The sequence below is a fragment of the Mastigoproctus giganteus genome, chromosome 1, assembly GCF_048544385.1.
Source record: "Mastigoproctus giganteus isolate SK-2022 chromosome 1, ASM4854438v1, whole genome shotgun sequence".
Lineage (NCBI taxonomy): Eukaryota > Metazoa > Arthropoda > Arachnida > Uropygi > Thelyphonidae > Mastigoproctus > Mastigoproctus giganteus.
The window spans coordinates 180,089,923-180,162,011 of record NC_143575.1 but is presented as its reverse complement, the minus strand read 5'-3'; the positions used below and the strand labels follow the sequence as shown (position 1 = coordinate 180,162,011).

At 37.0% G+C, this 72,089-nt stretch overlaps 1 pseudogene; it reads right to left on the bottom strand.

Annotated features, from left to right (window-relative positions):
* Nucleotides 1-23,632: 23,632 nt before the first annotated feature.
* On the bottom strand, nucleotides 23,633-57,037 carry LOC150091331 (neuropeptide CCHamide-1 receptor pseudogene; annotated as a pseudogene).
* Nucleotides 57,038-72,089: the final 15,052 nt, after the last annotated feature.

The window sequence follows — 72,089 nt, the reverse complement described above, 5'->3', positions numbered from 1 at the left end:
GCGGTGGAACCAAACCGCTACTCCGTACGTGGCAATGGGAATGAAAACAGCTTCATACAGCAGAGTAGGCAATGGGGACGGATGGCTTTAAGATTTCATAATGCAAGACAACTTTTTTCAAACTTTGATATGAAGATGAGGCGTTATTCAGATGTAATGTGCACTTACGACAGCTCCCTGAAAACTCCATTGATATCATGGCAGCAGTAGAGCAGACAGTTTACTGTGAATAATGTCACCGAAACTGTTTCTTTTGGATAATGAGACACGTTGTTCTTCTTAACCAAGTGTTTCCGCTTTAGTCTCGAGGAGAGAGGTTCAGCTTTATTTTTGGTGAGGGCTACATTTCTTTTAGCATTAGTAGAGGCATATGATGCAAGAAAGCAATCTTATGCAGCATCACCCAAAAAAAAAAAAAACACTTCCACTTCACCCCTCGTTCGTTCGAAATACCTGTCCAGCTGAGCCTTAAATTTATTTAGGCTATCAGCTTCCACAACAAGGGATGGAAGTCTGTTCCACCAACCAACTACTCGCTGGCTAAAGGCTAATTTCCGCACATCTGTCTTTCCTCAATCTGAATTTATGCCCTCTCAGGTGATTATTCTGAGCAAGAGGAAGAATTCCATCGGCATTGAGCATGGCCAAACCATTCAAGGCTTTATACACCTCTATCAGATCACCTGGCCGGTGCCTAGTCTCCAGACACTTTTGTTGTTGTTCTGGGGGTTTCATGGCGCATAAGCTACTTTGGCTACAATGCGCCTCTACATTTCTAAAGAGGCTGTTCAACTCATGTTGGGTAAACAGCTTCTGGTCAGATGTCTCTTCGTCGCGTTTGTTCTCAGGATCGGTTCAGTTCTCAAGTCTCCGCAATTGCACCTTCATAGCATCCATTTCGTCTTCTAAAGACTTTGGTTCTTTAGAACCAAATTCTTTGTAATTTATTTCGGAATGAGCCACGCACACAGCTGAATTTATTGAGGTTATTTTTACAGTTGGGCGTGACGATGAATGTATTTCAAAAATTCCCTGTTATCTTACCAAAAAATTATCAAATAAATTATGAAATAACAGATCTAGACATATTCAAATAATTACATAAATATGATTGTATATAAACAATAATAGTGAATAATCGTATTCGAGCTTGGCAGAATAGTTATGTGAGGTTATAATCAGTGTCATCGCAAAACCTAGATGTGCTAAATGAAAACCGAAAACAGATTAGAATCACTGCTTAAAGATCTATTTTGCATTTTGTTCCGATGAAAAATACTTGTTGACCCGTGCTTTTTAAATGTTGCATGTTAAATTAAAGCACTTCAGAAAAATGCAGTCCTAAAAATACTTATAATTACTTACGTTTTGTAACTCCCGGAAAAGTTTAACAGAAAAGTGTTTTTTATCAGAAAAAAAAATATTTTTTTTTTCTAAGATAATATTATATTTAGAGTGCCTTATACATACTGTTTTTTTCGATTATATTACGGTTGGTTCTCATCCGAAATGTTAATGTTACTATCGGATTTTCCTAGATCGATGAAGGTGAAACCCGTAACCGGAAAATTTAAATGACCCGAACGCTGTAATCTCCGTGCGTTCCAAATAACTTTTATCCTATGTTTGAATATTTTCTTTTACTTGATATCTCGTATTCAGCACAAATAACGGGTTTTATAAATCTCTATGTGCTGTTGATCTGTAATCACCTTGAAAGATAAAGATAAAAATTATAAATTGTTTAATTGGAGGTGGCATTTACAGAGATAATTTCGAATCAAAATATCATCAGAAGAGGTGGGTAGTGCCTTCATTAAGCGTAACAACTTAACTGCTTCAATTACTTAATTTAGTTCAATTACTAAGATTAATTTAGTTCAATTACTAAGTTTCATCTCTTTGCGCGCTCCTCGAGATCAAAAGAATTTATTTCCAGAAAAAAAAAGTATTAATAATAAATGGAGAAAGTAATCTTGGAAATTGCACTAAGACCAAACGTCTCTAAAATTTAAGAAATGGGGGGAAAATAAATCTGTCAACTACTACTGAGTGCCAGGCACTCAGGATGAAGGGTCCGTATTCACGGATGGTCGTTAGTGTAGTATCTCAAATAGAGAGCTTTATGGTAACTGAAAAAAAGTTTAGTAAAAATGTTTTTGGCTTGGCTTAAAACTGAGGAACGAACGAAAACGTTGTCTATTTGAGTCTTTTCAGTTGTTGTTAATGACAAGGGTGGGAGAAACGACTGGCAGGTGAGAGCCGTGCAAGACTCCGCGCAGGCTTCTCCCCACCACCGCCTCCTCAATACTGGCTCTCTGAGTACCTCCTTGCCGGGACAACTCCAGCTTTGAAAATTGTTAAAAAAATACTTCTCGTCGCAAAATTTATAAATGACCATTATAGAAATATAAACTAACTATTTAGCAACCTTTTTGTCACCAAAAGGATAGTTACTTAGTACAAAGAAGCGCGCTGTGGAAGTGCAATAAAATTTTTTTTTTTTTTAATTTTAACACAAAACGTAAATGATAGATTTCAATCGGAATATTTTTCCCTTGATAAGCATCGAATAATGCATAGCTAATATGGATACATGTATAGGGCGGTACCTATAACGTCTGTTCAACTCCGCCTCGTGTCTCTGTGAAGAACAGCATCACTACAAATGTGCCAGATATGTGTGTGTGTATTCTGTTATTGTTATTATTTGGTTTTTAGGAGCATTAGCAACTAAGGCCATATTTCTCCAGGATATGCGGTGGTCATTCCCTGATCTTTCCACATTCTCCGTATTTGGTGGTGACGGGCCTGTGTGTATTCTGGCTACCCAGAAGCATCAGTCACCTGGACAGATGATTCTGGGTACTCGTCTACACCACGGGAAGGTGGACCAGTTCCAGTAGAGCAGGTAAAGTCTCAAAAAGACTCTGACCCACCTGATGTTGCCAAAAGGTGGGGCAGATTCCTCCGGGCACCCATTCCAGAAGAAAAGAAAGGAGCGAGAGAGGGAAAAAAAAAACACATCCCGTGGTGCTACGGGTAGCTAATGAAATCACAATGCATAGCTAATATGATTTTTAAATTTTTAGCTCCATTAGCGACGGAAATAGAGGGGGGATACGAAAATTACTCACATTTTCCTGTCTGGCACCGCCATTTTTAATTTTTAAAATATTTTATAATTATATTTTAAACCTATTCGTTGGGATCTTTCCAATGGTGTATAATAAGCTATAGGTTGTCGACAACTTTCTGCTCCCCTTCCCCCACACACACACACACACACATTTCTCAGCCACATTTTTGTCAACAACGATCAATATGGCGTTATGTTGGCCCACATGATGTACAAACCCATGCAAAATTTCAGGTCAGTAGGTTGAGCGGTTTCAGAGATACAATGCTGTGACAGGCGGACGGACAGACATATAACCGAGTGACATAAGGGTTCTTCGTTAGACTATGGACCTTAAAAAGAGGCTTGCGAAGGTCGCTTCATCTAAAAGGAATTTAGATAACTCTTTAAAGCATTAACGTAGAACTTTAAATGATTTCGTTTTCTCTTGACATAAATAACAGTTCTGTAAAGAGAAGGAAAGAAACACTTAAGTTCTCTTGTAGCCTAATGAAATTATAATTCAACCAATAAGAAATAGACTTGATTTTTTTTTCCCTGCGCTTTTTCGTTTTCTCCGAACAAGACTGTGTAGTTCCTCTCGACCTCTGAGTTACACCCTTGAAAGTTAACCCACTAAATTCGGACAGACGTAGTTTCAAGGCTTTTCTTAATGAAAGTGGATTGAAATCGGAAGGTCCTTATTTAATATTCAAAAATCACAAGAGCGTAATGATATAGAGCATTTTCTTTTAGTTTAATAAAAGCCAGAGCATATGCATATTCTATCAAATAATATCAAAAAATTCTATTCGGAACCAGCACATGTCACTCAGTTTAAAGTGACAACTGTGTGTTTCTCCGAACAGGTGAACTCTCAAAGGAGTGCAGAACGATGTGGCTACATCGTAGTGAACTGTAGTGGAAAAGCCAATTTACCTTTTCCCTAAAGAAGAACACGGTGCCAGGGGAAAAGGGCAGTGCACCATACTAGTGAAACGTGTTTATCGAAATAAAGTTTGCAGGAATGTTATTTGTAAAATGAATTGACATTTCAGATTCTACATCAGCTGTCTGTTCTTTGGGCACGAAAGATGCTAAGTTGATAAAAAGTGAGCACGCAGTTTTCTTGTCTTAAATTGCAGTCAGGATAATGGCGTTGAGGGTGTTGCTGGTTGATTTGCAGCCGGGGTAGGCAGGAATGAACGAAAGGATAACTCATTCTAAGTTTCGACGATTGGCTTAAACTTTTTTTCAGGCCTTATGTTAGTTCTCTGGCCTTAAATTATACAAAATAGTGCCGCTTAAGATTTAGAACTAACACAATATTGTAGTAATGGATTAATTTTGATCCTTATAATTTTTAATCAGAGCAAGGAATGAATTGTAGGTTTAACTTAAGAAAAGAAGATGGTTATGTAGATAATTAGGGAACAGACTACAGCCAAAAAAAATCTTACCCCTTCCAAATACGTGTACGATTTTTGTCTGTCATTTATTTTTGTACGATTTAAGTATACGAACCTTACTAAATAATGAGACTTGTAGTTATTTAGGTTTTTAGGAGCATTAGCAACTAAGGCCATATTGCGCCGGGAATATGCGACGGTCATTCCGTGACCTTTCCGCATCCTCCGTATTTGGTGGTGACGGGCTCGAACCCCGGTCTAATCAAGAAGCATGTGCTACGCACTGCTGCTCCTTCCCACCTGGCTACGGAGGCGCCACTTGGAGTTATAAATAATATTTATATTTCAATGCATCATGGAAGACCTAATAATTTCTGGTAGAAAACTGGTAGGGCACAATACCACCAGTTTTCTGGTAGAAAACTGGTGGTATTGCGCCCTACTCCGCATTCTCGAGCCCGTCCGACGAAAATGGCCGTCTTAGCTATGCTCTGATTCTACTTCCATTTCGTTTCAGAGATGTTCAATTGGAGTGAAGTCGAGCTCTGTACTGGCCATTGCAATGTTCAGATGTTATTGTTTCTTCGAACCACACGAACACAATCTTTCCTTTGTGACATGGAAGGTTGTTGTGGTGGAAGATGTTTTAAGGCCGTTCCCACCAAATTGCTACAACATAGAGCACATAGAATTATCTAGAACATCATTGCAGGATACAAAATTCATGGTTCCATGAATTTTGTATCCTGTATTGGTGTACTGGATTGGCGCCTCAGTAGCCAGGTGGGCATGAACAGTAGTGCTTACACACGTTTCTTGATTAGACTGGGGTTCCAGCCCGTGACCACCAAATGCGGAAGATCAGGTAGGCAGGAATGAACAGAGAACTTCGGTAACAGAGTTACGTAAAAATTGCATGCGAGGACAAAAAAAAAAAAAAAAAAAAAAAAAAATTGATGTTCTGAATTGGTTTGGTGAGAACGTAACTCTTCTTTTCATTCATATACACTGGTGTTCAAAGAAGTGCATCACCTGGGAATTTCGCATTTCTAACTCTTTTTCGCGATGGTATGTTACATTAATGACTAGCATCACAAACAGAAATATAAACAAAAGATATTTATTACAAAAGTTAAGACAAAGCTAAATAATATTTGAAAGGTGCTTTCAAAATATTCCAAAGTGAGCATTTGCAACCTTTATACAACAGTTTTGGTAAACACGACAATTATGGCTGAAATGTTATTCCTTCCAAGACAGTGGAAAACTTTAAGGATTACGCTGATTCCTAAAAAAAAACCTTGCAGAAATAACCATCCCGCCCATCGACCAATTGCTGTTTCATCAATATTTACTAAAATTATTGAAAACATCATGCTCCCATATCTTCAACATGCAATCTTCGCTAATGCGCCTGTCAATGTGTATTTTGGTTTTAGAGGGCGCTCCACAACAAGAAGCCTAGCTGACACCATTGTACGCATCCAAACTGCGTTTCAAGATAAGGCACAATGCGATGTATTTTATTTTGACATCAAAGGTGCTTTCGACAGCATAGATCTCAAAAAAGCTTTTCAAATATTAAAAAATCACTTTCTCGTTGACACAGGGATTATTTCCTATCTTCAATACAGCCTAAATCGCAGACTTCTCCTCTTCCCCACTAGTACTGACAATATTCTCGTCACAACCTCAACAGGCATTCCCCAAGGAGCCGTTCTCTCCAGTACTATATTTTCAGCATCTCTTCAATCATTTCTACAAGAAAATCCAAATCTACTGGCATATTCCGATGATTTAAAGTTATTTATAATCTCCAAAGCCAGTGATGATATTCGCAAAGTTATCAATGATGCGAATTCACAGATTTGTGAAATCATCAAGTACCTGAAAGACCTCAATCTGAAGATAAATGCAAGCAAATCTGCTCAAATTATTTATTCCCTTCAGAAACAACCCAACCACAAGAAATAAAAATTGCAGATGTCCCAATCCCAAATGTTTACGCTCACAAAGACCTTGGAGTTGTTTTTGATAAAAATCTCTCCTTTAATGCCCACTATTTATATGTTGCTCAAAAAATTCAAAAAGCAAAATGGTTAATCAAACAAGAAACAGCAGCGATTCAAGACGGAAAAACAGTCATTAAGCATGTTCAAAGATGCATCTTTCCCATTCTGTCCTATGCTTCCGAAATCTGGTCTGGTGCTCCTCAAGTAACCGTCAAGAAATTCCTTGCCCTAGAATATTGGGTTCTTAGATGGCTCAACAGTAAGCTTCGTTTTCGCCATACAATATCCAGGCAACAGCTTTATAAAAACCTGAAAACAAAGCCTCTGCAACAGATGATCAAAGAGTCTGGAGTCATGCTTCTTGCAAAGTTAATCACCTCTGCATGCGATTCACCAAACTTCGCCAGTATAATAGCTGTCCCCAACAGGAAAAATTCAAGAAACCAGCAATTCAAATCCAACCTCTCCAGGCTCAAACAAATGGACAGAATGTTCCCCAATGCATATCTTCACCTCATAAATCATCACAACATTGATTGCAACAGGTTAATCAACTCTGAAGCCTACAGGAGTCAGATCTCCGATAAAATGAAGAAAAATAATCCAACCCAGTAATTGCAACTGAAAGCCAAATGTCCTGTTCTGCAATTTTTTAATTCATAACTGTTCTGCAATTTTTTAAATTCTTAACTAAAATTCGTAGCCATTGTTAATATCTATATAAAATCTGCTATGTACATATACTCGATTATTTTATGTCATTCCCTTTGTATTTTTACCTGCCCCTAGCCATGTGCTGTGATGGGCTTGCTTTATTTGCAATAAATGAATATTTATTTATTTATTTATTTATTAGAAGCCCTCAATTTGCTTCAGTTTATTATTTTAAATTGTTTAAATATAAGGTAGCTTATACCTTTTTGTAGGAAATATAATCACCCGACGCTCACATCAAATTGATCCGGTTAATATATAATATAAAAGATCTGAGTTTGTAACGCGATAATATAAATATTAAAATATTAATTTATACCTTTTTTTATAAAACTAATCTTGTATTCCATTTCCGATGTCTTCTTACTGCTACCACGGAAGAGAAAAGCGTAGTCTATGTACATCAATCTACCCCAAAATAAACCTATCAGCAATGATAGACTAGAAACAGAAGACAATTGTCAAACTATATTAAAAATGTTTTAGACTAGACCTCTTTATAGGTGACTAGGTTATTTCGGTTATGAACCGTGCTCACAAGAAGTAAAGTGACAAATTTAACAATATCCACTCTCTTATAATTTAAAATTAGTGTACAGCGTCAAGATTATTTTTGTTAACCAATGTGAATCGAGCTATTCACACATGCGCATTGTTGTACATAAGGTCCACGAGTCCGAAATAGTGTATGGTCTCCGCATATTTATAGAATTACAGTTTAATTTCTTTAAGTGTTTCGGCTATTGAGAGTTTGTGTTCATTCTGTGTATTAATTACTTTAGCTTCGGTAAAAGAAAAACATGGTTTTCCTGAATGGCGTGAAAGGAAAGTTCAGATGCTCCTGTCCTTCTCGCCCTCATAGATGCCTTGTGTTGTTGTAATCGCATCGAAAGATAATTTTAGGTAGAACCGATGTAAAAAAGTTGCATTCCCCACAAGCAATGTTATAGATTATATTGGTTCACTCCATGTTAGAGACTGAGGTTGGCTTCCTCGCCCTCAATATTGTCTGGAGTTTACTTATCGGTTGTGCAACTATTTTGAATTCTGTGTTTTTGAAAGTGTTAATAAAGTGTTCATACCATTGTTGCACATAAGGATCGTTAATAAAATATTTGTGTAGTGTTCTTACTCGGCGGAACCGATTCGGATTTTTGCTTCGCCTGTCGCTGAATGTTTCTAATTATACCTGGTGTATATCCCCTGTTTAAAAATTTTGTAAGTTCCCCGAGTTCGTCATTGAGAGATTCTTGTGTAGAACTATATCTGTACGTATTATAAAATTGGTTAAAAATGATGATACTCCTTTTATACGTAATAATGTCGAATAATGGAAAAATTTCCCTGTATTAGTAGGTTTACGGTATATTTTAAATACCGTGGTGCAAACTAATATTAAGTTAAGAAAATTTATAGAGTTCTCACCTGGTTTTTCCTTTTCCAAAGTAAATTTAAGTCTTATGTGTATATTATTAAAAGAACTCATAAGATTATTTACATTATCTTCATGTGAAGTAACAAGGATATCGTCCAAGTACCTACCATAAAATGTTAACCTGGGAATATACGGATCTAAGTGTAATTACTCAAAAGTGTTAAGATAAATTTCAGCTACTAAACCACTCAGGCTAAGTCCCATCGGAAGGCAAAAAATTTGTCTGTAAATGTCCGATTGAAAATCAGTGTAATTAGCCTCTATAAGAAATCTAATTAAATGAAATATTTCGATTATAGGTAACTTGGTTTTATTTAATATTATGGAATTACTATTAATAAAATCCCGTAATGTATCGAGCTAATATTTAACATCTACATTAGTAATGAGACAACATAAAGGGAAAACAGTTTATCATCATTATCCAACTTTTTGTTTTTTAATAAATTAAAAAGTGAATCGGAATTTTTTATACTGAATTTTAATGTAAGACGTAAAAGTTTTATGATTTCATATAAATAACACGCTAGAGATGCAAAAGCCGAATTTTTGTAGGATACAATCGGATATCCCTTTTTATGTAACTTAACTTGTCCAAACAGGGTAGGTACATTATTAGTTCTTGCTTTAAGATGCTTTAGTGTCGCCATTGTAATATATTCTTTTCTTTGTTCAGTTAAACTGTTATTGTATTGTTTGTTTTATCAGGTTGTCGAACGTACTGCTGTTTTCCAATCGATAGGTGGAATTATCGGATATGATATTCTTCACTTTCTCAATATAATCTTTCCTATTTAAGACAACCACAGTGCTTTATCTGCTCTTTGTATTACAATTTATCATTTTTCCTTAGTTTGTGTAATCTAATTCTTTCTTGTTTTGATAGTTTCGGTATATTAGGATCCTTTGAATTATTGATAACATTATCAGCTGTATTATTCCTTACCTATTCTTAGTATTTCTTAAACCGTATTCAAATTCCCCTACTGTTTTTTTTTTTTCGGAAGTCGTGTAAGTGGCAGGTTGTAATTAAGACCTTTTTTTTTTAAGAAGATTTATTTGAACTGTGGATAAATTTACGACGCCGAGGTTCGAATTATTTCCCTGCGTATCTGTATCATTAAATATAATGTCATTGTGTATTGTAGCTAAATCCGTTACATCATGTTGCATGATTCGACTTATACCTTCCACCCCTCCTTTATTATGTGTCGTATTTTCTTTACTATACTAACGAGGCTAAAGTAATTAATACACAATGAATACATAAAACTCTTAATAGCCGAAACAACTGAAATGAAATTAAACTAATTCTATAAATGTGCGGAGACCTACACTATTTCGGACTCGTGGACCTTTATGCGCATGTGTGAATAGCCCGATTCACATTGGTTAACAAAAATAATCTTGACGCTGTACACTAATTTTAAATTATAAGAGAGTGGATATTGTTAAATTTGTCACTTTACTTGTTGTGAGCACGGTTCATAACCGAAATAACCTAGTCACCTATAAAGAAGTCTAGTCTAAAATATTTTTAATATAGTTGACAATTGTCTTCTGTTTCTAGTCTATCATTGCTGATGGGTTTAGTTTGGGGTAGATTGATGTACATCGACTACGCTTTGCTCTTCCTTGGTAGCAGTAAGTCGACATCGGGAATGGAATACAAGATTAGTTTTATAAAAAAAACCGTATAAATTAACAATCTTTTAATGTGGATATTATCGCGTTACAATCTGATCTTTTATATTAACCGGATCAATTTGATGTGACGGTTGAAGATATTTACTACAAAAAGGTATTATAAGCTATCTTATATTTAAATAATATTATTTAAAGTAGGAAGAATTGGGCTTCATAGCTCTTATATTTTTAAATCATTTTAAATGGAAAACAAAATGAAAAGTTCACCAGGTACAAACTAATATTTAGTTGAACCGCCTCTGGCCCTGATGACAGCAGCACACCGTTGCGGCATTGGCAAGATCAATTTCTGAAGATAACCAACTAATAGTTCGTTGTCTCAAACACGAATTATGGCTTCCTGAAGTTCACGAGGGTCTTTAGTTTCTTTCTGGGAACTGCAGATTCCACACAATGCCAATAGTTCTCTATAGGATTTAGGTCCGTGCTGTTTCCTGGCCAGCTAACAGTTGTAATGGGCCGTTCTTAAAACCATTTTTTCACCTATAACAAATGTAAACACATTACAAATGTAAACACGAACCTCTAATGCAGAAATGAGCTAAAGTAACTACAGCAGTGCTTTTCGCTTACACTTTTCGCCCGATGACAAGGATCAGAGTCGTCCTGAAAGATGCAGATACTTGGCAGGTTGAAATGGTCTCTAAAGGTCGGCAGCAATTTGCCTTCCTATATAGGCAGGTATCCACTGGCATTTACGGAACCTTTTATAAACTTCAAGTGACCTACTCCGCGATACGAAATGCACCCCCATATCATTTGGCTGGTAGGTAATTTTATTGTAGACACCATACAGTCTGGATGGTATTCATCACCACGTCTACGGCGAATCGTTTGTCTTCCATCAAAGCCATGCAGATTGAATTTCTTCTCATCCGAAAAAATAACTGATTTCCACTACTCGGGGTTCCATCCGACATGCTCCTTACACCAAATTAATCGGGCCTTTTTCATTTTTTGTGTGAGCAGGGTCTTCTTAGGACGACGGGTTTCAAGTCCATTTTTGTAGAGGCATCTTCTGACTTACTGCACTTGCTACCACTCCTGTATGTTCTTCCCATTCTCTTTTCAGCTCAGTACGAAGAAGCTTTACGGTTTTAAGGCATAAGTGCTTCAAAATTCGGTCCTGTTTTGGCACCCGGTTCCTTTTTTCCTATCAGCAGAACCAGGATTCTTGAGTTTGGAAAGAAATCTATTCACTGTCGACTGATTACAAGACAATCTATAAGCAGTATGACGGGAAGAACATCCTTCCTCACGTAAAGCAACAATAGTACTCTTTCTTCGTGCGTCAACTGAACGTAACTTTCCATCCCGACACAAGCAAGGAATGACTGCACTCTTGCAGAGCGTGCTTATATAGCTGAAAGTAACAGCTGATGCAATATTACGTCATCACCTACGCGTGTCAATCTTATCTGATACAATCTGTAAGAAATATTGCCATATATTTAGTTCGGACGACAATTATAATTTTAAGGGGTGATGCACTTTCTTTGAACACTTGTGTGTGTGTGTATTTTTATTTTATTTTATTTTTTATTATTATTTATTTTTTTTTTGGGGGATCACCTATGATCATGTTTATAGGCCAAAACGTCGAAGTCACAGTGTTTTTTTTTTTTTTTGAAATGAGTGGAATCAGTGTACTTTGATCAATTTACTCGTGCCGTTGAAGGACTATGCGGGTTGGATTGATGAGTCTGGTTAAATTTTACAAAATACAGTGCTTAGTAGCTAAGCAGCTAATTTCTTTTGCGAAAATATTACATAACAGTCACCTTTTACGTTATTTTAATATAATTGGATAGCCTTCATCTCCAGATGCCTTATTTACTTTTAGCTTCAATTGCTGTGAATGATACTGTGTAACCTCGCGCCCCAGTTTTACGGGCGCGAGGTCATATATATATATATATATATATATTACTTCTGTTCATTTGTCTCTTGTTTAAGTTATTGGATTTTTCTGTTGTAATGTTTGAAGATGAAATTTGATTTACTGAAGTTATATAATTTAGCGAGAAATCGTTTTTAATTTACCGATTTCAAGTTTTATAAAATTGTTAATAATAAGTCTGTCTAGTTTCGTTACTTCGCATACTACGAAGTAACAAAACTAGAGACAGACATGACAATGTACAGGACGAAACTACATACGAAGTGGCTGGAACAATTATCGACAGTTCAGGTCCCCGAACCGCGAATAGCCGACCACAGACAGATCATCGGCAAGAAGAACCAGATACCTTCTGTAATCTTGGAAAAAATCAAGCAGGATGTCAGCAACCAACTAGTAACAATATCCCAATACGGCCATAATGGAACCAGAACTGGAGGAGGAACAGAAGAATTACAACAGAGTAGCCAAAGACCAAACAGACAAGATTGCGATATCCAGAATAGAAGAAGAGTGGAAGAAAGCGCTAGCAGAATTGGAGGGAATGGATCCCATAAATACTCTCACTATACCGAAGCAGAGACCCAACAGAATCATTTGGCAAGTCACAGACCACCTCAATACGCGAATAATATGGGATTATCTCAACAACAACGAAGTTACACTAGACACCATCTGCACGGCCTTTACTGTGCCGCTGTAGCACCGACGAGGATGAACGGAACAGAAACCAGAGACCGACAAAACAAAGACTAGGAAAATGTGAGAAGGCACCATAGGACAGTTATAAAAATGATACTGTGTAACCTCGCGCCACAGTTTTACGGGCGCGAGGTTATATATATATATATATATATATATATATATACATACACACACACATTACTTCTGTTCATTTGTCTCCTGTTTCAGTTATTGGATTTTTCTGTTGTAATATTTTCCACACACCAAGGCTCAAAATTTCGTAGAATAAATGTAGGAGTAGATTCTACAGCTAAAAATAAATCCAGAATGGATACTCAACAGTTATTCACCATCACAACCAATCCGTCGGTTGTTGTATTCGATTTGGTTTAAGTCATTTTAAAATGTCAGAAACATTACGGGGAAAGTGGGTTAGTTTATAAATCACATTCTTTGCCGATTTTAAGGGGGTATGTCTTCTACTATATCCAATAAATTGTTCCGCAGAAAATGTAGGTATATGCCATTTCTCGAGCGTTTGCTGGTAAAAAATAAGGACCAATAGCATTGTCCCCAAGAACACCGCACCAAACAAGGAAAACGTATGTTGATAATGAGTACAGAGTCATATATTGATTTTCTAGGGCCAAGTAGGAATATTTTGAGAGTTGAGAATTCCATTTCTTGAAACACACAATTTATCTGTAACCAGAAAATGACTGAGAAATTGAAGGTGACTGGTACATTGCAAAGCTAATCCGTCTTTATTCTCTTAAGTGGAGACCGCAAAATGAGCCACAGCCACTGACTTAAGTTCCTAAGGATGGAGGAGGGTGAGAGGTGGCTTGGAAAACAGCTGATTTGATGCAGGATAGGACTGCTCCGCGCGCTCGCACACTGTTCTGGGGACTATTTTTTATTCCTTCATTTTTATGATTGAATTTTATTTTTTTTTCAGTGTTTATGAATTAAGGTAGAAAATAAGTACAGTTATGTTCTGTGCTTGCTTCTTTTGGCATACTTAATTTTTTTTCTTTCTCATGCTAGCACTCAGAGGTGAGTGCTGAAAATTAAGCTAAGCTATACATACGATATAGTTTCTCATGCTATTAAAAATAATGAAAAATTTAAAAAGATTTTATTAAGTTAAATGTATCATGAGTATTAAGATAATAATGGTAATGAAATAAATTTATTGAGATCATGCTCGCAAAACGATATACCGATTACTCTACCAGCAAGGAATGCGAACGAATAATGTAAACTTCAATAAAAAAAAATAATAATAAATAAACCATAACGAGGACAAGGATAGCGTACAAATGCAATGATGAATGGCTGGCTAGACTGAGTTGTAAAAAGTGGACTTTCTGTCTAAAACCCTTCTGGTTAAATATGAAATAAATCAATCGAAAAATAGAGACAATTAATTGAATTTAGTCTGTTATCTTCCCAAAATTAAAAATCAAAATAGAGATTATATTCGGGATCACTCTTCTTGGGGCCTTAAGAAAAGCGATATAAGCGGAAGCGTTATAAAATCAAATATGCATGGCATTGGGACCAGAAGATCATGATGGCCTCAGTGCCATGCATTTTCTTTCTGTTTCCAGATTGATCTTGCGGCCAGAAGGAAATAGAAAAAGCGGAACACCCGTATAAGCAGGAGGGTTATAACGGAAGTTTACTGTATATACTCTGATATTATTATTGACTTTGTCCAGAAGTTTACGTGATCTCTTACAATTCCTCGGGCTCTTCACTGGGGTGGACATTGACTGAATGTTGAGCTATTTAATAGTTTTTTTGGGGGGTGTGGGAAGTGGTGTCTGCGTTACCGAAATGTTTGTATTTAACTGGCTTAAAAATATATGCAAAGAAAACGATACTTTGAATTGTGTTCACTAAAATTGAAATTAATTGAATACACAATTGTTAAGGATCTCACTAGTTCTACCAAATTCACTTTGACTTTTATTTTTGTTATTCAGAGTGCCCACCAGGAGTTGTCGACAGTCTTTTTCGGTGCAGCCTTAGAGTTCTTCCTCCGAAACAGAAACAACGAGCTATGCGTCACCTGTAGTTTATATTAAAATACTAATATCCACAGGTTCAGCCAAGACCCAGATTACCCAGCAAACTAACATATCGATACTCCAGTTTGAAGAATACCCAGAAGCTATGGGCTTACATAGGTAAACAAAATCAATGAAAATGATGTTCACTGAATAATAATAAAAGAAAACAGCGCACTAGGGAGGTATGTTGTCGGCAGTCTCTTTCGGTGCAGACGTAGAGCTCTTCTTGCAAAAACTGCATCTCATGCAGTTGATATTAAAATATTCATTTCTAGTGGTTCAGTCCAAATACGAAGTTAACAGGCACAGAAATGATAGTTTGAAGAAATAACAGAAGCCCTAGGCCTACACAGTTAAAAAAAAATCAATGATAATGATGTTCAAAGAGTAATAAAATTGAAATAGCAATTCAGAAAAATATGTTAAGATATCCGCACAGATTTAGGCCAGACATAGGACGATCGCTGAACTACCCAACACAGTTTGTAAATGTGAAGACCAAGACCTACCTAACAGTGTGGGCGGTGAGAGCTCGAACGGAACAAAAATTCTCTACTTATGTCTCACTAACTCCAATTATCCATTACCCAAGTACTGATGCATGTTCCCTTACCACTGTACATGCATATAAACAAATTTCTGGGCCCTTGAACCTTAACTAAAGAAAATTGGAGAAGTATTTTACTATTATTCGTAGAAAATTCTTTCATGATACACTGTGATCCAAATTTCGTGAATTTTCAAATTCATTACCTAAATCGAATTATCTCTTTGCAGATAAAACAGGACGTTAAAGACATTAAATGGCACTTGGTGAACATAATTATAACCATACAGGCGTTTCTTAATTTTTATACTTCTTTTGGCTAGTGTATTGTGGCGGTTGCATTCCATTCTAGCATGGAATGTAACAGCCACCCTCCTATCTGCATGGTAAAGGGGATTTGGAAAATATCAAACGTTCATTGGAAAATTATTTTAATAATAAGCTGTTCAGTTGAAAGGGCACTGTTATATACCTTAAGGCGACTGCAGTGCTTCAGCATTGTAAGGTACCATAAATCGAACTAATTCGGTATAATAGGGCATTCATTTGCGCAAGGAAGAGTTATGAAAGTTATAGAAATGCATCTTTTCTTCGTAGGCGGAAGCGTTTGTGCTAATGAATCAATTTTGTGGCCGCACTTTACGCGTAGTAAGCATGGTTTCAAATACATCGTGCTATTCTCAATTTTTGTCACTATTATTACGAACGTTCCATGGACAGATGATTCTACTAACTTAAATTGAACATTTCATCTATCGCCCACCCAGTCAAGGTGTAGTAAGGATTCCTTAGTATGGTAGGCATGACAACAGCGCCGGGCAGTTTTATATTTTTATTTATATAAGGATTTTGTCTGCTTGGTGACAGAAATATTTGAAACTTCCAAGAAATTTCTGAAATATAAGGGGAAAAAAACTAATATTTCAGGATGTTTGTGATTACTGTGACAATTGCATTGATGTGATGGAAGTTTTTTTTTGTTGTTGTTTTGTAGCGTTATAAACAGCATTCACATTTGTACAAGGATTTCGGAACGAAAATATCGAAAGGAAGTATTGGGCATTAGATGCTCACTTTAATCTCAAAAGAGATACAAAATTTATTCTAAAGACTTTACAAAGAATGTTGTTCATTATATATTATTATAAATGGTATAATTCAGTCGTTGACATAGGAGGTGTGGCAATAAAGTTCCCAGCTTGGTGCAAGTAAAAAGAACCCAGTGAAGGAGCTCAAAAATGGTTTTATTTTTATTCAAAATAATCACCTCCTGATTGAATACACTTATTATGGCATTCTAAAAGTTTCTGAAAAGAATCAGCAAAGGCTGATTCAGCGAAAGAGATGATGTTCATTTCGGTGGTTTTTTTTAAAGCCTTAATTCTGAATTCTCTTTTCTTTAAGGGCAGTTTTCATCTTGGGAAAGAGGAAGAAGCCCGCTAGTGCTAGATTGCGAGAGCAGATTTGGGAAACCATCGGTGGCGCCCCAAATAGTTTCATCAATTCGGAATGGGCGGGAGACATTGTTGTACAACAAGAACCAGCTGCCTTTCTCTCGAAATTGCGACCTAACCCGGGAAGTTCTCTTCAATAATCTTTGAAGTACTTCTACCTAGAACACAGCAATGACCCCCCCCCCACCCTTCAGGTACAGATGCATTGTGAATCACATCCTATTTGTTGAAAACCATGAACAGCAGCATCGTCTTGAACCTGGACTTCTGCGAACAAAACGTTTTGGGCCTTGATGAAGTCCTCTGCTTGATTTGACGCTCCATATCTCGGTCGTACTGAAACACACAACACTCGTCTCCAGCGACAATACAGTAGACGAAATTAGGATTGTCTTGACAATCTGGATGACGTCTTCGCATGATGACACTCTTCGTTGCTTCTGCTCATCCGTGAGGCTTTGCGGCACAAATTTTGCTCTTCCCGAAATCTTCATGCAGAATTTGAATTGTCTCCTTATTTATATCTAACTCAGAAGCCATATTCTGAGGGTCAGACTACGATCTCTTCCCACAGTTTCCCCAAATTTTGTAACTCTCCTCATTTTGAGAGGTTGGACGCCCACTTCTTGAGTCACCGCAAACATCCTCACGTCTGTATTTGAACCGCTTATGCCATTCAAACACACTGATACGAAGGTTTATCATCATCACAAAAAGTTTTTAACGTTTCTTTTGCAGATTTTCCCAATTTAAAGCAAAATTGATATTCGTTCGTTGCTCCATTGAAAATTGACAAGGAACGTTAATGTTACTAAAGAAACTGGCTATTATTTGCAACCTGTCAATTTACTGGACAATCTGTGTACCACCATCTGTTGGGGGAAGTTTTAACTATAACATATCACTTTCAAACTCATCGAATATGACCGCAGCACTAGGAATTTTATTTTCACACTTATTCATTAATTAAGTCATAAATCTATTATTTACGCAGTCTGTTTTGAGCCTGATGCTCCTGCTCTTATCCTCCGAGATCCTGTACAGTTTACGAATGCAAGATAGATTTTAATTACAGTAGTACAAATGTACTGCTGTTAGATTTGCACATTTTATTTATTTCATTAAAATACAGTGAAATTTATACATGCTTACAAGAACTTTTCATAAATATACAAATATATATCGTATTATGAATATCTACACCACTCATCGCATTCTCTGAATTTTGGTTAAACAGTTAATAAACTACATTTCACACATGCGAACTCCACTGAAAACATTAAAGTGAATTTTAGAACACTTTTCATTCATGTCCTATATAAATACTTCGTAATGGAATGAGCATCTTTTGCAGACATAAAAATATTTCGTATATAAATATATTTTGTACAGCTAAGGATTATATATTATAATAAACGAATATCTTAATTGTAGTGGCGTATGTAATGGGTTGTACCTATTTCGTAATGTTAAAATATGGAGTAGTTTGTTTTAACAATGGATGGTTTATTATTTAGGCTTGCATTCAATGTTGAATGGTGCCTTTTTCATAAATGCTGCACTTTACACATGATATTCCAACAGTTAACAGTGGGATCACGATATGTAGCAGATACTGTTTTAGGATGCCGTAAAGTTCAAGTTGGTCCAATACAGCATATTGGACCTAAAAACTAAAAATAAAGGTTGCTTTAGCTTTATCCAGACTCCTTTTAATTTTGGAGCGAATATTTCAATTAGATCGTAAAAATTAATCTTTATATTAGTTCACAATAAAATTTATGAAAAACATATTTTTCAGACTATTTTAACATTCGTCGGTCGATTAATAGTGTTCACGCCTCTGTGTTGTCAGCTTAGTCTTGTTAGATATTAATTCTGTTATTTCCACTCAAAGCTATTCTTTGAAACATCGTTAAAATAATCTTGACCCTGTCATTAAATAGCAATAGGCGTTAGAGACAGTAATTAGGGATTTCCTAATCCCTTTTCAGCCTACAACACAAACCCTGATGTGAGAGTATGGGAGCAAAGGTCGCCCTAAGCTTCTACTACACAAGAATCCCGGTTAAAACCTGGCACTAGCAGCATCGCCTGATGATTGGTATCGGTAAGATCCTAAACCATCCTGCACATGAACCCTGATGGTCATAGTATGGTCACTCCTGGCTTCTACTATACAAGAACCCCGGATCCAGGATAAAAACATGATACTATTCTATTGGTTAATGGAGTTAATCTCCCTGCTATAAATGAATTGCTGGCAGCCTGTACGAACATAGTTTCTGGTAATATCGGCATGAGGAGGCTGTTAGCAGGTATGAATTTAATTTCTGTATTACCTTAGATTTCCTGTTTTCTATTATAACAGCAATTCAAAACTTAATACTAAGGACAGTAATTTGCAGTTGTATTATTTGTAATAGTAACTGTAATATCCTACAATATTCAAATTTGTAGCCCTTTCTGTTCTCCCCACAGCATGGTCTGATGATGGGTATCGGTGAGATACCCGAAACGTCCTTGTTAAACTATGTTAAAATTAATAATATAGTTTTATATTATAATAATGTAGTTTATTAAGGCAAACATCCTAATAAATTATTTTAATTTCACGTGATATAAGAGTGATATGAATATAATGATAACCTTTTTGTTAAAGTATTTCATAAAATTTTAAGACTCGTCAGTGCTTACTTCAATATTCAGAAGTATTTTTTTTTCCCAGTGACCTCATCAAAATCATATCGGGGAAAAAAATGTTGATGCTGAGTCTCGCGTTTTTAATGAGCGGTGGCCAAATAATTACTTTTTTGCACTGCTTAATGATACTTTCACGTGTCTTTATTTGCAATGAAGCCTTGTCGATGTTGAAGCAATATAATGTGAAACGTCACTACACCACAAAACATGCCTCAAATTACGATAAATTTCAAGGAGCTTTGCGCAAAAAGAATTCCAAGAACTAATCCAAACTTTTCAACGTCAACAACAGAAGGTTAAAACTTTTACTCATCAAAATTTATCTGCAGTTAGAGCTAGTTTCCATCTTCCCAAATCATTGCCGAAGAAGGGCCTTTACGGATGGAGAATTTCTAAAACAATTTGTTTGTCAATTGCAGAAGACATATGTCCTGAGAAAGTAAAGAATTTTGCGTCTGTAAGTTTATCTTCATCAACTGTAACGAAAAGAATTGAGGATTTAGGAGCCGATTTTCAAAATCAACTCGTAGAAAAAGTTCATTAATTCACTCATTTTTCAGTAGCATTTGGTGCGAGTGAAGATACAAGCAATACGGTTCAATTACTAATTTATATCCGAGGTGTAAATCAAAATTTTTCAGTAACTGAAAAGATAGTTGCATTAAAAAAAAACTTGAAAGATACAACAACAGGTGAAAAAATATTTTTTAGTGTGTCAGAAGAAATTGACGGCCCCAAATTGAATTGTGATTTGCTATCAGCGGTTACGACGGATGGCGCTAAAAATATGGTCGGTACCAAAATAGGGTTCATAAATATCTTGAGAGTAAAAATATTAAAAAACAAATGCAATTGCAATTTCATTATATAATTCACTAGTAGTCTTTGTGCGGAAATTTTTGTGCGTAGATTCAGTCATGTCAACTGCAATATCAACATTATTTTTTTTTTTCTCAAGACTGGTCTGAATCATCGCAATTCAAAAATTTTCTTAACTATTGAAGCTGAATACGGTGATGTGTTGTACCACACTGAAGTACGATGGTTGAGTCGCGGTAACGTGTTGAAGCGATTTTTTGAACTTAGGATCGAAATAGGTCTATTTATGATCGAAAAATTTTAATATGTTCCGGAACTGTCAGATCTGAAATGGTTGTGGAACCTTAGCTTTTTAATAGATATATGTGAACACCCGAATTTTCTTAATATGAAAGTACAAACACGAGACAAACTTGTCAATGAATTGTATTATAATGTCAAAGCATTATAGAAACGAAACTGGAGTTATTTAAAAGCCGACTACATCGGAATAATTTTTCATATTTTCCATGTTCGATAATTTATCTAAAAATATGCCTAGTTGTAATATTTCCACTGAAAATTTTGTTCAAAACGTTAGTTTGTTGCAGGAAAATTTTGCGGCTAGATTTTCTGACTAAAAATAATTCAAAGGTGTTTGAACTTTCTCAAAATCCGTTTGATGTACCTATCAACGACGTTGATAAGAATTTACAATTAGTTGGTAGATCTTCTCTCCAATGATGCACTGAATACAATATTTAAAAATTAAAATCTAATTCAGTTTTATTCAAATTATCTGAGTCAGATTATCCAAAAATTAAAAATTTTGCAGGAAAGGTCATATCAATTTTCGGAAGTACATATATATATATATGTGTGAGCAGACCTTTTCAAAAATGAAATATGTAAAATCAAAAATATTCACGTCTAACTGATCCGCATTTACATGATTTTTTTAAGATTTGGAACTAGTACTTTAAATCCGATATTGCGAAACTCAGTCGCACTCTACAACCACATTTATCGCATTAATTACAATTTTGTTGTATTAATAACTATTTTTTGTGATTAGTACAATAAATAAGTAATAATTAAAATTTGATATAAACAAACTGGTATATTTTATTAAATATCCATCGATTTATTTTTGAATCTGTATATACAGGTAGGTATAAAATTTGTTACTCTGCATAACATTAGAGTTATGCAGAGAATGTAGTTTTCAGTAATTAGGAATTTTCTCCATCCCGCTAGAAATTCCAAAATATTCATATGTAGCCCGCTTCTCTAAAAGTTTGGGGACCCCTCGTCTAGACATTCTATCGTATTTGGGATGAAATTTTTGAATATAATATTAAAATTGCCGAATATTACCATTTTGATTTTGCGATTTCTAATTTTAAACTTTGCTTAATCAACTGCTTTCTTTAAATGAAAACGTTACCAACCTTGCTCGGTTGAGTTTTAAAACATAATCGACGTACTTTGAAACAAATGTAAGCTGATTTTATTTGAAGGGGAAAAAAATGTGCACAGGTTAGGCGCGAAGTGCATAAGTACGTGCCTTGAGTGACCGGGGTTCAAGCCCGTGATTGCTAAATATGGTGCTTCTTCTTGTATTCTCTGTATCTTGTGAACTGTTCTGACCGCGTGGTCGTCCAGGAGTTATAAACAGGAAATTTATTATTATTTTTTTACTTTTAGCTATGTAGAGCTGTACAAGGGCACTTATATGCTACGTCTTCTCATGCCCTTTTTTTTGTTCTAAGAAAATCGGTTAAATTTGTTTCAGAAATATACCGATTACATTTTCATACAACAACATATGATCAAACAACATATAAATTTAGAAATCGTAAAGACTAAACGGTAGTAGTCCAATTTTAACATCAAATTCAAAATTTTCAGCTCAACCTAAAAATAAGCGATAATAAAAAATATATAATAAGCAACATTTTATCCGCTGCCTTTTAATAGAAACACCCTGTCCTCATTGTAAAGTATTACTCTACTGATATATCGGTGCGAGTTTAATGTTTTCATGTTTCTCTCTCACTGCGGTTTTATGAAGGAGGTACTCCAGGGCCTCTTTGCCTTGCATTCGAATAAAAAGAGCTTCTGGTTTCTATTCTTATCAAGAACGTATGAAATACACATTTCGTGGATTGCTGGACGAAATTGTTAAAGAGAATGAGAATTTTTTCGAAAATATGAATGGATATTTTAACTTGGCTGTAAGTCTATTCAATGGATATAAAGATTACGCCATTTGTTACGGCACTATTATTAAAATATATTAAAATAAACTAGTTAGTCATTGTTGTGATACAGTATATCACAATCTACTTAGAATTGCAAAAGGTTTGAAAGTCGCACATTCCTTTAAAAGACTATTACTGCATTGCATTGCATTGCGATAAACAATTATTATACAGTATTTCATTATAATAAGCTGCTTCCACGACGGCATACTTTGTGGACGCCGTCTTCAATAATTGTCAGAAATACTGTATCAATTCTACAAGATGAAATACTGTATGTGTTAGAGCAGCTAACCATTTTCGCAATAATGGGTCTTAAGAGACATTTGTTGTCTTGTTGGTCACTTCAGTTATTGTTACAGAGTATATCATTTGTGGTAGCTGGGCAATCAATGCCCTGAATGTACTATGTAAGAATATTGTTGATTTTGTTCGGTGATCGATGATGACACCTGTCATTATAGGTACAAGTACAGCATTAGTCCATGGAAAAATTCCTTTTGGTATGCCAGCACCATCTTTTAAGAGAATGAAAACATTAAAAAATCCAGAAATATCACGCAGTTTCTGTAATGCGAGTATTCTGATAAAAAAAAAAAAAACTATAGGTATTTGTAAAAAACCAGACTGTATTGTCAAAATGACTAGAATTTTGTACTTCATTTCTTGGTTTATGCAGATGGAAATGTTACATCACAAAGAGGATTACGTTTATATTATTACTTGCAAAGTAAATAAAAACAGTTCACGATATTGGGAATTTTACCACACACACACACTTACTTTTATGTAAGTTATGAGATTTGTTATTATATTCTTGTAACTGTGGTGACCCGTACTGTACTTCTGAGAGAAGTATTGTTAAAAGTGCGAAACGTTGTGGTTCCTTTTGTGGGATACTCAAATTTACAACAGCAAAAGAGATGTTTTCTGTAGTAATTACGAAACGCACTGCTGATAAAATAGAGTACTATGGGATTCAGACAGCTGTTTACGAACGTGAGAATATAACCGATGATCTTCCAAATGTGCCAAAAATTATTGTAGTGTTCGCTGGAGTTCGGATAGAAGTAATACCACATCAGGAACAGATGACTGGGAAAGAAACAGACTGCGAAGATCACCACAAAACTGAGTACAATTTTGGCCACTTTGGTTCGGATTTTGAGTTTTTTCTTATGGGACTCGTTAGCATGTGCCATACCTTTGGAAGCGATTACAAGATGTCTAGCCATCAGAACATAGAAAGTGGCAATTAATACCAGAGGTATGGCGTATAGGAGCAAAAACTTGGTTAATACTATGGTTTTGGGATACCAGGACCACATATCTGGAGGAAAAGGGTAGCATACATAGATAACCTTGTTTGAGGGTAATCGGAATTCCAACAGAAAAGAATAATAAGCTCCTGGAGTCGCTATACCAATAGAAAGAGCCCAAACTGCCACACATAGGAATACCGTTAACGCTTTGGCATGTCTTCCAGTATGCCTGTGTAGTGGCATCACTATGGCGATGAACCGATTAGCACTAAGAATGGTCAGAGTCAGCACTGTGACACTGATGGATACGTCTCTTAAGAATTCGCTCAGTTTGCAGACAGCTTTTCCATATGGCCAACTTTCGAATGTGTAGATGGTACTAATGAAGGGCACGGTTCCGACCACCACGATGAAGTCGCCCACTGCTAGACTAAAGATGTAGATGTTGGGGATGCTTCTTATGGATCTGTTGCGGAAAAAGATGTATATTAGAGTGCCATTCCCAAGAAGACCGACAATAAACACCACGAAGAACACTACAGGGACGATGTACGTTTCGGGCCTCTCTATGTAAGGAATGTAGACGTCGCTGGTGTTTACGGATGTCAGGTTATCATCGAACACAGTACCGAGGTTGGCCACAGTAGGTAGAGTGCTGTTCTGCCGATGAATAGTGGATTCTTCAGCTTGTGCCATTTTGGAATATACGAGTGATGTGAGATCTGAAAGTAAAATTGAAATTTTTAGAAAATATATGGGGAATGTAAGCAATATTTTAATATTGTTTAATAATAATTCATAGGCTTAACTACTGTCTAAACAAGTCTTTTACAAAAAACCCCACCCTCTTTTGTGTGTTTGAACAAACAATATCATATGTAAATCCCGTCCGAGTCCCTTGAAATAGACCCTGAATTACATTTTAAAAGTAACAGTGCCATTAAAATAATTTTCTACGAAGTGTAGTAAGTTTTGTTTTCGAAAATTGACTTGATTGCAATAAACAAATGGATTAAAAGACACCTTTTGCTATGAATTTCCCACATTACCAAAGTACTATCATATTACTATATTACAGAATCGGTTAATTCATCTATGAGCAAACAAAGTAACAGAACTTCCATTCTTCGTGAAATATATCATGCAATTTTCATTTGCAATCGGATAAATGTGGACATTCCGTTATAACAAATGCGCACATTTACCCAATTATAAACAAGGTGGCAGTTTTCCAAAGTGGTACTAAAGTTGAAAAAAAAAAAAAAAAAAAAAAGAAAAAGAAAAAGAAAAAAAGTGTGATAGGTGATGTGTGGATTGCGTTACATTTCGAACTCTTCGGTTATAAAATAACTTTAGGGATTAAGCATTACTGTATTCAAGAAATGTTTACTAAAACTGCACCATATGATATTCAGGTGAGTGGTAGCCTTGCGGTTGAATTTGTGCAGCAGGGGAGACGGTGCACAAGGGAAGTTGGGAAGCCTCTCGACATGATATTTGGTAGTATGCAGCTCATACTACCAAACTATTTTATACTGGTAGTACGAAAATCGTATACTCGTGGTATGAAATTTTGTGAAGGATCAGAGCTGTTCAAATTTAAAGCAACTTTTGTGCAAGGGATGGAGGGAGTGGGAACTGTAAAAGCTATGAAATCGGAATTGGTCCTAAAACCTTCCTTGAGATTAATATAGTAAAAATGTCAAATTAGCAAGTAAGAGCCTGCTGCATTCACAGTACAAATTCTGCGATAATATATTGGTGCAATAGTATATAGTAATAACACATTAGGTTAGAGAAACAATGACCACTTCATCACGGAGGCATCAGAAATGCGAGCATTTGGTAATTTTCACATTGCTGATGCCTCCGTCCTGAAGTGGTCACTACGGTTGCCTTAAACCTTCTTTTGTATAGTTATTCTTTCTTAGGTGTCTGTATTCGCCCTATAGGTTAGTGTGACGGGGTTTCCTTACGAAATTTAATGCAGGCGCTTGTTTGTCAACTTTATTTTTTGAAGTGAACCTTATTTTGGCGCGCCCCAGGCAGTTTTCACATGGCATAACTTGCGTCCGTGGATTAACAAAAGTCGCCACGAATATGCGACACAAAATGATTCATTGCCCCCACCATTGTACCACTCCGTACCAGGCACGAGCGGAGCAATCCGAAATCAGTACCCCTGGAGAGCGGCCGCGATGTAATTCGCACGCGTGTCGCCTTGACGTTTAAAATCGCTGTATCTGAGCTTCTAGCAATCCGATTTTAAAAATATAAAAACCAAAATATTTCTTTCGTCATTCTCTACCGTATTTCAAAAACTCTTTCGTATAATTCAATATGCCGAAGACTAATAGTGAGTGTTGTAAGGTATATAGAGCACGTATACTTGCAATGCGACGACCGAAACCACTTCCATTGAGTACAAAGGGGAAATCTGTAAAAACTTTGTAATAAACTTGTAAAATATCAAACCACTGTAACATCGAAATAATCAACATTTCAAAAGATTCTAAAGAAGTTTCGCTTAACTTCCGCTATGCGTACTCGCGCGTGTGTGTGCGCGCACACGCACTAACACACAATTTTTTCATTATGTAGTTTTAATTTGAATATTCTGCAGGTAGTAGTTAGCGCCACTTTAGCATTACATTATTTGTTTCTGCTTGTAGCAGTTCTTATACCTAGCATCATAGAGTTTTTAATTTCGTTACATCAAAGTTTTTTTTCATTACATTTACTATATTACAAATTAAACTTATACACTGGTGTTCAAAGAAAGTGCATCATCCCTTAAATTGTAATTGTCGTCCGAATAACTTAAGTATATGGCAATATTTTTTACAGATTGCAATCAGATAAGATTTATACGCGTAGGTGATGACGTAATATTACGTTAGCTTTTACTTTCAGCGATATAAGTACGATCTGAAAGAGTTGTAGTCATTCCTTGCTTGTGTCAGGATGGCGAGTTATGTGCAGTTTACGCCACGAAGAAAGAGTGCTATTGTTGCTTTACGTGAGGAAAATGTTCTTCCCTTCATACTGCTTATATAGTGTCTTGTAATCAGTCTACAGTAAGTAGATTTCTTTCAAAACTGGTTCTGCTGATAGGGGAAAAAAAAAACAGGACACAAACGAGTCTTTACGCCAAAGTAGGACCACGTTTTGAAGCGCTTATGCCTTAAAAACCATAAAGCTTCATCGTCTGAGCTGAAAAGAGAATGGGAAGAACATACAAAAGTGGCAGTAAGCGCAGTAACAGTCAGAAGATGAGAAGAAATTCAAACTGCATGGCTTTGATGGGAGACAAACGATTCGCTGTAGACGTGACGAATACCATCCAGATGGATGGTGTCTACAGTGAAATTGCCTACCAACCAAATTATATGGGGGTGCATTTCGTATCGCGGAGTAGGTCACCTGCAGTTCATAAAATGTTCCGTAAATGCCAATGGATACCTGGCTATAGCAAATAATCTTTGAAGGCGGGTCAAGGTCATTCCCCAGCTATTTCCCAACATATTCACAATGCTTGTTAGTCCTTGGTCGGACTACTGTTTCAAAACTTCTGATGTCAACGTTTGCTAAGATCATGTCAGTGAAATTATTCTTGTAGGAATGGAATCCTTTATCCCACGCCCCACTTTAAATCCTCGTCCTTTATCTAAACCTTGGTTTTCCAGTAAATGTGCTAAGGCTATCCGGGAGAAGAATGTTGCATATCTTAATTGGTTTGTTTCAAATTCTTGTTTCATTTTCTGCCTACACCAAAGCTCGCAACAATTGTAAAGCAGTTATTAATCAGTCCAAATTAGATTTCGAGCAGGCTAAGAGTAGAAAATTTGCTTCTTGCCCTAATGGTAGCCGAGCATTCTGGTCGCTTGCTAAAGCTATTGTCCGCAACTTTTGCCCATCTCTGCGCCCACCTCTGTCAAAACCAGATGGTTCTGTTGTCAATTCGGCCAAGGATAAAGCTGACCTGCTAGCATCCCATTTTTCTTCCAACTCGTGTAGTAATGATCTTGGTAAAATACCTCCCACCATTCCCAACACGCTCCATTCTCTGCCTCCTGTGGCCTTCCGTCAAACAAGATGTCAGAAGGATTTTGAGGAATCTTGATGCTAAGAAAGCTCCAGGTCCTGATGGTATTTCTCCACTTGTTCTCAAAACCTGTGCTCTTGAACTTACTCCTCTTCTTTGCTGCCTTTTTTTCACTTTCTTATTCCAAAGGTGTTTTTCCTTCTGCTTGGAAATGGCCCATATCCAGCCAGTTCTTAAAAAGGGTGACAAAGTCATCCCATCCAATTATCGTCCCATTGCAATTACTTCTACTATTTCTAAAGTAATGGAGAAATCAATTAATCGCCAACTCTTAAACTACCTAGAAACCTTCCGTTCGATCAACGATCGCCAGTATGGATTCCGTCAGTGTCCATCCACTGGTGGTATTCTGGCTTATGTTACCCATTTATGGACAAATTCAGTGGAAAAGTTCGGTGAAACACAAGCAGTTCCTCTTGACACCTCAAAAGCCTTCGATCTTGTTTGGCATAAAGGTCTTCTAAACAAGCTTCCCTCTTATGATTTGCCAACTGTTTTTTGTAATTGGCTATCCAGTTTTCTCTCTGATCGCTCACTGAGGGTGATGGTAGATGGCTCTCTATCTTCTAACTTCTGCACTTAATGCTGGTGTTCCACAGGGTTCAGTTCTTTTCCGCCACTCTTTTCCTCATGTATATTAATGACCTTCTTCCATTGACTGGAAATTCTATCCATAGTTTTGCCGATGATAGCACATTGCATACCACTTTCCATTTTGAGAAACCTTGTCCTTCTCAATCAGCTTCAACTTCTCGAATATCCGCTACCAATTACTTAAATGCCGATCTCCAGGTAATTCTCCAGTGGGGAAAAGACAACTTAGTTGATTTCAATCCTTCTAAAACTCAGTCTTGTCTTATATCTCGCAAAAAGGATTTCTAATCTCTCTTGGAACAATCACATTACAAATATTGCTTCCTCTGTATCTAAAAAAAAAAACTTTAACTTTTCATCTTTCTCGTTTGTTCATTCAACTACGGTTTTCTGGAACCACCTTCCTTATGCGTGTTTCCTGAAAATTACCGTCTACAGAAGTTTAAGTCTAATGTAAACAAATAGCTTCTTTCGTCTTCTCAACCTCCAACCCAAGCACGGTACAAAGTACTATAGGTTCTAATACCTCTCTTATTTGTGGTTTTCATTAAAAAAAAAAAAAAAAAAAAAATGCTGTTCCACCCCTTCCCAATCATCAAACTGTTGGTTTAAGAAACGCATTGCTTACGTAAGTAGTACGTACCACGAATTGTGTGGGAGGGAGGGAGGGGGAGAGAGAGAGAGAGAGAGAGAGCTTGAAAACTGGCTATTGTTGAATTTCTCTGGGTTTTAGTAAGATTGGAATCCTTCTATAGCTGGAAGCGCATACGGAAAATCCTGCGAAGATTCCATGTTTTCTTGCATAACAACACTTCTAGAATGTCTTAACCGTTTTGAAAGTTACACAATACCCTTGACTATTTCCATGGATGTCAGAACGTAACTGATAATTGTTAATGTAGTGTTATTCTTATTCCCCTGAAGTTTCTTTTTTTTGCCGACCGGGCTAGCCGGGTGGGTAAAGTGCCTGCCTGGCAACCCAAAGGTCGCGGGTTCGATTCCCGCCTCGGGCTTGGATCAAAGTATTACAAAAAAAAACCTTGGGAGGTGCATTATGGCCACAAAGCCTATGCGCCAACAACTACCAAAAAAAAAAAAAAATTCTTTTTTTCCATACAATTTGTATGGAAAAAAAGAAATTCATAGATTAAATATAGTTTTAATTCAGTGTTGTTAGCTTTAGACTATGTAGGACTGGTGAACGTGTTGTCGCTTGTGAAAAGATATACAGAGAGAAAGAGACTAAAAAAAAAAAAAGAGCAATAGAGGAGGAGAGTAATAAATATTACACAGTTGTAATTAAGCTAAATGGATAAGTTTAGAAAACTTAAACTTAGAGGTTTATATTATTAAGTGTTCTATAAAGTTATAATCTTACTAGTTGACTGAAAAGCATATAACTATATTTAGTTTTCAATTCACAGAAAATGAAGAAAAAAAAAAAAAAACTTAATTAAAAAAAAATCGAAATTCGCTTGAAATGTAACACGCTGTGTACATTAACTAACTTGTTATTTATAGTGTTAACGCCTTTGAGATTAGAAAGAAATTAATAGTTTAATAATTCGTGGAGCCTCTACAGTTGCTATCCGAGTAGTAGTAAGACTTTAATCCAGATCGTAAAAGGACTGTTCGTAATCTTTCTGAGTAAAGGAATACGGATACAGTAGACTATCTTGTTAACTCCTCTGATCATTTGGTCGTCCCGGAGTATAAACAGAAAATTTATTTATTTTATTTTTAACTCAATCAATGCGCAGGAGGTGTGTAAAATAACGAAAGAAAATTGCGGATTAGCTTTAAATCCGCAATATATATATTTTTTTTATCTGATCATTAAATAAGATCATTTCACACATTACCAACATACAAAGTATAATGAAGGGAAATATCTGAAATAAGTGCATTCATAATTCTGTGCGAACTAAGACTGCATCATTAAATTATCCATTAATTTGTGTTGTGGTATTATGTGGTCAGTTTTTCTGCTTTGTATGATGGAAAACACTGTTTTTCATCACACAACAGAACCCTTGCCGTCCGAGACAGGCTAATTCAGCTCTATGGGGAGGGGGGGGGGGGTCTTGTCGCGATTATCACTTTTTCCGATTTTCAAACAAGGGCATTTTAAGGGTAGTAGTAGTAGTGGCATGTGATGCAAGAAAGCATGTGTATGATCTTATGCAGCATCAGCCAAAAAAAAAAACACACCGTCCCTCCAAATGCCTGTCAAGTTCCTCCGTAAATTTATTCAGTCTATCAACTTGCACAACGACAGATGGAACTTTGTTCCAGCAATTAACCACCCGCTGGCTAAAGGCAAATTTCCGCACATCTGTTCTACATCTGTCTTTTCTTAATTTGAATTTATGCCCCCTTAGGTTCGTAATCTCAACAAGTGGAAGGATCCCTTCAGAATTAAGCGCGTTCAACACATTCAAGGCCTTATACACCTCAATCAGATCACCGCGCAGGTGCCTAGTCTCCAGCCACTGCAATTTGCAGAATTTAAGCCTCTCTTGGTAAGAGGATCCCTTCATTCCCCTCAGCAATCTTGTTGACCTTCTCTGTACACGCTCAAGTAAATCTACATCCCTCCTAAAATGAGGCCTCCAGACCTGTACGCAGTACTCAAGGCGTGGCCTTACCATTGTCTTATACAGAGGGATAATCACCTCCTTTTCGCTGCTAGCAAAATTCCTATATATCATTGACAAAACCCCATGACCTGCCCAGGCAGCCTGTCTGCATTGCTCAGAAAACTTCATATCTGCCTGCACAATTACTCCCAGGTCTTTTTCATTTCATACCACCTTAAGTGTAGTACCACATAGTTGGTACGTTTCTCTGGGGTTACTTCTACCCATATGCAGTAATTTGCATTTGTCAAGGTTAAACTTCAGTTGCCACTTCTTAGCCCATCTGCCCAAATTATCTAGATCCTGTTGCAGTAGGCGTCTCCGTAGCCAGGTGGGAAGGAGCGGCAGTGCGTAGCACACGCTTCTTGATTAGACCGGGGTTCGAACCCGTCACCACCAAATATGGAAGATGTGGAAAGGTCAAGGAATGACCACCGCATATCCCGGAGCAATATGGCCTTAGTTGCTAATGCTCCCAAAAACAATAACAATCCTGTTGCAGTAGCACACTGCCATTACTGTCATTAACAACCCTGCCGACCTTTGCATCATCTGCAAACTTCGACATTAAGCCTGATATACCTTCATCAATATCATTGATAAATATACAAAACAACAGAGGACCCAACACCGAACCCTGTGGGACTCCACTAATAGCATTTGTCCACGAAGAGCAGCACCCATTGGTTACCACCCTCTGTCTTCTCCCACTTAACCATCCTTTTATCCATTGTAACAACTTACCCTTAATACCATTCTGCTCCAATTTGTACACTAGTCTTCCATGCGCAACAGTGTCAAAAGCTTTCCTGAAATCCAAATATATGATATCAAAATTATTTTTTGCATCCAGTTCCTTTGTAACCACATCATATCCTATCAAATTTGTCAGACAAGACTTTCCCTTAACAAACCCATGCTGTGTCTGAATTATTGCTGCAGTCTTGTCTAGATGATTCTGCAATGCATCTTTAACCAGTGACTCCATTATTGTACCCAGAACAGAAGTTAAACTAACTGGTCTGTAATTACTCGTGTCACCCTTCGATCCCCCTTTGTGAATTGGGGATACATTTGCATATCATTTGGGTATTTCCTGTTTTCAAAAGATTATTGGTAACGGTAAGAAAAGAGAAGCAGTAACCATTTCCTGCTTCATGCATTTTTTCCGATTTGTTAACAGGGGTATGTGCAATAAATTGCAGTACAGAAGTGCAGTATTTTTCACTGAATTTTATGACTTCATAAGACTGCCCAATTGTGAAATGTGCCCATTCTGGAAGAATTTTTTTTCTAGATGACACTGGTGATTAAACATCTGTTGAAGCTAAATGTCCCGCTGATGATCACGTTCATATCACCCTGCTTCAAAGGAAGATGCTAACTGTGAAGAAGGTTTCCACTACAGCCCAATCCAACCAAAGACATATATTTGAAAGTGACGTGGAACAGCTGTGTTTACTCGATAATTTGTTGTTGAAGACAAATATGGAAATAAAAAAAAATGAAAAGCTGATACAAAGCACCTTATCCTTCTTTAGTATTCATATTAGTAAAGTCAAATGATATTAGAAAGAACACTTTCTACATCAGCCGAAAAAATGCAATAATGATAATATATAATAATAAAATAAAACAAAATATTCATAATATCCCCCTCCAATGGCAACCATCCAGTTCTGCTTTGCATTAACCTGGCACTGCCTGTTGTCACTTTGGTAGTAACTTATTCGATTGTTCGACAACCTACTCCCCGTAGGTAAACTTTATGGGATCCAGTTTTCTGTTATTCCCTCACATTTTATATTTGTCCCCCTCCCCCATGCCATGTAAAATAAAATGCATGTTTTTCTTAGTGTATTATTTGTGCGATAGAGGATCATAAGTACCATTTTCCCTAGCACAGTTCAAGGTTAAAAACAAAAAGTAAATCTGTAAACTACTAAGAATATCCAAACAAATTAAGTGTACCGATATATCTACTAAACCATTTGAAATGAAGAGCTAAAAAAACTTTTTACTATATTCATAAAAGCACATGCCAGTAGACAACTCCCTTTACAATTGCAAGCCAGGGGTTGCAGTTGTGCTATGAAAAGTAATGATGCGGTATACGCTATCAGTAGTATAGGCTTTTGTTTGTATATACCCGTATACCAGGTGGTTATAAAATAAGTTTCCCTATTAAGGAGACCCTAGTGTCAAAATGGTTAGAGTTAGCACTGAAAAATCGGTGGATATGTCATTCAAGGATTTGTAGAGGGGGAAGTTCAAATTTTCGCCACCAGGGGGAAAACGGCGCTGCACATATGCAAAAGTTGCCGTTTACTTCAAGACACGCTGCTTAGGCAAATGACACCCTGTTAGATAAAGCAGAAAATAAATATATACTGTATTCATTTATTGCAAATACAGCAAGCCCAAGGCTAGGGGCGTAAATTCAGTACAAAGAAGACAAATATAAAATAAAATACATAGCATATTCTATATATATATATTAACAATGAATGTGAATTATAATGATCAAAAATATATATATTGCAGAACACCACATTTGGCTTTCGAATGCAGTTACTGGGTTGCAGGCAAGCAGCTCTTGCAATCAATGTTGTGATAATTTGAGGCGAATTTATAAGAATTGAATTCTTTAAATCTGTTTTGCCTACCTTCAGTGCAGATGTCAAAATTTCATCTTTTCATATTGAATTTTATCCATTCCAAAGCCTGGTCATGCTGCAAGTTAGCTATTGTTTTTGAAGAAAGTGCTCTTTTATTACGTTTCAGCCTGAACATAAAATAATTTTTGTGTGCCTGAATTTTTTTTGGGCTGAAACAATGCTCTGCTCTTTTTATACTTTATGTATGTTGATGAAGAGCCGTACTTCTTCCACTGCCTGTGGCATTTTTGTTTCCTTTTAATGTAGGGTTTTAGATGGGATTTGAACCCCGGTTTGAATTGAAAAGAAAGTCTCTAACGAGTTTGGATGCAGACTCCGTTTTTAATTGAATCAACCATTTTATTAGTAGAAATGTGGCATCCTGAATAGGTATATTTTGAGAGAATCTCACGGGTAATATTTCAAGAGCTGTAAAAACTTTTCTTTCTGAAGGAATTTAATTGATGATATTCTTCTGGTGATTTCCAGAGGGGGCGAGGATTCCCACAGCAAATTTATGCTTGCAGTTCTATACTTTTGTAGTCAGATCTAAATGTAATGTTGCTGCTACGTTTTTCTTGAAGTTGAAGATTAAAGTAAACAAGATCAAGCGCTTGATTACCTCTTGTAACAGGGACGTTGATTTTTTTTTTAGCTCCTAGTCGGACAGCAACTTCATTTGTAAATTATATTTGGTCAGGAGGAGATTAAAGTCGTCCATTATAATTATGTAAGATTGAGACTTATGAACAGTGGTGATCCAGGTTATTACTTCATTAATAATATCATCAGTAGGTCCAGGCGGAATATAAATATTATATATTTGAAGCACTGAATCTTTAACTTGGATCAGAAGAGAAATTCCTTCAAAGTTGTAGGTGTTAATAACTTTAATGTTCGATTTTAAAATAATTGCTGACCCTGCACCTCTTCCATTAATCATAGATGTCATGTATGGCGTGTAGTTGAGATTTTTCGGGAGTAGGAACATATCCTGAAGAGGTTCCTGCATCCATGTTTCAACTAAACAAATTATGTCATGAGATTCTTCAACCAAAAGTGCTATAAGCGTAGACAGTTTATTTTTTACACTTCTTACATTCTGAAGAAAAATGCTGAGATGAACGTAGGTGTTAGAAGGAAGTTTGCAAGTAGTACTGTAAAATGTGTATGTGGTCAGTGAATTTCAATTTATTGTGAAGTGCGGACTTTATCACAACTTCCTGCTTTTTCTGAAAATCTGTTTTTCCTCCTACTTACAAACGCCCGATCTGTGGCTTTTTGAAAGTCAAAAGAAGTTGGCAGGTATGCCGTTTAGGTTTTAGGATTTTCAAAATTTTTACAACCGTTGTGTTATTATTATTATTATTATTATTTTGTTTTCCTTAGATGCAATCAGCTTACGTTCGTTTCAGAACTACACCAGCGACTTTTTTTATCAATGGTAGAGTTGTTCTCCATTATTGGTTTAGTCTGAACGTCATAGTTCTGAAATGAACGTAAATTGATTTTATCTAAAGAACACGAGATAATAATAAATACAACGGTTGTTGTTTCACGAGTCGCGGCCAAGGCTGTAGTAGAGGGTATACGCCGTATACCCTCTGGATTTTTTTAGATGAATAGCCTATATCTTCTGTTTTTTAAGACTTGAAAAAACAAATATTATTAAAATATTTATTGAAAATTAAAAAATAAATTTATTAGAATTTGATTCTTAGGCGATACTTATACAATATAGTTGATTTTGATTCTTAGGCACTCAACTACAGTCGCGGCACTACTGGAATCGTACAGCTGGCAATTAAAAATGCGTACTGAATAGCTAACATCACATACAGCTGTTTCTTTTTTATGTACATTCTAGAAGTACAATTAAGATGTTTACCGACTAAACCGAGAACGCAAACCATTGAGAATAAAGCATCTTTAACTAGTGACTCCATTATTTTACCTGGAACAGAAGTTAAAATAACTGGTCTGTAATTACTCGTGATCCCCTTTTTGAATTGGGGTTACATTTCCACATCTCCAGTCCGTGGGGACTTCCCCTGAGTCCAAGGATGCTCTCATAATACCAAGGGTTTGCTTACTGACTTTGCCACCTCCTTTAATATAACTGGATTGATCCCATCTACCTCAGGTGCCTTTCTTATGTTTAACTTCAACAGTTTCTCCTCCACTTTGCTCTCAGTTATTACTAAGTAATTTAACTCCTTGATTAGGTAAAATTTACATTTAGAAATCTTAAAATCTAAACAGCAACACTCAGTTCAAATTTAACATCAAATTTAAAAATTTCAGTCCAAATACGACAAAAAAGAGGTTAACACGACAAATGGCTTAAACCTAAAAAGAATCGAGTAGACCATGGTGCCTTTAATTGAATCGTCTTGTATAAATGCATTAGTCGACGGCTGAGAGAAGAAAATCCTAGTCAAAATTAATTTCTTTCGACATTGGCTCAAAGCAATAATACTGCTCAAAGTGCTGTAAATGGTAGCACTTTCCTCTTAAATCACAGTTGTACTTTTGTCACAGCCAGCGCAAAAATGCCGGTCACAAAGAGCTACCTCCCCCAATAATGTCTCAAAGTTTAAACGTTACCTTTGCTTACAACGCAGGGATTTGAGAAGTCCTAAGTATATCGATTATATATGTTTTAAAGGAGCTGCAATCTCTCAGTATGCATTAAATAAAGTCGAGGGGAGTCCATTTTCAAATCTTAGTAATTGGCAATTATTGAGCTTTATGTCATCCTGTTTAACATTCCCAGTTTGATGAAAAGGTCAGAGTGCCTTCCAACGACTATTACAGCGGCTCTTACGAAGCCTGTATGATCCCTGCTAACTGCCATATTTCCAGAATAATTTATCGCACTCTTTCCATAGAAATAATTTATCACACCCAGCTATGGAAATTATTTCCATAGCTGGGTGTGATAAAAGGAATGACCAATTCCTTTGATATATTTCATTTGCAGTGGATACAGAATTACTTTCGGAAACCTTTCTAGCTCTTTAAAGAGCGAGATAGTTGTATTTCATTTATTTATTTAAAACTGTATTTCATTTCCATATTTTTTCATGTTAATATTGAATTTTTCCCCTCTTCTCTCCCAGTCCATATGCCTAGTCTATTACTAACAGTCCCTGACCAGTACTGATTTTATTTTATCACATCTTTTTCATATACCAATAGCAGCATTAGTAGAAACATATGATGCAAGAAAGCAAGCTTATATAGCATCAGCCAAAAAAAAAAAAAAAAAACCCTTCCCATTTCACTGAATCCATTCTTTCCAAATGTTTGTCTAGTTCTGCCTTGAATTTATTTAAGCTATCAACATCCACAACAACAGATGGAAGTTTGTTCCAGCAATCAACAACCAGCTGGCTAAAGGCAAATTTCCGCACATCTATTCTACAACTGTCTTTCCTCAATTTTAATTTATGCCCCCTTAGGTTCGTAATCTGAGCAAGTGGAAGAATCTCAACAGAATTCAGCGTGCTCAAGCATTCAAGGCCTTGCACACCTCAATCAGATCACCTCGCAGGTGCCTAGTCTCCAGAAGCTGAAATTTGCAGAACTTAGCCTCTCTTGGTAAGAGGATCCCTTCATTCCTCTCACGTCTTGTTGCCCTTCTCTGTACTCGTTCTAGCAATTCCACATCCGTCTTAAAATCAGGCTTCCAGACATGTACGCAGTACTCAAGGTGTGGCCTGACCATCGCCTTTTACAAGGGGATAATCACCTCCTTATCCCTGCTCGCAAAATTCTTATATATCATTCTCAAGACTCCATGACCTACTCTGGCAGCTTGTCTGCATTGCTCGAAAAACTTCATATATGACTGCACAATTACCCCTAGGTCTCTTTAATTCTCCACTATCCTGAATGTAACCACCCAGTTGATACATTTTTCTGGGGTTCCTGCTACCCATATGCAGTACTTTTAACATTTGTCAATGTTAAACTTCAGTTGCCACTTCTCAGCCTATCTGCCCAACTTTTCAAGATCCTGTTTCAGCAGCATACTGTCATTACTCTTGTTAACAACCCTGCCAACCTTTGTATCATCTGCAAACTTTGACATTAAGCTTGATATACCTTCATCAATATCATTGATAAATATACAAAACAATCGGCCCAACACCGAACCCTGAGGGACACCACTAATAACATTAGTCCACGTAGAGTAGTATCCATTGTATCTACCATAGGCTTCTGTGTCGCCTGACAATTTATGTGCATCCCATGCATTTTTCTTCTCTGCCACGAGTCTCATTTGTTTATCTGATACCCATTTGGGCCTAAATCTAGAACAGTATTTCTTAGTTGGAACAAAAAGCCTAGTAGCTTCCAAAATTACTTCCTTGAATGCTTCCCTTTTAGAATTTGCTGTTGGTAACATCATTAGTTGGTGGTACTGTATAGAACTTAAAATTGCTGAGACGACTGTAACCTTTACGAAAGCAAAAACCCTTCCCTTTATCCCTGATGGTAGTTATATCTTTAAGGAACCACTAGATGGCACCTTTATCTGTAAATTCTTAATGCAGGAATAATCACTGCTAGTAATCATATCAAGAGTGTTGCTCTCTCTTGTTGCCTCTCTAATATGCTGCTTTGGAAAAACAGTCACCCAATAAATCCACAAAAGCGTTGCTAGTGCGCGAGTGACCAGCCCAAAAGTTCCAGTCTATATCTGGGAAGTGAAAATTCCCCCCCCCCCATTATACGACACTCTGATTTACTGGCCCACTCTGTTTCTCTGTATAATTGTTCATTGTACTCATCAGAGTCATTAGGCCTATGACAAACTCCTACCCTTATTTTTGCTTTCCCAGTGCTTATGTCACACTAAACTGTCTCAACATTGCACTGTCCACCTACGTCAACTGGATGCACTTCCTTAGATTTTGTGTTTCTTAACTAAAAGCATAATCCCTCCTAGCTTCCTATCCTTTCTGTACACATTGTATTCCCTAAATTCCAATTCTGCATCCCTTATATCTGAGTGACATCACGTCTCTGATATCCAACAATATCTGCCTAGGATGTCTTAACCAGCACTTCATATTCATCAAATTTATTTAATATACTCGTAGCACTGGTATACATGCACCTGTTCTTACTCTTTTACTCTAACACAGCCCGTGTATTTACTTGTTCCTGAAATCCCCAGCAACTTGCTTTCCGGGCTGTTGTTCATTCCAACAGAAGCAGCGCAAGAATCATTTCCACCTCTGTCAGCAGCTACTGTTAATCTATTAGTCTGTGAATCCCTCTCCCAAGCTAGCAGCTTCCGACCCACCTAACGTTGCCTCGATAGCATCAGCAAATATCCTTGCACACTTTCTATTTAAGTGTATCCCATCCCTGTAGAAGCAATCTCTCCTGTTAACAAGCACATACCACGCTGATAAAAATTCTACCACAAGAGCCCTGCACAATCTCTCCAGTGCCGAATTGATTTACACGGCTGTCATCATATACTCCCTCTTATCGTGTCTCTTCGCAGGATTGCAGACACTTTAAGATTTAACCCTAACTCACGACTTTTTTTTTTTTTTTTCAATGTTGACCTGTATTTGCTAAGTAAATCCGCAGATCTCCTACACTTAATGTCATTAGTGCCAACGTGTACAATGATATCACCTTTTGTGCTCCACAACGTCACCAAACTTTTCCCCTGGGAGACATTCCTTGTTCCTATTCCACTTATCATTTTTTCGCAATATATTTCCCGTTTCCCTGACAATTGAGTCACCGACAATAACTAGTTCCTGTGGGACCAGTGTATTCTGCCCTGAAGATTGCCTGGTGAGAACTGGCTTTGATGTAGGCAGCTGTGAGCTTGAGCCCTCCCCATTTTAATTCCTTCGAGGGCATCTACCAGACTCTTCGAGCTTCTCATAGACGCCCATCAGATAGCTGAGTTGGCGCCTAATTTCTTAATGTTCTCTGCACCTAGCACACAGGCATCCTCCATGGCTAGATCATGCCCTGTTCGAGAGAGTTCCGCAAACGTGTCACATTTTGCACATTTTTTTAGACTGTGATGCGTTGGAGAATCGCACCCTTCGGTTCTCCCCCGAACCACAGCACTTTCGCTACTTTCCGCACGTTGCTTTGCTGCTCTAGTCGTGGGCATGATTTCCGTTTAAATTCAATATAAATAACAATAAAAATTAAAAGGATTTATAAATTTAATTGATTAATTGCCTATACTAAGCTAACAGATTCCTATAGTTTTTCGTTATACCTTACGCTATCAAGTTCGGGATATACGTTACGCTATTCCGTATCGATACTACAACAATGGCGGCAAGTTTCGAACGGTACAAGTTTTACCCATACTAAGTAATAACCTACAAAATGTTCAAAATAAACTAAGTATCATAACTAGAAATATAAAGCTACTTCTAGAAAATAAATTAATATACCAATTAAGTCAATAAAATGGTATAAATTTAAGAAAACTTATCTATTAGCTGGAGCGTAGAAACTTCGCGCACGGAGCTAATCTCATTCCCAATTCGATGGATGAATATGAAATAGATGTTGTTTGTTATTTGGTTTTTAGGATGAAATAGATATTAAAATTGAAACATTTTCATATACCGCTAATGAGTATATGCTTCGTGTATGAATTATTATCTGAGTTATTATTATTTTTGCACTATTCTGTGTTTGCTACTCTATCGTAAAATGAAAAACCTGCTTCATACGCTTTATTAAAAACAAGGAACTGTAATCTGCTTTTACCAAGAATTTTCCAAATGATGTAATCAAGGATAGAAATGTATTTCTTACAATGACGTTAATGCAGTATCCTTACCCATTTTCTTATATTCATTGCAATGATTTATAGGATGACTGCTGTTCAGGAAGCCACTGCCTTTGACAATACCACTCTATAAACTAAAGGCAGCTTCTCCGAATCTTATAGGGTAGCAGTCTCCTTTTGCTTTTAACAGACCGGCTAATTAAATTAAACTTGAGGAGAACTGTTTAATACTATTAAGTCAGATGAGACCAAAGATGCAATCAAATAGTTGTTATGCATGAAAAATGAAGAGGAATTGTGCTTGGGAATGTTTGACGAATTGGCCAAGAGCAGGCAGATCCTGTGGTGTAGTAGTTCATGCGGTTTTGTCATGTATTTTGTCTGTAAAAGGGTTTGCGCCCAAGTGCCGATCTGCATGTGAGGAATAGAGAGAAGGGAATGTGTGTGTGCGCGCGCACAAAACCACAACAGTGTGTTGCGGTAAAATGTGCTATGAGCAGAAAGAATAAGATCACAGTAGTGCAGGGCGGCTTCAATTACAATCACCTAACGTAAATTAAATTTTAAAGGAGGCTTTAGAAAAGCTGAAAGAGAATCTAAGTATAGTTCTTTTTATTCGTGATGTCTTAATGCAATTTGTGTAAGTCACGATTAAGTGAAAGCACAATATCTCATCCTGTGAAGGTCGACAGATACATTCGCCATCTAGTGAATTGCAGTAGAAGGCTTAAACTGCCAACACAAATTACACTGTTTCAGAAACAGTTACGTTACTTGTCTGAAATAAGAATAAAAAATGTTTTATATTCAGGTTTTTCATCATCTGATGATGATGATGATAAGGCATGATTTTTACAGGATTACTCACTGCACATTTTCGAATCCACGTTAAATACTACAGTATTATTATAGTCTGATTTTTTTTAAAACTCTTCTATATAATTGTGCTGTAGGGTTAAATCGAAAAATATATATTTTTAAAGGAAAGCAAATCCAAGCTACACTTTAGCTGACAGTAAATTTTGCTTTCTTTTTAAGATATTTTTCAAATGTATTGAGAGAAGGACCGAAGCGGTTTTTCATAAAAAAAATAAATAAAAAAAATAACGCGAAATAATTAAACTAGTTAAATCATTCGAATTGTTATAAATCTTGTGCACAATAGGTATAAACAGATATTTTGCAAGTCGTAAATAAGCGACAAGGGGTATTATAAGTCGTCATTGAGAGATTAGTGTACCTATTATCTTGCAATCCCCGCTGTCTTCACACCCGCCGCTCAGAGAAAAAAAAAAAGAGAGAGAGAGAGAGACCAAATGTTTTGTTTGTTTCAGTGCCTCACGTCGATTGTTGTTCCGTTGCAGCACAAAATTTGTTTCGTTATTTATGTCAGGGATGTCGGAATTTTTTTAATAGTAAATTTTTTTTTTTGTTTAGAAATCGCGAAAATGATGGGTAAACGCAAAAGAGTTGCGTTTTCAGTTAAACAAAACTTGAAATTATTCAAAAGTTTGAAAACGGTGCATCTGTTAAATCTCTAAGGAATCATTATAATAAGGATGTATCAAAATGGCCAAACATTAACAAGTATCGCGCGAAATTCAAATTTGTCAATAATAATATAGTAGCAATATGTTATTAGTCATTCCCGAGTTACATAAAAGTCGACGAAGTAAGAAGGCCTGGAACATATCACTTACGTATGTCGGGGACGTTTGTATTTTTGGATTAACCGGGAAATCGATTATCCGGGATTTTTTTTTTTTTTTTTTTTACCATATATCCCGGAAACTTGAGAGTCTACTGTATTAGTTAACAGTTTACCATTCGTAAATTAAACTCTCACACAAACAGCTACTTAATAATTACTATGTTTCTGTATTTCACGTTGAATCCTATCATCAGGCTGTACTAAAGGTTGACAGCCAAATAATGTGGACAGAGGGTTTGTTCCCACTTTCATATTTTTTGATTGAGCTAAATGATAGAATTCAACGGAATCAAGAAGCGGAGCCAATTATTAAGTAGTTGTAATGGTGTGAATTTGAAGCTTACTAATGGAAAACTGTTACCATTTGTAAACAATAAAATTCACTTGCGATTAGTGCCATCCTTGCATGACGTTAGCGTTTTTTTTATTATTATTATTTATGTATTCACAGTCCACCTGAATAGATATTTGATTTTGACAATGGGCGTTCCACTGCATTATATTGAGTTGCCTTTGCATTAGCAGAGGCAACTCAATACAATGCAGTGTTTGAGCCTTCACCAGCGTCAGTGGTCACTGACGCTGGTGAAGGCTCAAAGTGGGAAATCGCTGATATAAGATTGAAACCTGATCGCCACATATAGTTCGTACATGTGGCGATCAGGTTTTGAGTATTTGCGAGGAAGAATGGGTTGGCTTCGAGATCTTTCCAACTTTGAACGTGGAATGATTGTGGAGCAAGACGTGCAGATGCCAGTATCTCAACAAGAGCCACCATGGTTAACTGCTCCTATTCTGTGATGTCAGGAGTCTACCATGAATGTCTTACCAGTGGTCGATCAACCAGTCCCCCAGTAGTTTACATTAATTCAGTAATAAATACTAAATAAAATACCTTTGAGTGATTGCATAGCATTATAGCGAAAAAAAAAAAAAAAAAAAATCTGGAGGTTATAGAACCAATATATAAAACAGCATCTGACAGGAATTATGGTTGGCTTTTTCCTTATGACTATAGTTCTCGCTCTCATTATCCGTCTACGTGAGTTCTATAAAGTTCATCTTGCTGCTCATTTCAGAAGTAAGCCCACCTTTTTATAATATAAACTATTGGTTGAGTTTCATGGCGCATTGGTAACTAAGGCCATAATGCACCTAATATAAACTGTAAGGGAATTATTTTCCTGTGTTGAACTTGCATATTACGCTCTTCATTGTTTCCATTTTTGTTACACTTCACATTTGATTTCTCTACTTATACAGAATTAAAGATGTTTACCAATAACCCCTTACTAGTCTGCATTATTTGAATCGAATAAACAGAACTGTGTTATTAATAAATATGTGCACCATAAGTAAAAGTTAACATTTATATTTTATTAAATCATTTTATTTTCAAATAAAAATTATTGGTATTAACAATTCTTAAAAACAGAAAGAAGAACTTAAAATGGCTTGGACTTGAAGGCTACAAAAATAGTTGCTCTCGATGCAGTACAAGAAAATTATCAGCTAATGGTCGGTAAGTTGTGGTATTACAGTGTAATTTGAATATAAAATTTCTTCAATTATTTTAATTTTAAGATCAGTTCGTTTTCTGTATTTTCCCTAATGAGAAATTATCGTGGTAGAAGACATTTAACCCGTTTATTTTATTAAAAAAACTCTTTCAGGCCTATCAGAACTGCTTTATAGTACACTAATTTTCAAGGCTTTAATCTGATTTTTTTTTTTTTTTGCATTTAGCCGTTCGTACTTAGCTGTTTGCCAGTTTTTCTTCACACTCTGGACAGTTTCATCCCAGAAGTTTGCTGCTCCCCTTTTTATATGCATAACGCACCTATTGCATTCACTAAGTCCGTCCATACGAGCGTAATAAGTCGACTCCAATGGGATGCATTTTCATAATGTTATGTTTCAGCTCTTTTAGAAATATTTGTCGAGCCATTCCAGATTTCATTAAAATACGACTAACAGAAATTCAGTAATTAGTATTTCTTCTTTTCATACATATCGATAGGTTCTCCATGTCTGTGGTAGCCGAAGCACTGGATATCATGTTTGTTGCCGTGAGCTGATTGGAGGAATGAATGGGCAATATGGCGGAAGCGCAGAAACGACGTGTTTTTAATTCACGCACAAAAGTCGTTTGATTTTTGCTGTTTTTTGTTATAAATCATGAATTATTACCATTTATTAACGCATTTAAAACGTAAGGTACTCGTACATTATCTTGTCCATAGCTATCGTTGCCAGCGCTGCATTATAAAGTGCGACTGCTTGACAAAAAAAAAAAAAAAAAAAAAGTTAACATTTAATAAAGAAAATGAAATTCAGAGGGAAAGTTCCTTTGAACGATTTCCATGCACTGTAGATTAACTGATGAGTTAATTTTAATGGTTAATGAGTTGTAAAGGTCTATTCTATTCAAATGTTAGAAATATTGCTACTAGTAAGCAATTTTTTAATTAAATTATTACACATATTATTAATTTATTGAATTGCCACCATTTAATAAAACTATGAAAAGATTTAAGTTATACAAACATATGGATCAAATATTCAAGGTAAGTTTTTGATATTCTTTGATTTCTCTTCTGCACCGTTATCGTACAATGAGGGAAAATTAACAGGAAACATTAAACTTCTTTTGATGGCCAACTTGAACAGTATGAAAGCTTTAATAAACTGCCTTTGTCAAACTTTATAAGAAATAGAAAAGCAAGTAAAGTGCAGAGTTAAAATGAAACTATTAACAAGAAGTCCATTTAACAACATCGCTAAAGTGATTAGAACTTTCTGAAACCATAAATCTGTTATAAAAAATGTTGTCTGTTAACGTCACGAGAGATGCTTCTGTTTTTCATTTTAACTGCTTATTTATTAGTCAGAGATAGATCGCAGGCCACCGTATAAACATTATTCTTTTTAAGTGGAGAAAAGATAAAAGAAACAAATTTCCTAAAGTGTTAAAGCATGAACCAAGAAAAAAAAAACACCTTGTAATTCAATATTAATTTATTTGTCTGGTTTTCTAAAATTGGTCAAGTGCTATTTCTTAGAACTTGTTCAATAATCTCAAAATTCAAACGGACTTCAGAATGAAACTTAGCATATGAGACGTGTTACTAGAGAGCCCCTTTCCGGTCACTCAGGAACAATTGTGTTAAATCTTTTTAAATAAACATTTTTCTTTAGCTAAGGACCTTTTCGTTTCTTCAGCTGTTCCTTGAAAACGGTTGTTGTTCTTTTTCTCTAGGCATATGTCGTTTTTCACAAGATATCGATGTTGTATGCCTGTTGTATCCGGCTGTGCGTTTTAATGGTGTCGTTTTGGTGGATGAGAGAGACAGATTGGATTTCTCCTTTTGGTAACTTAGAAATTTCTCTTGATCTGATCAGATTCGCCTAAGAACAACCTTCACAACAGGACATCAATACGTCCTAAATTTTTTGACCATTAAAATTTTACAAGTAGAGAGTGAAAACGCTTTGATCTGTCTGTTTTTAAAAGAATTAAGTGCATAAAAATGCTTTGATTTTTGTAGAAATTTATTACACTATATTTTAATTGTTTTAACTTTTTTATTGCCTGAATAGATCGCCTATGATTGTAATAAAACTAGCGGTTTCATTTTAAGAATAACACAAGTTATAACTAAGGTGTTAAATGAACAGAACAACGTAATGGATGTTTAATTGCGGATGATTTTTACTATGTGATAAAAAAAAGTAACTTATATTACGTGAATATGAAATTTATTTCATTTGTTGAGTAGAAAACAGCAATATTTAATCTTAGTGCTATTGTGACTCGTATTAATGCTCCAATTGAGTCATTTATTTGTGATATTGTACTTTGGTTGTACTTGTACTGTGCTTGTACTTGTGAGTGATTATTCGGTAACAAAACGATAAACTCTGGAACCTCTGCCCAACCCTCCAAAAAAGGATTCCAATAACTAGAGTCCGAAATATATATATATATATATATATATATATATTTTTTTTTTTTTTTTTTTTTTTTTTCTTGAATAGGTTAGTTATGTTAATTTAGTTTCAATTTTGTTCTAGGCTTTTTTAGGGCAGTTTATCTCCCTTAAACTGACTCTAACTTATAGCTCTATAAATTAGGGTCAGTTTAAGAGTGACTGCAGCCCTTGCCTCAGTTCCAATAGAGTCCCAAAAATTTACTTCTATATTCGAGTAAATATTGTTTTATATTATTTTTGAAAATTACAGAAACATAATAGAAAATTTAAAAAATAAAACAAGAAACATGTTTAAATAGAAAATATAATACAAAGTAAAATCTGGTGGTGCATATCAACGCCATATACACTGGTGTGCAAAACTTAATGACCAGTCAGGTTTTCACCTGTAGCTTCTCATAGGAGTGGCCTGGATATGGGAAAAGCATACTAAAAGAACCTCGTGAGGTACAGAAATGATGAAGGAAACAACAACGGAAACAAAACGGTACAGAGGACTTTATTCAAAAATGGCAACATAGCACTGGCTGCCATGATACAGATCATCAGTAGAAGATATGGCCACTCCTAATGTCGATGCAGGCTTTGCACCGCATGTCTATACTTAGAACAATTTTGTTGATAAGCTCTTGCGGTAACATCGTCCATTCCTCTGTCAGCGCCATCTTCAGCTGCTGAACATTTTTAGCCAGAGCCAGAATCGGCCATACTCATTTAACTTATCTGTTCCTCTTGTCAGGGAATGATCCTCCCCAGTGTAATCATTGCCGTACACTAATTACAGTTAAACACATACTTCTGGAATGTACTCTATATAACAATGCTCGGCTAGTGTCATTCAGTTCTCTGGCAAGCTTAAAGAAACCTTTGTCGCTTAGCTGTATCGTAGGCGAAAAATCAAATTTCACAGAATTTTTCTCCTTCCTAAAACGAATAGGACTGTATAGACGTTTCTAACCGCTTCTACATCAACCAACACAGGCAGTATGAACCATTTTACTAAGTGCAATATGGCCTAAGTAGCCATTGCACTTAAAACTCCATCAACAACAACTGAACATTTTCTGGTGGGTGTGGACGTGCCGCTAGGCGTTTCCTCAGAGGGGCCCATATGTGTTTGATGGGATTTATATCGACGAAACGGGAAGGCCAATCCCTACGAAAAATGTTCTCACTTTCCAAAGGCATATCAACAGCTGCAGTGCGATGAGGTGTGGCGTTATCATCCATAAACACGAATGAATTCGGGGCCAATGGCACCTCGGAACAGAGGCACATGGGGAAGGATTACCTCAGTCCAGTAGCGTTCACCGGTTACAGTACCGCCTTCCAGTATCTGGAATTGTCTACGTCCATCCAAGATAACGCCTCCCCAGACGAGAACACCTCGACCACCATATCGATCCCTTTCAGTGATGTTTGCAGGGTGATACCGTGTGCCAACCTTTCGCCAGATTAGCTGACGATCAGAATCGCTGCTGAGACTGAATCTACTCTCATCAGTAAAGAGTACCTTACCCCATTGCGCTGCTGTCCAGTCCTTGTGTTCGATGCACCACAGTAAACGGTGTCCGGGATCGCAAACCCGTTCCTATAGTAGGACCCTGAGCTGAATTTGCATGTTATCTCAGCGTGAATTTAAGTAAATTTAAATGAATTTAACTATATGTATTTAAAAAAAAAAAAAAAATGATACACTGTAATTTGCAAGCCGGTGGGTACAAGTTTTCTACGCCGTAAGACACCAAGAATGCAAAGTGTATCCTATTTACATATATACATGGCACTAAATATAACGATTTTATTGAAATTATATTGAAACGATAGGTTCAGAAAACAAATTTTTGAAATTAATTATGCTTATTGCTTTCCTGAAGTGATATTTCATGTAAGCGATAGGGAAATTATTATTAATCAACTTGCCGTACAACGCTGTTAAGCCTGTTGAACAATTTTTATTACTATTGCAGATATAAGCAATCCTTAAACATTGCGATAAAATTATATTAGCATGCACTGATTTTGATACATTAGATTTCCAATTTGTAAGGCTGACTACGTTAAAATTAAATGCATCTCTTTTATTATATACGTTTACGTCTATTTTATTATTATGGAATATTTCTATATGAAGATCCAAGTAATTTGCTATAGTATCGGAACTATTAGTTTTTTCCAATACAAGTTCTACTGGATATAATTTACTGTAATCCTGGACAAAATGTGGACAATTAAAAACACACATATCATCTACGTATCTGTATATAAGTAGGTTATCTTGAAATTCTCTTTCTGTATAATACAGATAAAGGTTTGCGATTATGCTTGATGCTGGACTTCCCATAGGGGTGCCAGTCACTTGTAAGTATAACGAAGTTCCGTCATATACATAATTATTAAAGATGCATAATTTTATTAGAGAATCCCAATAGGTTAAATCAGCCTTTATAGCATTTTTATTTTCTAAATATAGTTTCTGGAGGACGACTTTTAAATTATCAAGATTATTACTCGTAAATAGACTGTTAAAGTCAAATGTTTGTATTTGATGAATATTGTTATTTTTTATAGCATTTATAATCGGTAAGTTATTATAATAGTTTTATTTAAGTTATTTAATATAATTTTAAGTAACTTTTCTAACGTTTTTCCGGGAAATTTAGCATAACTATCTCTACATGATGTTATGAATCTAAAAGCAATGGGTGATTTATGAAATTTGGGTATGCAATATATAAATGGATATTTTAGGTTATTATACTTTAACTTTAATTTTTTATGCAATGCAATTAATTTTTTGATTATTATATTAGAGGAAGAGGTTATCTGTTTATATGTACGGCTAGACTGTAGTTCATTTTTTATAATATCTATATAATATGATTTACATATGATTGCATAATTGCAAGCAGCTTTGTCAACGGGAGTTATTATAAAATGTTCATGTATATCTTTGAGCTGCCTATTTATTAATTTGGTATTATATAGATTATCCTGTACGAATTTCAATTGATTATATTTGTTAGATATGATATTGTATAATCCGAGGACGTAGGAGAAACTATTTCTTATCTATACCACTATTTTTCGCCTTTGTGGAGTTCAGGTTCTATTTTTCCTACTCCTTTAGTTTTTCTTCTTACTATCTGCATGTTTCTCTTTGCGTTAATTTAATTATTTATTTATTTTTACCGTATCCATCACATAGGGGGCACCACTTATTATTTTGACGACTATTACATTACGTCCTAGATACGGTCAAATGTAGTATGTATTATATATTTAATCTTATTTTAATCATTAAATTACGTTCTCTGTCGGGTCAACGATGATTAATATATGCTTACATTTATATTTTACTTATATTTCTTACCTTTGATTCTAATATTTCAAAAAATTTTTTCTTAATTAATTATCTTCATTCGATTTATTTATATTCGATTTATATTGGGCCTATACTGGTTTATATTTGGTTTAGATTTAAATTACATAGCATATATTGATCATCACAGAAACAGAGAACTTCTTGTCGTTTTTTTGTCTTCATTCTGGGTGGTTGGCCCCAGTTGAAGTCATCTAGATTGTCGGTAAAAAGCGATAATAATAATTTTTTTTTTTTTTTTTTGCGTTTTCTTAAGTCCCTGATGGTATTCTTATTATTGGATTGATTTACTTTTTCTAATAATATTCTATAGACATTATGGGTGTATTGCATGATTGCTTGCAACTGCATTAACCCATAAATATTAGTTATTGTCTTTTAACTTTCTTTCCTTTTATCACTAATATAACTATATATATATATATATATATATATATATATATATATATATATCTTTATTGTATACAAACGTGGTATATATAATAGACCTTCTACAGCAATAATGGCAGGGGTTTTACATTGGCTGGTGGACAATAGCCTTGAGGAGACGAGGCCCAATCGAAGTTCGGGCTCATCCCCCCCCCCCCACAGAGCCAACAATGAAATAGAATCAGTGTCTGATTATTTACAGGATATTATGCTTTTGACAGTATATACAATGAATTAATAAAGATATTCATATTTACCTTTATATTATGTTTATATTCATAAAGATATGCTTGACTTTATTTACAACACATTCATAGAGACATCGTGCTTTGAACATTGTTTACAGTATATTGAGCATTATTATGCTACCCTTATTAATGTGCACTTTGCCTGGCCAAGGTCAGGCTCTTAAGGATCTCTCTTCGGTACCTCCAGTCCTTCGCAAACCTACAGCGGTCGCCGTCAATTGAATGGATTGTGAGAAGAAAGCGGTCACTGAGCGTTAGTCTGTTATAGTGAGCTGTGAGCATGGGAACTGACCTCAGTCTGGGTAGAGGGATCCTCCAGCTGCACAGTTCCCAGATGCTTGGCTCCGAGACCATTCCGGTTATCATCTTGACAGTGAGAACAAGGCGTTTTTCAAATACAAGGTCTGGAAGTCGGGCAAAATTAAGTGACATCGCCATCGCAGTTGTCCTTTGCTAGGGTGGACGACGATGTTTTTTTGTGAGCCAACGAAGGAGTCAGTATTCGGCGGAGTACACGCACTTGATGTTGGTAGGGGACGCGCACCCCCAAATTTCCGAGGCATATAATACGACGGAGTATACTGAGGTGTATAAGGTACCGACGCGTCACATCCAGATCCCTAACGTGGAGCAGTTGTTTTGTGGTCCAGCGCATTTGACAGAATTTTGCTGTGAGCTTGTCAATATGGGGGGGGGGGGGGTTGAAGCTCAAGTTTATAGTCGAAAACGACTCCCAAGTCTATATGCATCTTGACCACCGGGAAGGGAATGCCGCCTAGAGAAGCTTGAATTTCAGTGGATTGGCGCTTCAGAGAAAAGACAATTTGGGCTGATTTGGCAGGGTTAATGAGGAGGCCAAATTGATGGAGATTTGATTCTAGTTCGTTCCAGCAATTAACCACCCGCTGGCTAAAGGCAAATTTCCGCACATCTATTCTACATCTGTCTTTTCTTAATTTGAATTTATGCCCCCTAAGTCGTGTACCTTTTCACTGATCTTTTTATTGATGTTTGAGAGATTTTGGCGGGGTTAATCTGGGTATATATCTTAATATCATCGGTATATCAGAGTATGTCTTCTCTCTGTTGCACAAACGGAAGAATAACTGCAGTGAATAATGCTCCGGAGAGGACTCCGCCTTGGGGAACTCCCGCAGTGATTTTTCTCCAGATTGTGTGTTGATCCGCTTTAAGAAGAATGGTTCTATCAGAGAGCAGGGCTGTGATGAACCACAACATGTCACCTTTTATGTAGAAGTAGTTTTCTAGGAGGTGAACAAGTGAGGGGATACTGATGGAGTCGAAGGAGTTCGATGTAGGTGACGGCAAGCTCTGCTTTAGATTATGGTTGGTTATGGATGTTAAATTGGTGACTGTGGATCTTCCTGGAATGGCATAGTGAATCTGTGTGGGTTTGTGAGGCATGATTTGATGGGTGATGGTGGAAAGTAATGTAGTAGTAGTGGCATGTGATGCAAGAAAGCATGTGCATGAGCTTATGCAGCATCAGCCAAAAAAAAAAAAAAATCACACCATTCCCTCCAAATGCCTGTCCAGTTCCTCCTTAAACTTATTCAACCTATCAACTTCCACAACGACAGATGGAAGTTCGTTCCAGCAATTAACCACCCGCTGGCTAAAGGCAAATTTCCGCACATCTATTCTACATCTGTCTTTTCTTAATTTGAATTTATGCCCCCTAAGGTTCGTAATCTGAACAAGTGGAAGGATCCCATCAGAATTCAGCGTGCTCAACCCATTCAAGGCCTTATACACCTCAATCAGATCACCGCGCAGGTGCCTAGTCTCCAGCCACTGCAATTTGCAGAACTTAAGCCTCTTTGGTAAGAGGATCCCTTCATTCCCCTCACCAATCTTGTTGCCCTTCTCTGTACACGCTCAAGTAAATCTACATCCCTCCTAAAATGAGGACCTGTACGCAGTGCTCAAGGCGTGGCCTGACCATTGCCTTATACAGAGGGATAATCACTTCCTTTTCCCTGCTAGCAAAATTCCTATATATCGTTGACAAAACCCCATGACCTGCCCTGACAGCCTGTCTGCATTGCTCAGAAAACTTCATATCTGCCTGCACAATTACTCCCAGGTATTTTTCATTTTCTACCACCTTAAGTGTAGTACCACACAGTTGGTACGTTTCTCTGGGGTTACTTCTATCCATATGCAGTACTTTGCATTTGTCTTCTCCATGAGCTTCAAGAGGCTTAAACAATGAGAGATTGGCCTGAACTGTTTAATGAGGGTTGCAGATTGGCATTTAGGGTGTGGCCTCACAGTATATCTGTTCCAGAGGGGGGAAAGTAGTGCTGCGTTAAGACATGGTTAAAAATTAATAGTAGAGGATCGATGATAAACGCGCTAAGACATTTGATCATGAATTTTGGCACAAGATCGGGCCCTGCAGTTGCTGTGGGCGGCAATCCATTTATAGCAGTTATAAGCTGCTTCCTGGTGATGTGAACGGTGGCGAGCATATCAGTAGGGTCGTTGTTGATGGGTAAGTTGCCTAGGTGCATCGGGACCACAGTATTTGAGAACCGTGCAATATGGTCCATGTGTGCTGAGAGTTAAAAAACGATTTGCCTTTTGGGTTGCATTTAAATGCTTTTTAATTGCAAATGATTTCTGGCGGTTGAAAACTGCCCGGCCTCTGGAGAATGCAATACGATCTTGTACAGCGCCTGATTTTTTCCATCTTTTGTGCAGATTTTGTTTTTCTTGAAAGCCGTTGTTCAATGCTGGTGTTCACCAAGCTCTCGAACGGGGAGTGATGCAGACAGTCTTTGTAGCATCTCCAAAAGACCTGCTACCAATATCCATCAGTTGTTCTTTACTCAAAATTTTTGAAAAAGTAATTCAGCCAACAATTGCCCAGCATTGCTTTGCACACAGGCCCCAGTACCTGCATACCGTTCTACAAAGGAGATCGACAACTACCAATCTTCTGGATACCCTCTTCAGAATTCAGCGCACCCTTAACAACAAATCACAGATTGATATCATATTCCTCGACATAAAATCGGCTTATGACAGAATACACCTCCCAGCTCTTTACCATTCGGAAACACTACTTCGGCCTGGCAGATACCTTACTTCAAATTTTGAAGTCTATTTTACTTCTTAGACATCTGTTTGTGACCCACAATGACTTTCAAGTAACTATTGACGTCTCAAGAGGCATTCCACAAGGAAGTGTACTGTCAGCTGTCCTGTTTGCAGCAGTTTTGGAACCTTTCCTTGCTCAGAATCCGAACTTTGTCTCTTATGCCGACGATCTGAAGTTCTACGTGAGCTCAGATCATAGTCATCAGATTCATCATATCAACGAACAAGCTTCTAGGCAGATATTAAGCTTGGAAAGTTATCTTGCCACAATTGGGCTGCATCTGAGCTCTTCCAAATCAGCGCAACTGACGATAACCAAGAAGAAAGTCAAAAATGATATCCAAATCTTTGTTAGTGGGGAACCGGTGCAAAAGGTGACCTCTCATACTGATCTTGGCCTCACCTGGGACGTTGGGCTCACATTTCAGCCTCACTTTGCCAGGATGAGGCAGAAGACGTACGCTGCTCTTTGGGCAGTGCGTCAAGAGCTCGTTGGTGTGCATCAGCCAGCGCTGCTTGTTTGGAACATCCTGAGGTGTATTACGCCGATTCCTCTCTATGCTTCAGTAATTTGGTCATCTGCCCCTGCCTCATACCTTCAGAAGTATCTCAGTTTAGAGTACTGGTTGCTTAGATGGATGAACAGGGTGGTGAGCCACCTCCTAACTATCTCCAGATCTATCCTACAAGCAAATCTGGGCGCCACTCTCTGGAGACATATCATCATGACAAAAAATGTCTTCACACTTGCACGGCTTATAACGAGGCGAATTGATGCTCCATCGGTATCCACATTAATCTCTGACCCGAGGAGGGCAAGAGGGGAGCACCCCGACTCCTGTCTCCCTCTACGCCTTACTCTGTCAAACACTGATTCCCTGAGGAACATGTTTCCAGCCAATTGTCTTCGGATCTTCAATAAATTTAGGGTCCACCCTGATAGGTTCTGTGAAGACAAGCCCTACAGGAAGGAAATCCTCAAGAACTGCTACCAGATTATGAACTAATAATACTCACCTACTCCTGGACATGACTGACTGTTTTTTTTTATATATTTTGTATATTACTGTTTATTTTGTATATTTTTGTATGTTTAATCCTGTAAATATCTCGGGTCGAGCACGCATGTACTCTTGTCTATTGTACATGTGTTCCTCGCACCTTAGTCTGTAAATATTCACATCCTTCTGGTACAGAGCCGGCCCAGGGTGACTCAAGGTTTCTTGGGAAATAAACTGATTTAATAATAATAACTTGCAATGATTCGAATCCATCTGGTCATGAGGTCCATAGATAGCTCGAGGTCACAATTATTGAGAACCTCCCAAGGTATCGGGGATGCAGCTTCGAGACATCGTGGTGGATCAATGAATTTGGGTGCTGTGATGTCTTTTCTTTTTTTGGGCCTTGGACATCAAAGTTAGGTGCAGGAGTATGGCAATGGGTTCGTGATCAGATTGAAATAGGTTTTGAGGACCGTCTTCGAGGTCGCCTGGTGCTGAAGAGAAGATCCAAGAGATTAGATCCTCTTGTGGTATTACAATTAAGTAGACTAATACCCCATGAATCCATACTGCTAATGAGTTTCGTACTAAGATGTGTGAGAGTAGGTGGAAGATTGAAATCTCCACAAATAATGTGCTTAGCTGAGGCGTGGAGGTGATTTACCAGCCAGTGGATCACATATTCAATAATGTCACTGTTTGGGCCTGGTGGAATGTATACTGTTGCTATGTCTATCTGGATGGCATTGAGCTTGAGAGATACCATAGCAACTTCAAATGCAAGGGATTAGGTTACCACAGGATGTGCCAATGAGAAGATAGTGGTATTATAGAATATTGCGACTCCCCCCCCCCCCTCTACGATCCTCTCTAGAGGAACAGAGCATCTGGTACCCAGCCTGAGGAGCACACGCAAGGGAGTCCCGCCCATTTCCAAGCCATGTTTCGGCAATGCAGAGAATATCAAAGGTTTTAGAGAGGAGAAGCTGTTCGATAATGTCTAGCTTGTTACAAATACTCCTTGCATTTTGATAGATAATTCGAATAGTGGTAGCCATAGTAACCGGAGTTCGTATAGGTGGCAAGCCCCTTTTTAGGGTTCGCACTGGTCTACTGTGCATTGTGATGTGTACAGGGATATCCTTCACGGGTCTGGAGCCCTGGGGATTGTCATTATCTGCTGAGAGTTGGATTGAATGATATGTGGACAGTTTGTTTCCTATGGTAAATTTGTTCTCAGTGAAGTTATCTGATTTTTCATGCGTTTTGTTGGCCTGGGACCTTGGCAGCTTTAATTGCTATTGCGTTTGATGTTGATGTCCGTGGTTTACTGCAGTTCTTGGCTTCTGATCTAGGAAGGGTTTGACGGTCCAGTACGAAGCTCATCTTCTATCTAGGTTGGATACCTGGTTCTTCTCTGTCACACATCAGTATTTATCCCATGTACTTCTGCAAATATGGCCTTAATGCTGTCTGGTTTAGTAGTCGGTTCCAGTTGAGATATAAAGATTCGACCACGAGTCTGGACTGCTGTGATGTTGTACGAATTAGAACGGATTTTCTTCGAGGAAAGTTCTGTGGCATCTCTATTGCCCTGTAGTCTTCCATGTTCTATTTTCTGATATGTTGAATATGGCATCCGGGTTTCTTTTGAGTGAACATGTTGATCGGTGAGAGATGCCAGGGAGTAGAGGCTGCCTATAAGCCCTGTTGGTGGGATATTTTGGTTATTCTCAGCATCTTTTTTGCTGGTGACTACTTCCGCAAATGTGGGTCTTGATGTACCCCTTCCAGTATGGATTGTCTCCTTTAACCTTTTAGGTTTAGTAGTATTTTGGGTCGGTATTGTAGAGAGGGCTAGCTGAGAGGTCTTTGAGTGGCTACCCCCGGTGTTGCTAGATGCAGGTTTGGGAGAGTTACCGTCATTGAGCCCTGCATCTCTGCTATTAAACTGATTCTTTTCTCCTTGTGTTATGGCTGTCATTGGGCTAAGGGTGACAGGCATATGAGCCATTGCATTATACATAAATTGGAGAATATAATTCCTTTCAACGTTGGAATCATGTATCAATTCTGCTTCTTGTGGTTTGTTTTCCGAGATTCCCTGAGCTACATTGAGTGCGGCGTTGTTGGATATACTGTTTTCATTGGGCATAAATAAGGTTGCTAGTTGACGCACTTCATTGGTTAGGAGACCTATTTCTTGTTTTTCCGAGATTCCCTGAGCTAGATTGAGTGCGGCGTTGTTGGATATACTGTTTTCATTGGGCATAAATAAGGTTGCTAGTTGACGCACTTCATTGGTTAGGAGACCTATTTCTTGTTTCGTGTACAGAAGTACACGAAGCTGCCGGTTCTCTTCAGATAAATTCTGCAGTTTGTATGGAGAACAATTTCATGTGTTCTGTACAGATGCCATGAATGTTTTTCAGGAACCTATTTTGCTCATCATTAAGGTGGGCACTTTCTAATTGGCTTTCTTTCCTGCATTCCACAGGATTTTCATGTGTCGTGATGATTGGTTTTTGACTGCAGACCTCTGAGTCCATTTCACACTCCGGGTTATCCGCTACCGAGTCAGTTTGAATTGCAGCGTGAGTCTGACTAAAGTTTGTTTGGACGTTTGTTTGTTTATTTTCGACCTCCGTGTCATCCTAGATATCCACATATTCCGTTGCATTTGTCATTTTTTCTTTACAGAATGGGCAAATGTACTTTTGATGTCGCTGCTTGCTGAACCGCTTTATATCGCATTTGGTACAGGCCGCGCAGTTAAATTGCCGACATGACGTACATTGGATTACTGCTTCCTGATCTGCTTTACAATGGAAGCACGTGAGAGGGCCTGTAGAAATCTGATTCTGCCATACTTTCTGTCTTTAGGTTGAAATTTTTCCTACTAATTACTTTTCTGCGAAGAATTAAAACCGCTTGTATTTTAGGTGTTCTTTTGACGATAGTTTGCCTGTTGGGGTTGTACTCCATGATAAATTCCAAAATTAAAATAATTCCAAGTAATCTAGGGTTACAGGATGATGCCCAGTCCCCGACCCCCGGGAGGGCTTAATTGGGATCTGAGTACAGTGCAGGACTTTTTTTCTCCCCCCCCTCTCCCCGTTTTGTGCCAGTTTTTATCAACATTCCTCTTTTGGTCCTTCATGTGCCACTTAAAAGATTTGCATAAAACATTATTTTTTATAATGCTTATTTATGATTGTCTCTAGTAATGGTTATTAAGTTGAATTAAAAGTTTCATATTTAATCAATACCAAAAATAGCCGACCGGGCTAGCCGGGTAGGTAAAGTGCCTGCCTAGCAATCCAAAGGTCGCGGGTTCGATATCACGATGTGCCGAACCAACCGGTTGGTTGGATATCCCGGCCACGATACACGAAGGAAGCAAGAAAAAACTGGTTCCCTCGTGTATTGATCACATCATACGAAATAAATATAAAAAATTTTGGGTAAAAAGTTCGGCGAAGTTCAAAAATTATACACAGCGCCATTGATGGCATTTCACATCATTTACAAGACATGTGGATTCAAAAATATTGGTATTTCGTTTTACTATTTTTTTTAAAGATAACAAATATTTGAAAAAAAAAAAAATAAATAAACAAATAGCATAAATATTGGTATTAACAGTCCCAAAACGTGCACTCATAACCGTAAGTGTATTGCACGGAAGAAATTGGAGTAACCTGTGTGTGTGGGGGGGGGATACACAGACACACCGCCTGAGATCCTAACAACCTTGAATGAAGAGGATTTTATAAATTCTTTCTTTCTTTAATTCGTTGACAGGAATCGAACCCAGACCTCTCAAACGAGTCACAGATGAAGCTGTATAGTGCCGACTAGGTTGCCGCGGAGGGAAGTGGTGGATCTGATTGAGGTGTAGGTCCTAAAAGAGATGAGCAAAATGAACAAGGGCAGCATATATGTTCTTGTTTATACTTCGGCACGACCACCAGGCCAGTGGAGTTTACAATAAATCAATTACTACAAATATTAATTTGTAGTAATTGATTTATTGAACCTTGGTCCACTCAAAAGCGTGTGCTGCTGCACTCGTGCTCCTGACCACTATCTTCTCGCTTGCTCCTCTCTGAAAAAGACAAGATTCAAAGAACTCTTCGTTTGTCTCTTTTAGTAATTTTGGGCTTGGTCTTTTAATTGTTTAAATTTTGCTATTCCATTTTTAACATCATGTCGTTATCAGCATTCATTGCTTTCAGTTGTATATTTTTACGATTATACATTTCGTACCACGGAACGACTGCATAGTAGTTTCAACAGAAAATCTATTTTTATTTTTTTGGCATTTAAATTTTCTTACTTTTAAAGGTTAGAAAACTTTCCTACATTAAAGAAATAACATTTCTAATTATTTCCATTAAATTGTCGGCCTTTATAAATAATTTAATCATAATATTAAAGTGAATCTAATACAGCTGTTTATTGTAGCCTTTTATAACCACCTAAGTTCAGTGAGAAACTTCCTTCTGGAATCTCCGAAACTAAGTGTACATGAGTAATGTTTATAGATAACTACTAACTTCGTAGATAATTCCTCTGTTATGAATAAGGTCGTTTAAGAAATAAATGCGCGCGGGATTTGCCCTTTAAGGGAAAAAAAAAAGGATTTTATTAGATCGTTTCTGTTTTTTGTGACACTAATGCATTAAATGCAGAACAGAATAGCAGAGTTTTTGCGATTTGGAACTGGACCTATAATTAAAAAGATAAATTGTGATAAATGTATCTTCGAGGGACGCGGATTATATTTTATGATGTTATCATTACTAATACTTAGTGTAAAGAGGAAGCATGGCTTGTTCATGTAAGGTACACAAGCGCAGGACAAAAGTTGTCTTTATACAGTTGGGGTTAATTGCATGTGGTCCACACTATTTTTGAGACACTTCATTTCCCATACAGGATTATGTTCTGTATGGGAAATGAAGCACGTTTCCTCCCTTTATAAATGCAGTATTTTTAACGCAGTAAGTGGCACCATCGGAGGGTATTATTAAAAACGCTGGTCGGCATCAATTTCCTCCCTGAAATAATTTCAACAGATTCTCGTAGGAAATACATATGATCAAAAACTCAGACATGTGCTTAAAAAGTTCTCATCACCCTCGCTTTTCAAATATCGTAAGGTAATGATCGAAAACCAAGACCGGTAGATGGTTTAATCATTTTTTTCATCCATTTTATCTATTTATTTATTTTTATAGAACATTCGGGAGCTTTGTACAACATTCTAAAATGATCTGGAACGTTCTAGAACATTGTTACGTGGGGAAGAAAGGTCAGGATGTTTCTGTAATGTTCTAGAACTTTTGACGAAGTTCTGTTGTTGTTATTTGGTTTTTAGGAGCATTAGCAACTAAGGCCATATTGCTCCGGGATATGCGGTGGTCATTCCCTTGACCTTTCCACATCCTCCGTATTTGGTGGTGACGGGCTCGAACCCCGGTCTAATCAAGAAGCGTGTGCTACGCATTGCTGCTCCTTCCCACCTGGCTACGGAGGCGCCCATGACGAAGTTCTCTAGAAACATTGTGAGCTTTCTAGAAACTTCTCTACCGGGGTATATATATGAGTGGGTTCCGCACTAAGCAAGCATTTTTGTATTTCAAAAAGTGTTGTGTTTCAAAGAGCGAGAGTGATGAACAAGTGTTTTATTAATGTTTGTAAACTAGTTGTGTTCATAAGCGTAAATAGTGAAGTGCGTTTAAATTACAAATAAAAATCTACAATTTGTTAATTGTGTTCATATGTGAGCGTACCTCAACCGTGCATGAAATATGTCGCGTTGCCGAAATAAGCCTGATAGCTTTAGCAACATTTGCTCAGAAGTGATATTAAGATCACAGTGGAAGCCACTGTTACAACTTTTGGGAAAAGCCTATGAATTCTATTTGGAAGTAAGGTCGGAGATGAAGATAAAGAAGTCTATGAACTCTATTTGGACGTGAGATCAAGATAAAGTATGGGCTGCAAAGATTTCCCGTAGCTTATGTTCAAATATATTAATAGGCTGGCTTAGAGGGAGTCATAAATCGATGCCTTTTGCTGTTCCGGTGATATGGCGGGAACCTCGAAACCACATAGACGATTGTTACTTTTGCATGACCAATATTTCTGTTTTTTCTGGGAAATCATAAAGTAAAGTATCCCAAGCATAAAGTGGAGAATCCCAACACACCTTCTGCTCTAAGGCCGGTTCCTCACGATGACACAATGCCAGTGCCAAAGCCACCAGAAACTTATGAACTTGAATGTGATTCAGGATCGAAGCAGTCTTCAGAATGAGTACAGATCCAGAGTTTTCAACTCTTGATACTGCAAGCCGCATCTAATCACTCAGGCAGAATTGAACGATTTGGTCAGAGATTTGGACTCCTCCGAAACCAAGGATCAATTACTCCATGGATGGTGCTTTGGTTTATTGTAACAATCTCCAGATATTATTGAAATAGTTATATCTGGAGCACGGCCCCGAGCAGTGGAGGCTTTCATTGATTCATCCAATGTCAGTTTGAAAGCAGTTTTATTCCATAATGGAAATAAGTATAAATAAATAAATCTTTATTGTGAAGTAGAGTTACAGCACAATATCCCATCACGGCGCCGAGCGCCAGGGGTTCACATATAGCAGTTAGGGAAAAGATAAGTAAGGCGTACAAATACACAAGGCTACAGAATACAGCGAACACATAAAAGGCTACAAAATACCGATCACAAATGCAAAAGAAATACAGATACAGCATAAAAATAGAGTTAGACACAAATATAGAAATAATAAATACAACTTGGCAATATATCAGGGTTTAAGGGCTTTGATAAAGTTGTGCCTATCCTTCTTGTTACTTACTATGCTGTCGATGTCTGCGTCCACACGGTTGAGGGCAGCGAGCATCTGCTTGGGAAGAAATCTCTCAGTGAGTACAAGCCTGTTGTGGTGAGCCACGAGTGCTGGTACCGACCTTAGGCTTGGCTGTGGAATCCTCCAAGAGCAAGCGTTCCAAATATTTGGAGATGATATCTGGCTTGTGATGAGTTTGGCTGTGAAGACCAGCCTCTTTTCCACGATCAGGAACTTCATCCTCGGGATGTCGAGTGCTTGTGCCATCATGGTGGTTGTGGTAGCGGGAGGTAGACGAAGCTTGTTATAATGGGCCCATTTCAGTAGCCAGTATTCAGCGGTGTACACCCGCTTGAGGTTTGTATGTGTAGCGGAGGCCCATATTTCTGCACCATACAGAATGGCGGCGTAGACGGTGGAGGTGATGAACCTTTTAACAGTGACAGGATGTCGGACGTGTAGCAGCTGCTGCTGCTTTGAGATCCACCGTAGACTAGAGAATTTGGTACTGATTTTGTCGATCTGGTTGACAAAGGACATCTTTTGGTCAAACAGAACGCCAAGGTCTATGTGCGAGGTACGTTTGGTATTCGTACCCCTGCGAGTGAAACGTTGAGTACTGTCGGCATGGATTTAAGGGAGAATATAACCTGAGCAGACTTCAGTGGGTTGATTTTTAGATTGAAGTTTGCCAGGTACAATTCTAGATCCTTAAGTTGGGAATTGATCCTGTTGCTGAGCTGAACGGGGTTGTCGCCAGGGTTAATTTGAGTCAGCAGTTTGAGGTCATCGGCATAGCACAGGAGACCATTTGTTGAGGCAATAATGGGCACGATGATAGCTGTGAACAGGACACCGGATAGGACCCCCCCCCCATGGTATGCATCTATACCATTAGATGCCGACCGGGCTAGCCGGCTGGGTAAAGTGCCTGCCTGGCAACCCAACGGTCGCGGGTTCGATTCCCGCCTCGGGCTTGGATCAAAGTAGTGCAAAAAGGTACAGAGGTGCATTATGGCCAAAGAAGCCTATGCGCCAACAACTACAAAAAATAATAATAATAAATAATAAATAAATAAAATACCATTAGCCCATGCAGTTCACGTGAAGAACCTACAGCTTCTTCTGCAAAAAATATGCTATCGGAATACAAATGGAATATCTGTGCTGACCTAAAAGTGGTAGCTTTGATTACTGGTTTGCAAGGTGGATATACTGAATACTGTTGCTTTTTATGCGAGTGGGACAGCCGATTGTTATTTGTTATTTTGGTTTTTAGGAGCATTAGCAACTAAGGCCATATTGCTCCGGGATATACGGTGGTCATTCCTTGACCTTTCCGCATCCTCTGTATTTGGTGGTGACGGGCTCGAACCCCGGTATAATTGAGAAGCGTGTGCTACGCACTGCTGCTCCTTCCCACCTGGCTACGGAGGCGCCCTGTGGGACAGACGAGCGACGGAATGCCACTACAGGGTTAAAAAAAAGTGTGCGCCGAGCACGCATAGCAGAAGTTAAGTGAAACCTCTTTAGGTGAACATTTATCACTTGACCGTATGATTGCCGCAGGTGGGAGCCTCGGAGATATGAGACGTTCCGTTACCAAATCTAGTTTCGGAAAGTGCTGTGGCATCGGATGATGTTTAAAACCATTTGACTTCGATAGAGCCAGGACAGCTGTTACAGGCCGACATTTGACTTACAACCTCATTTGGAAATGCTATAATCTTTACATCGTTCTTGAACCAAAGCCGATCACACAATGAACAGACTGAGCCGAAATCGTTATCCAGAAATGTACGTTAAACTGTGCGTGGAAGCCTCGGCGTTTCTTAAAATCCTGTTGCTGCTTCTGCTGTGTAATACGCCCGCTACGTGTTGAACGATTTGATGGAGTACTTCTGGCAGTCGGCTTTGGCTTTTTCGCGGTTTATGACTGGGCTTCGAGGACTCTTATAGTTTTCATTTGCAGTATCAACTTTCATGACTCCTTCTTCCAAATTCACTTCTAACATTTCTGGGGAATTGTAAGGCTCTGAAGATGTGGATAACCTTCTCTGGTTTCTTTGTTTAACTCCAGTGCACGTTGTAATTTCTCCCGCTGTCGAAATAGCTTAGATCTCTCTTTTGTACTCAATGGAGGTGGTTTCGGTGGTCGCATCACACGTGTGTATGTGCCTTACAGCGCTCACTATTAGTCTTCGATATGTTGAGTTGAATTATAAATTCCTTTCCGTCGAAATGTTTTATTAAATTCGGTGGAGAATGACGAAATAAATAGCATGACGCAATCGGCAGGGGGGTATTGAAGAGTCATGCGTGGTACGGAGTGATACAATGGTGGGGATAAATCATTTCGTGTTGCATTTTCTTGGCGATTTTTATGAATCCACGGACGCATTGCACGTGTACGTGCTCTATACGCCTTACAACGCTCACTACAGTGAACCCCTGTTTTACGTTTGGTTACTGTACGATCAAATCACTTTACAATCCATAACAAAATATCGTTCACTATACGATATGTAGTAAGCGGTGGTCATTGTGATCACGTTTGCGAATTGAATTTTAATTCTATTAATGGCGATTTTAATAAGCAAAAATAGGAGGAATATTATCCACAGGCTATAAAAGTAAAGATATAAAGCACAGATTTCGCACTTTATTACCTTACGAATTAACAAAATTAAATGATACGTGAAAATCGTAAGAATATTTTCCACGGGTTAACAAAAAGGGGGGGGGGGAGAACGGAAGGCAATTACTCCGGGTATTTCCGAGTGGTCGTCCTCCCAATAACTAACTGAGCCAAACGCTGCTTAACTTCGGCGAGCGCACGAGAACCGGGAGAATTTAACCTAGTATGATATTTGGCTCCTCAGAGTGCCTGTAATGCATGTACTTATGGCTACTGTCGCATTTTCGTTGTTTCCTCCCCCCCCCAGTCACGAAGGCAAGTTACTCCCATCTGAAAACTTACTAAAAAAGTTTCACTTCAAAAAATGGCCAGACCGTTCAGAAACAACACCAGGCCAGAAAAATGTAGCACATCCTCCTTTGGTGGATAAGTCAAAAATCTATTTACCCCATTGCACATCAAGTTCAAGTTTGATAAAAAAAAAAAAAAAAAAAAAAAAGTAATCGTGAAAAGGATTTTTCCTCTTTGAGGCCTGGATTCAGTGAAGCCAAGATAAAAGAGGGAATTTTTGTGGGTCCTCAAATCAAACTGCTATTCCAAGATGAAGAATCCACTAAAAAATTAAATGCTAAGAAATAAGCTCCTGGAAGGCATTCGAAAACGTCTACCGGAACATTTTAGGCAATGAGAAATCACAAAATTACAGTGAAATTGTGAATGAGCTAATTTTAGCGTACAGAGAGTTGGAATGGAACACTTCGTTAAAGCTTCGGAAACTTTACTACATTCCCGTTTAGACTTTTTACTTGGACACTTGGAAGCGGTCTCCGATGAACACGGCGAAAGGTTTCACCAAGATATTTCTCAAATGGAGAAAGGATACCAGGGAAAATGGAGTTAAAATACAGTATGTTGGCAGACTACTGTTGTAATCTTTTTTGGGAGACACCAATGGACGATTATGAAAGATAAAAAACGACAAAATAAGTGTTTTGTTTTACCAGATAAACATTTTTGTAAATAGAATAAGGTTAATAGATACATTGTTCAATATTTGTTGCTGTATGTAATATTTTCTTAAAATATATTAAGTTTTTTTTTTTTTTACTAGAAACTTAGTTTTTACGTTTAATCCCTTTTCTCTTAAGATTGGTGGGCGTTATAGCAATATGGTTGCCATATTTGAATTCAGCAACGTCAAATCTAGAAGAACCATCTTGAATTTTAACAGGGAGCGTTTTTTTTTTTTATTTATTATTATTATTTTTTTTTTTGCCGCCAGTATTATTACCCCTGAGAATTTTGTAACTTAACAGGTAATAATTTTGTGGGTTTTAAAAGTAGTTATATCATCAGCATATTATATATTATGACCGAGATTAGTAATATGTTCATGATTATTAGTATTGACCACAGAGAAACCAGAGGCCTCTCCTGCATGAGAAAACTTATTTCATAATACCAGTAATAATTATTATTTAAATGATTTTGAATTCTCTGGCTAACAGAAAACTTCTACGATCTGTAATTCTTCAGTCTTAGTTTGAATTTATACACCCCCCCCCCGTTTTTATCGTCATTTAATACCGTGAAAATTTCATATTCATTCCTTTTAATATCTCCTCCATCGTCACTACAATGTTAACCCAAATAAATACAATTTTGATATACCGTATTTCCCCATGTATAAGACCACCTTTTTTCGAAAAATTTGGGTTAAAAAAACTGGGTGTGTCTTATACAGTGGTTGTAGATTTTTTTTACTTACATTTCCCGCTTTTTTGCGCTTGTTGTCTTTGCGCTCATTGTTTCGCACTTGTTACCGGTATATTAGGTTACGTTTTGCCACGTTCCGCCCAGAAATGGCTCAGAAAAGATTTTCGTACAGTGTTGAATTCAAGTTATGAGGATTTGTATAAATTTTATGATGAACAAAACTTGAGTTCAATAACTTTATGTAATACATTTTTTTTCCAAAAATGTATTACATAAAGTTATTTATGTAAAAAAATAACATCGATTAAAATGTGAATAATTATTCTGTTCAACAAAAATCAACTGCTGGGGTTTGCACCTGCTGCAAAATATAAGTTCATTATAAAAAAAATGAATAAAATAAAGCGTGTGTACCCTGTACGCATGAAGTATGTTTTATGTGAAAACATCATTGGCTTGGAAGAGGTTAGCGAAATCAATTTGTAGAAGAATAGTATGATTGTGACATAGAGACTACATGGGCACAATCATAAGGAAGCATAATCGCAATAATACAAATATTTGACCGTCACATTCCAATAGAGCTTTTTGCTGTAAATCATGAATTATTAACGGTTTTCATTAATGAAATGCTCTGCGCACATTAACTACCTTTTTTTTTTTTTCCCCGACTATAGTTCTGGTATCCCATATATTTCATAATTCTTTGTGGCATTTTTATTTATGTAGGAAGTACAATTATTTTACGGCATTGTGTGAACCAAAACAAAGATGAATTAAAGGGATGCATTTATATCCACACATTAAAAAATTAATGTAATTGTAAGATTTTTCACCTTCATATACTGTACATTACATCTTACACTGGATAGTTTCTTTCAAGACTACTTTTAGGCTCGAATCAGACTTTCCACATTCTTGTTATTAGTTGTGATTTGATCGCCTGAAAAGAACTGAAAGATTGCTTCTTTAAATCCTTTGTTTCAGCACTCTTTGTGGGGATCGAAGTTTTATGAAAAATTGGAAATCAAGTGGCAGAATGGGCAAGTTTTGCGTTCCCACAGTATCATCTGGACGCTGATAAGCGGCGGTCGGTTCTGTACTTAAATGATATTCACACGGATTTCGAAACGTCGTCAAAATTCGCCTCTAAATGTTTGGGTTATTGGAACGTTTTCTTTGAAGTTTTCTTTTCAGCTTGTTTCAGTATAGTCGATCATTTTTTTACTTAAAAGTTTACCTGGAGTCCATGTTGTTTAATCTCTTATAGTGATATCGCTGTTCTGTTCTAACCTAAAAGTGCATAGTTATTAAGTATTTTTTTTAAATTATGGTGTGTTATTTCTTTTTATATCATCACGGTCCTTTAATTACGTGAAACATGTTTTTCATCATGTTTCATTACAGAATTTGTGTCCAACACATTTTAAGTCGATTTTTATTTTATCAGGAATTCACTTCGTGTTGTCTTCTCACTTTTCAAGTAAGTTTTTTAAAATTAATTAATCTTGAGTTGCGCAGATTATGGAAAGCGCAAGGTAACATCTTTTTCAGATATAAACTGTGCTAGAAACATCACTACTGTTTATAATTAGTTTTCTTTATTTTTCTTCTTTTAGCTGTTTTTGTGTTTTAGGGTTCATAACGACATCAGCAAGGGATACGTTATTTTTAGATGCAAGTTAATTTATCAGGCAGTGCGAATATGAGTAGTTTCCGTTTGGCACAGCCCCCCCCCTTTCCCCCCAGAAAAACAGGTACATCAGCTGTAGCATAAGTGTAGTAGGAACAAATAGTTGCATCAGTGAATTTTTATTTAAACAAATGAGGAGGTTCCGTGCAAAAGGCAATATGTCCATTTTTTTTTTAATTGGAGATGACAGTTGATCTGTGATCATAAAGGCAGTGGCTTTCGTTTTATTCAAACAGATTCGATCAAAAAGCAACAGAACCCATATTACCCGCCTGTTAAATTAGATGGTTTGGTGCAAATAGTAATATGTCCAGATTTCAGCAAAGCAAAGAGTAATACGTCCTTCCCACCAGTGAATAGCCGTTTAGTGAGTTATGTGATCTCCCTCCTCCAATAGAGTACAGTTTTCTTGTTTTGTAGGTTGTGTATGTGGGGAAAGTGTTGTTCATGATTGTAATTTGTAATATTATTGTTTATGTTTGCAGTGATGGAAGAAGGGAGTGTTAGGGTTGGAGACTACAAGCAAGGGATTCGTAAAAGGAATGAGTCAAAGCGGGATAAACAGAAAAAAACATTGCCACAGTGCTCCTGGCATGAAACTCTTTCATCGCTGTTTACATAACACAAAAACGTTGATGTGTAGGAAAATTACTCCAAGAGCTGTTGTACGCATAAGGAAAAAAAAACTTTACGATGTACCTGACAAGATTATACAAGCAACATTGTTGCAAATTTCATGAGAGTTGAAAATGTGAAGAGACAAGAGACCTAGGCCTAACAGCAAGTAAGTAAGCCTAATGCTTTTTCAGTTAAATACGTTCTTTCAACAGAAGATAAAATAAACAGTATGCAAGAAATTTTTCATGCACGTTATAGGCATGAAAACTAAACACCTTTCTACAATAGATAAAAAGGTTCATGAAGGGATAAGTTTAAAAGAAAAAAGAGGGGGAGACCGAGTGAGCAGTAAATCATTAGATAAGAAAGAAAAGGTACAAATTCTTAAGTGATCTGCGTGGTTGGAAGAGCCACTACAATCGCTCAAAATCAAAACGCATCTACCTCCATAGTGACATGAACCGGAAAAATTGAGAGATTTATATAATGCCTTCGTTAGCTCTGATTTTCACGTTTCGAAAAGTATGTTTCGCCAGATTTTTCTGGAAAAGTTCAATATTGGTTTTCGAACTCCCGCCTCTGATGTGTGTAGCTTGTGCTACCGTACTAATAAAGAAGACTTGAAAAGAAAAAGGATGAGAAAAAACAAAAATAAAGATTTAATTTTAGAAAAATATGTTCACAAGAAGAGAGCAAATGCCTTCAGAAAGCTTCTACACAAAGAAAAACCAAGATGAGTTGACGTTCTGTTTCGATTTGCAGCAGATGCAACCTTTACCTAAAGCATCTGTATCTCTGAAGCATTTTACTTGAGTCACTGAATCTCTACGTATTAGGTGTGGTCGACCCTCAGACAAAGAATCCTGTTTTTTATTCGTGGTCTGAAGATGAGGCTGGGCGGGGTCCTGTGGAAATTTCCCCAGCTTTATCACATTTTTTGAGAAATCTGGATCTGTCAGAGATCCGGTGTGTCTGACTGTTCTGCAATGGGTTCCTGGTCAGAACAAGAATAACATCGTAGTTCAAAGTCTTCTCCACTTCCTGGGTTCACCAGACTCGCCTGAAAGTCTCAAAAATATCGAACTGACATTCCCTGTTCGTGTCACAGCTTCCTTCCTGCAGAAAGAGTGTTTGGTCGAGGTGAAAAAAGTTCTGAGGAAGAGGCCAATAATCGAGAACAAGGAGAGTATTACAAACTGAATTCTCAACTGGGTGAAGTTCGAAAATTGGGCGTTGACTGGACTTCGCTGGATTTCAAAGCTTTGTCTCAACGTTTCAGTAAAGTTGATCATATCAAAAATAAAAAAAACGAATCTTTATAAAAAAGTTTGAATCGTCCAAGGTTTTGGTTAAAGCAACTGAGCATTTCCAATATGTGAGGCTGATAGTGAAACCTTCGAGTAACTTCAAAAGAGAGGATGGGGAGCCTGGAAAGACAATCCGCTGTTTGCCTGGTATAGGGATATCTTATATTCTCATGAGGATCCAATAGCAGCCGACGACGAAGAGTGCGACTGCTTAGAAGAAGAAGAAGATGCAGTAATGCAGATATAAGTAACAGTAATGTTGTCTCAATCTTGTGTTTTTTACTGTCATATCAAAACATTAATGGCATTCCATTTTTTCTTAATATTTTAATTCTTTACAAAGCAAGTTAAAAGAAAAATTATTCATTGTTGGACAATAAAAGTGTAGTGTCTAATTTTCTTTTTTTTTATTTTATAAAATAAAAATTTATTGTAAAATATATAAGATTCACTATTGTTTTTGCCGAAAAATGGTTTATTTTATAACTAAGGTAAGAAAATATACTATCGCAACAATGGTATTAGTGTTTTTTTATTTATTTATTTATTTTTTTTTACTATGATGCATATGTAGTACACATGCAAAGTACTGCATATGAGTAGAAGTAACCCCAGAGAAACGTACCGGCTGTGTGGTACTACACTTAGGACAGTAGAGAATGAAAAAGACCTGGGAGCAATTGTGCAGTCAGATATCAAGTTTTCTGAGCAGTGCAGATAGGCTGCCAGACCAGGTCATTGGGTATTGTCAATGTCCTATATACAGTAATCTTGCTAGTATGAAAAAGGAGGTGATTATCCCTTTGTATAAGGCAGTGGTCGGGCCACGCCTTGAGTACTACATAAAGGTCTGGAGGCCTCATTTTAAGAAGGATGTAGAGTTGCTTGAGCGAGTACAAAAAAAGGGTAACAAGATTGGTGAAAGGAATGGAATGCTCTTACCAAGAAAGGCTTAAGTTCTCCAAACTGCAGCGTCTAGAGACTAGGCACCTGCGAAGTGATCTGATTGAGGGTGTATAAGGGTTGAGCAGGCTCAATTCTGATGGGATTTTGCCTCTTGCTCAGATTAGGAACCTGAGGGGGCATAACTTCAAATTGAAGAAAGACAGTTGTAGAATAGATGTACGGTAATTACCGCTGGCTAAAGGTAAATTTACCTAAAAAAAAAAAAAAAAAACTTAAATCGAAATAGGTGTTCAACAGCATAAATATTTAAATAATGACAGCAAAAAATAATGATAAATATTAAATATTTTATTAGTTCATTATAGAGCAGGCTACATAGGAAATGGTAATCCATTAATGTAATAATTTATTTATTAAATCAGTTTATTTCATAATGTGCAGTGGAACTTCCATTTAAAGCTTGAAATGCTTTAAAGCAAGGTTTCTCAGACTTCTTCAAGCGCGGATCGGTGTTGCAGGTTTTCTTTTTTTTTTTTTTTTTTTTTTTTTTTCTTTCTCGTGGCCTACCTATCGCTATAAAATTAATGTATTTTCAATAATTATACTCGTAGATTCAGGAAATAGGATATTTAACTTAGCAGTAATAATGCAATTAGGTATTCATTAACATCAGTAAATATAAATAAGACAGGTAATTAATTTTTATTTATTATCAAAAGTTTACATATTTTGAGTGTTTTTGGTCAAATAAATGAGTATTTTAGTATAACTGGGTATTTGGTATGTTATTACATTTTCATTTCTTCAGGAAATTGTCTTATAGTTTTATGTAGGTATATTTGGAATAAGTTATTCGCGGATCACACTTGGGGAAACCCTGCTTTAAAGGGAAAATGATCAGTTCAGTTTACTAAATCGGTTTCGTTATCATTGTCATATTTCATCGTCGCGGGGGGGGGGGGGGGGGAAGATTCCTTATCTTCTCCCGATGGAAGAAACTGACTCAACTGGTGTCATTTTAAACACGTTACCATCCAAGTATTTTCATTTATTAAAATAAAAACACTCAAATTATATTTTAAGCATTGCCTTCTTTGTCAGTCTAAAGATTAATTCAGGTTAGAATAGAAAGTTTTACACCTTTTTAAATCTTAAAGATTATGCTTGTCTAGTTTTAAAGGGCAGTAGTTTCAAGCTCGAATGATTACACTTAGCGATTTTTAAAATTTTCGAATAACTTTAGTTATGAAGGTTATAATTAAAGTTCACAGGATAGGAATTATAACGAATTATATTTGATTGGAAATCTGAGAGATTAAATCAAATGGATAAGTATTTTTTGTTAATTATATTTACACTTTGGATATTAAAAAATAGAGAAAAACCAAAATAATGAATGCTTATATCATTATTATCTTCTATTATTATTCAAATTACCTTCCACTCAACTCCTGGATTTCAAAAACACCAACATGGAAATAATGTAAAAATGTTAAAGGAAACAGTTGGCAAATAGTTTGAAAATTTCTATGCATGTATCTCATCATTTTATTGTAAAAATGTTCACAA